Raw genomic sequence first — 60,948 nt, 5'->3', positions numbered from 1 at the left:
TTGTCTTGGTTGCCGTGGTGAATGACCTTTGCAGAGAGCGGGACAAGGGGAGTGTGTCCCTTGCTCTATTTCTTGATCTCTCACCAGTTTTTTACACCATTGACCATTACATATTCCTGGACTCTGTAGCGGGTGGCTGGCTATCAGGGAGCAATGTTCTGCAGTGATTCTAGAAGGTAGTTTTGCATGACTTCTCTGCCTGCTGGTTCTTGAACTATGGGGTGCTGTGGGGAAATATTTTGTCTCAGATGCTATCAAATATCTATATGAAGCCATTGTGAGTTTTGGAGTAAGCTGTCTTCAGCATACTGATGATACCCGACTTTCTCAGTAACATCTGAATTGGGAATAACTGGGAAGACCCTGGTCTGTACTCTGGGTGCAGTGGTGTCTGGGTGAATGGATAAATAAATAGGGTCTGGCAAGACAGAAGCTGTGTGGGTGAGTTGTTCCAGGATCTAGAAAGACAGTAAGTTGCCTGCCCTGGATGGGGTTGAGGTTTTCCTAGAGGAGCAGGTACTTAACTTTTGGGTGTTCTTGGGTCCAGCTCTGTCACTGGAGGTGAAGATGCCCTCGGTAGCCAGGAGTGCCTTTTACTAACTACAGGACATTTAAAGCACATAACTTTTTTAAAAAAAAAAATCTGTCAGGAAACTCTTGATATTGTTTTTCTTTTTGTAAGGATATATTCATGTATTCAAAAATTGAAAGATTAATTATTCTTTTTAAACGCACACAAACACACAAACCATATTGGCTTTTAAATCAGTGAAGGAGAAACTATTGTAGAGTAAACCATTGTAATATATGCGAGTGGTTCAAAGACCCTTCAGCAATTGGGGGCTGGAATATGGAACATGGAGCATGGAATATGGAACATTGTCTGGCATGACAACAGAAGCATTCTAAAAACAGCTATTTTGAAATGTGAAATGCTGGAAGCTAAATGAAACACAGCATTTGCCTAAAACATTTTCAAATGTTTCCTGGGGATTATATTGGAGTCCAAAGGATGACCCTGCAAGAAAGGTCAATGTTGTTATCCTCACGTTGCAGAAGGAAGAAGCAAGGCTGCGAAAGAATGTGGTCACACTATGGAAATTCTGTGCAGGGGACTTCCCTATTCAGTCAGCTCACCACAATGCTAGCTCCATCATGCCAGCAACCAACCCATATTAAATTGCTGCGACAATGCGATTCTAAACCAGACTTGTAAGCAGGGATGATCTCAGAACCCAATTGTCAACAGCTTCCTGGAACCTTCTGGCCTCCTTCCTCTGATTGGCTCTCACAACACAGAGTTCTGAGAGCTTTACTTCAGAATAAAAGAAGCCTTGACTCAATACTCCACTCCTCGCCAGTAAGAGAAAGCTACAGTAAGTCCATGTGTTCTTTGCCTGTTCATCCTCTTCATTCATGTCCTGCATAAGACGAGGAGGCTGCCTACAGTTAGATTCCATATCTATCCAGTTCAGTGGTTATTTAAATGGTGTCACAATCTAAGAGTCCAAGGTGAAGATGGAATTCCATCAAAGAAAAGGAAGGAAGTTTCCAGCTTCTGCTTGATCATTTTCCATATTTGGACTTTAGCTAATCTAATCTAGCACAAAAATTAGCTACCGCCTCATGCCAACAGATGACATAATCACTCCTGCTCTGAAAACAAATCCTTGAATTCCAATGCCCTGTGCCTCCGCCCCCCCTACAATCCAGGTGGTCTCTGTAGGATAAAATCCCAGGCATGACTGTTAGACATACTAACTAAATGGAAGAGCCTCAAAACTTATGGATCTGTATCTGTGAAACAGATGGTAGGTCCAAATGAAAAGAACTCTCTTACTTCTTGACAGGTGAGCCTTCTTTCTGGGCTCCTACACAAGAAACTATGGATGAAATAGAGGAGGTAGACAATGAAACAATCAACACCCAGATGAGTTCGGAGAAAACAACCAACATCCGGGTGAGTTCGGAGGAAACAACCAACACCCGGGTGAGTTCAGAGGAAACAACCAACATCCAGGTGTGTTCAGAGGAAACAACCAACACCCGGGTGAGATCGGAGGGAACAACCAACACCCGGGTGAGTTCAGAGGAAACAACCAACATCCAGGTGTGTTCAGAGGAAACAACCAACACCCGGGTGAGATCGGAGGGAACAACCAACACCCGGGTGAGTTTGGAGGGAATAACCAACACCCGGGTGAGTTCGGAGGAAACAACCAATACCCGGGTGAGTTCAGAGGGAACAACCAACACCCAGATGAGTTTGGAGGAAACACCCAAGACACAGGTGAGTCCTATCAATCCAAACTGATGTGTAAATGTTTTCCAGATTCTTATAGGTAGAACAACCCATAATACATTCGGTTTGAATTAGGCATTTTTAGGGTAGTCCCAATGTAGAAAGGAAAGATATTATGGGTTGTTCTAAATCTATATGATTAATATGCTAGTTTAGTATAATAAAAACAATTGATAAAATAATTTAGCATACCAGCTGGGTTTGAAGCCCGTTAAACTTAGTTACGTTACCTGGTTCCCTAGCACAAAATACTGTTTTAAATGCACATTCTCCGTCTGCCAGATTTAGGCAGCTGCATGCTTCATCTGCATAAGATTATTCCCTAAATGTTGCCTAGTTTAGATCTGAATCTTGTCCTTATTCACATTGTATTTATGAATATTTCCAGGAATGTGGTTGTCCAGATTTAGTAAAATCCTGTGATGGATAAATTTATTTCTTGGGAGGATTAAGTTCAAAACTGAACCTCCCCCCACCCCTTGAGTAGTTTCAGTGTGATGGGCCAAAACTGGTAAGATGGCAGCTGGGTTTGGGGGGAAGTTCCAGGGCCCCTGGGAATTTACAACCCTCATTTCAATGCTGGTACTGAAGTTATTAATGACACCCATCCATTTCTAATCAGTGATATCTTGCAGCTGGGGCCTGTGACGGGTCTTCATCTCCTGGCTAGACTATAAGATTCCAGTTTCCCGACTCTTGGATTGGTTGTGGAATGAAATGGGTACTAGAAATTAACTGTTAATATGCTGATCATGACTTGGTTTACTTCCAACAAGGCACCAGAAACAATGTGCTCTCCGTATTAAGATGGAGAAGGAATATATGGCAGGAGTAGTTAGAAGTACATCCATCACAGCTGCAGCAGGGAGTACTAGTGTGCTCTGCCAACTAGCTGGATGAGGAAGAGTGGTGGGAGCCAACCACCCAAGATACCCTCCAGGGAGGGCACAGAAGAAGACAACTTAGATCCCGGATCCTGGTGGTGTGACACTGAAGAGCAGTCTGCAGAAGGGACGAGCTGGGAGGTGCTAGAAGCAGGAGGTTTGAGCAATCAAAGAGGGGTCAGGACAGGAGAAGGAGGCCCTTCCAGGACAGGGGGAGAGGCTGAGAGTCACAATGTGTGAGCAGACTCGGACAGAGAGGAGTCAGAGGTTGACCCTGCTACACAGCAGCAGGACAGTCCCAGTCCTGCTGGCTCTCCTTCCACCCTGACACCCCTCCCAAGGAAAGTCCTGCACATTGCTGAGCAGCAGGCCAGACAGGCCCAGAGGAGGAGCTCAGCCTCTCTACATAGCCTCTGTCTGCTTGGAAAGGATCCAGACTGATAGGCTAGAGGGAGATGGGCAGAGCTAGTGGTCAGTTTCAGCTATGTCTTTGCTGGATTAAGGCAAACCAGAGGACTTTGCTGTGTGCCTCCTGTGTGTGTGCCTGCCCTGTGATTGACCTGGCTCCCTGACAGCTCCTTGACACCCTGTCACCCTGCTTTCCATGCACTGAGCGTGGACATCAGAAAAGAAGCACATACACTGTCAGGAAACTGAATTGCACAGATAGTTCACTCATGATCTCGTGGAACATCTACACATGAGCAGCTGTTCTCATGTATCTGACCTTGTGCAGTTTCATCACAGTACCTGCTTATCCTTCCTGCAGGAGTCGTCAAAGTTGCTCATTTGGGTCTCAGTTGCTTCCTGCCTCCTATCACAGTGTGATGGTTACAACATGTGGCTACTCTACTCTCCAACTGTGGTAAGATGGTGCTTCAGTGTAGCTGGGTTATTAAAGCAGCAGTTATTATAGGGCATTTGTACTGTTGAGGGCCCCATTCCACCTAGGGTAATTTGAGGGGGGGGGCACATACTGGCAGTAGGGATGGAAGGATCTGCCTGTTTTGGTTCTCTCGGTTTCTCACACATCCCAGTCTTAAATTTGGTCCCCCACATTTCTGTAGCAAGATGCTTATTTTCTGTTTAAAAATCTTCATGAATTTCCAGGCTGGTCATCTGTGCCTTTTTAGGGTCAGATAAGCATGGAATGCAGTGATTCGGTGTTTACACAGTGTAGCATAAGAGTTGCAAAATGCAGAAACACAAGAATCAAATTATTCATTGGCACATTGATATATAATCCTATATAAAGTAAAGGTAAAGGTACCCCTGCCCGTACGGGCCAGTCTTGACAGACTCTGGGGTTGTGCGCCCATCTCACTTAAGAGGCCAGGGGCTAGCGCTGTCCGGAGACACTTCCGGGTCACGTGGCCAGCGTGACATCGCTGCTCTGGCCAGAGCCAGAGCCAGAGCCAGAGCCGCACACAGAAACGCCGTTTACCTTCCCGCTGGTAAGCGGTCCCTATTTATCTACTTGCACCCGGAGGTGCTTTCGAACTGCTAGGTTGGCAGGCGCTGGGACCGAGCAGCGGGAGCGCACCCCGCCGCAGGGATTCGAACCGCCGACCTTTCGATCGGCAAGCCCTAGGCGCTGAGGCTTTAACCCACAGCGCCACCTGCGTCCCACATAATCCTATATAGATTTCTGCAATTACTATTGGAAAAATACATGGAACATCTAAGGCAAGAATCTAATGTCAAAATTTCCATATCAGTCGTGACCTTCCTGGGCACGCATGTGGCATGTGAATATGCACACACATGGATGCACAGTGAGAACGCACAGCATCTCTTCCACTTCACCCCATTTCCTTTCTAACTCCTCCACCATAATGTAACAACAACAACAACAACTTTATCATTTATACCCCACCCATCTTGCTGGGTTGTAAACACCACTGAATTTGTTTCTGTTGCAGCTGATCCATAATTCATAAACTACACCCATTTTGAGTCTTAGCATTTTTTAAAAAAAATTCTTAAGTTTTGCAAAAAGGGGTTGTTATGTCATTAATTCAAGCTGCTTCACAAGCAAGTACCCCAAACATGCCTGAATTATTGAGAAGTTTGATAAATGACAGAATGACATAAAGGTGGGGACACCTTTTGCGATTTCTGGGACATCACATATGCTCACCTTGTGCAAGAAACTAACTTTTTCACTGGGAATGAGGCAGAATCATTCCTCATCCCGACACTCCCACTGTCCATCCAGCATTGGCTGCAGCTCCCTGCCAAAAATTTGCTGTTTTGTTTGTTTTTTAAACATAGGACAAAAGTCTTAAAGGATCTACACTGGCTCCCAGTACATTTCCGAGCACAATTCAAAGTGTTGGTGCTGACCTTTAAAGCCTTCAGGGGCCTTGGCTGTGTAAACCTGAAGGAGCGTCTCCACCCCCATCACTCAGCTTTGAGGGCCTTCTGGCAGTTCCCTCACTGCAAGAAGTGAAGCTACAGGGAACCAGGCTGAGGGCCTTCTTGGCAAAGGAATGTGGAATGCCCTCCCATCAGATGACAAGGAGATAAAGGACTATACAACTTTTAGAAGACACCTGAAGGCAGCCCTGTATCAGGAAGTTTTTAGTGTTTGATGTCTTACTGTACTTTAGCTTGTTGGATGCTGCCCAGAGTGGCTGGGGTAACCCAGTCAGATGGGCAGCATATTGATGATGATGATGATGATGATGATGATGATGATGATGATGGAAGCTTCCTCATAGTGAGTCAGGCCATTGGTACATCTAGCTCAACAGTGTTCACACTAACTAGTCATGACTCTCCAGGGTTTCAGCCAGGTCTCAGCCTCTCAGCTTTTGCTGCCATACACTCTGCAGAAAGGTCCTAATGTTGAATGTTATGTGCTTCTCTCCTAGTTCCTGCATGACTTGTATAACACAACTATGTTGGAAGAGCTTGGAAATAGAGTAGATTCTAAGCTGGTCCTGGCCACTATCCCTGTGGCTTTATTTCCATTCGGAGCTATCTGTGGGTCCTTTCCTGTTGCTTGGCTGATGGATAGATTTGGCAGGTATAGCTATAACCCTTTAAGTGGTGAACTGCATTTCCTAGCATGCTGAGGGGATGTGGGAATGGGTGGTTGCTGCTGACCTACAATCCCCAGTAGCATCTAATAAAAGATAAAATGCCGTCAACTTTGTTAGTTTCATTCCACCTGCCCAAGGCATTCAGCCAAATGGAATGGGATTTCAAAGAAAGGCAAAGGGGATGATGTCAGATAATTTTCATATTTCACTAAACATTTCAGGGAGTGTTGTATGGCAGGGAGGAACAGAGTCCTGGAATCTTATCTGATCACTTTTAGCTAGCTAATTGAACTTTGTTTTAGGGTGGTGGGAACATGCTCTCCAAATGCATTATAATCGTATAGATACAAAATTAGTCGAAACCACATTGGTAGGTTTATCTTTCACTACACTAACACTACAGACAGAACAATATTTAAGTATTCTTATTATTAAAAGGAAGTAGATTGCACACAATTTGAATAACTGAGATTTCGGAAGGGGTAAACATTTCATCCTGGATTTGCATATCTTAAGAGTCACCTTTAGGGTAGTTACCAGATCTAAATTCTTTAACCAGATCCCCACTAAAAGAACAACATCCATTGAATTTCCCGTATTGTGCATTTGTTCAGTTTGTTTCTAGGCTTTTGCTGTGTTACTCGATATTAGGGGTATAGCCTGCTTTTGACTGGTTAGCTTCACAATATAGTTTAATTTATCCAAGCACTTTTAAAACTGTTCTGTATAGGTAAAATTTCTTCACCCAAGCCTCTTTAGATTCAAATATAAATGTCTCAAAAAGTTTTTGCCAAGCAGCCAAAATTTAGGGTGATATAGCCACGGGAAGAACTTGGAAAAGCTACAACTTAGGCAATGTAACAACTTAGGCAGACAAGTTTTTTTTACAGAAACATTTTTCTCAGTATGGCAAGATCAAAGGAAGTCAACCTTTCAAAATCACTTTTCATTATTATTATTTTTAACCAGTGGGACAAAGCTGTCCAGAGATTATAGGAGCCCTGCTAGAAATAGTTTCTTCAGGCTCATGGTTCCCCAAACTTCCAAATATTGGAAGCTTTTATATCTATGTGGGACTCTTAAGTACCATTGGAATTAGAGTCTGAATCTTGGGTGGGATGTTGAAAACCCTTAAAGTTGATTTTGATTAATTTATTTTAACCCTGCTATGTCCATTCAGTTCCTGGTGTAAATAAGGTGGTGTATCTAAAGCATCTGCTAGCATCAGGACCATGTCGTAATCAGCATTTAAGTTAGCCAGATGTTCCTTACTTTTTATTATGATGCTTTTAATATTTTGTTAGTTTCTAAGAGCCTCCTCTAATGGTTCCAGGTCCAATACAAAAAGAAGGGAGACCCTGTTTAGACATGCTTGAGATGTTTTGTGTGTCCCAGTCATTTACTCTCAAAATATCAGTAGAGTTCTCCCGATTTGAGAGATGGAATGAGTGATGTGACACCCCAAATTCAGTCCAAACAGTTGAAGTAGGAAGCAACATAACTCTTCCCCCCTCCTCTTTTGATAGTACCTTATAGTCATTGGCATCTCCTCCCTCAACCCTGCCTGTTTTTTTCAGGAAAGGTGCTTTGATGATAGCTGACATTTTGTACATTATTTGTTCTGTACTATTGGGTCTCTCGCACTTGGTAAGAACCTATGGATACAGCCTCTTTATCAATTTCTGCTTTGGATTATGTTCAGGTAAGTCAGAGTCCTGAATTTATTGGCTTGCCTTTTTGCAAAAAGAAATCATCCTGAAATGCACAAGATTCATCTGAGCTGATTTCAGGGACCGACTGCAGGATGGGGGGGGCACCAGCCAGGGAACCCCCAAGGGAAACCTCAGAGGAGGAAGTCTCAGAACCTGGGGATTGGTGGTGGGACTCCGAGGAGAGGTCAGAGGGAGAAGAGTGGGAGGAGTTGTTGGATGCTGTAGGGGCAACAGGATTTAGTGAGCAGGGAGAGCCTGTGACAAGGAGCAATTCAGACTCAGATGCTGAAGCAGAGTGCGGGCAAGAGGCTGCAGAAGAATCCTGGGAGCCTGTCTTACTGTGACAAACTCCCCTCTCCCTTAGTCTCCAAGGACATGAAGAACGATGTGTGGGGTGAATTAGATTAGAGATTAGATCCCAAAGATCTGGGATGTGGTAATTATACTAATCTACTCCAGTGGGAGGCAAATATTGCTGATTTATATTTTCCACCCGCCCATGCCAACATATTCAATAGTAAACGATGTTGAGAATCGCAGTCAAAATATGATTTGTGGAGTGTCTGGTTGGCTACTTTCCTTCTAACTTTTCTCTAGCCATCGCAATTAGTTTAAATGAACATATTTAATTCCAGTTCTGGAAGATGAACAATCTCTGGCTTTGGCAAGCAGCTAGGGAAGAAATCTATTAAGTTAAGAGGCAGTGGCTGAGAAGACCTCTCTGCAAGCCTTTGTGGGGCTCAGTTTGGTTTAAGTTACAACTGGGCAACATCTTGGTGTCTATGGCGTCAAGCAATCTGGCTTTTGGCAACCAGCCAGGGGGAGAAATCTCCAAAGTTAAGAAGTAGTCACTGAGAACACCTCTTTCTGTAACTTTGTGGGGCCTGAAATGGTGGGGAGCTACAACTGGGCAACAGCTCTGTATCTATGATGTCAAATATCATCTCTCCATGTAACTTGATCCAGTAACCTCTCATGCAAATTGTGAAGGACAGCATGACATTTTGCAGAAGTCTGTGGGGGACCTCTTAAATTAATCAGGAGTTAAGTGCATGACTCATTGTGGCCTTCTGTACCACGCAGAGTTCTCTATATATGTTTCTGTACACCGTGTCACAAGCTCATTGTAAATTATATTTTGAATTATCACCTAACCAGGAATAACCTTCTGTGTTGTCTCCATATATCTTGGGGAAATCTCCCCTATACACCTGAGAGGACGCATAATGATGATGCACAGTCTGTTTTCTTCTTTTGGTGTTCTGTTGGCTCAGATACTTTCTCTCCCAGAAATTACTGGGACCCGAAAAGGTAATTAAGAGAAATTTATCCTTTGACTTACAGCTTTTCAGAAGTTCCACCTCAATGTTTTCACGTTATCAGTCACTCTTATTTTCTTTCACAGGTTTACCAATTCTGACAAGCATTTCTGTGGTCATGCCATTGCTTCAGGTCTTTCTACTGCCTTTACTTCCTGAAAGTCCTAGGTATCTCTTCATTCAGAAGGAGGATGAAAACAATGCAATAAAAGGTACTGGGACCTCTAGGTATGGGCACCATAAAGAGCTGTGATATCCCTTCAGGCTGAAGAGACCTCAGGCACCTTTGGCCTGTTGCATAATTCAATCTTGGATTATCAGATCATTTATGTTGATAATCCTCTCATTAATAGAGGGTCATCAACAGCGTTTCATAACAATGCACATACAACTGATATATAAATGTACTTTCCTTTCACACAACTATTTAGGGTATAATAATAATAATTTATTATTATGTATACCCCAACCATCTGTCTGTCAAACATTAAAAGCTTCCCTAAACAGGGCCGCCTTCAGTTGTCTTTTAAAAGTAAACTAGTTGTTTATTGCCTTGACATCTGATGGGATGGCGTTCCACAGGGCGGGTGCCACTACCGAGAAGGCCCTCTGCCGGGTTCCCTGTAACTTGGCTTCTCGCAGCGAGGGAACCATCAGAAGGCCCTCGGACCTCAGTGTCCGGGCAGAACGATAGGGGTGGAGATGCTTCTTCAGGTATACTGGACTGAGTCAATGGTCATTCAATGGCTACTTGCAGTGATGGCAGTAGTGTCAGCGTCAGTATACCTCTGAATAAAAGTTGCTGAGTATCATGAGTGGAAGAATGTGGCTTCAAGCTACAAGAAATGAAATTCCGAATTAAACGTTTGAAAAAATTTTCTGACAGCAAGAGCTGTTCGGCAGTGGAACAGATTCCCACAAGAGGTTGTGGGCTCTCCTGCCTTGGAAGTTTTTAAGCAGAGGCTGGATGGCCATCGGTCATGGATGCTATAAACATGATGATCCAGCTGGAGTGATTCAGTGCACTATGTTTAGGCTCTGGAATAGAAAAATAGTCTGCTTGTTTTTTAAATCAAGTTTTCAAAATTGCATGGGGATGTGTTCTGGGGTAGGGGGAGTGGGGGCATCGTCATCGTGTTGATTGTCTCCAGTAATGTAAAAGGAAGCAGCTAATATCCTTTGTAACATGTATGGAAGTATGAAAAACAAGAGGAATTCTAGGAACAATGAAATTAACAAAAAATACTACACACATGATGTTGTGTAATAGTTGAAACAATTACAAATACAGAAAGTATCCCAATACAATTTCCTCAAATACCACAAATTTTTATTAAGAGATTCCCAAGATTGCTTCTTTATGGTTCTGAATTACTCCCAAGCGTTCCAGAGAGATTAAACCCTCCTGACTTCCCCTTTCCAACTTCCTTTCAATCAATCTGCTTATTTATTTATTTCAGAAGTCACCCTTTTCAAAGTCTAATCCTCTCTGCCTCTGTTCACACCCAGTACTGAAGAAGCTGCGAGACACTAGTGACGTGGAAGATGAGATAGAAGAGCTCCAGCTGGAAGACATAATTGAAAAAGACGAAAAGAACATGGATTCACTTAAGCTAATGATGACCCCAAGCCTAAAATGGCATGTCATCCGCATCTTTGTCTTGATGGGTGGAGAGCAGCTTGATGGCCTCAATGCGGTAAGGAAAGCAATATCCCAAGCTATTAGGAGGTTCAACCATGTAACATGAGAATGTATTTCACAAAAAGGTTCAGAAGCACCAATTGTTACTGTTTGTCTCTGGGAATGGTCCAAGTTGATGTACTCAGAGGCCTGCTCTGTTTTCTAGATTCTATTTCAGGGATCAAGGCTATCTAACCACCCTTAAGGGGAGGCCTGTGGCACACCTGGTGTTGGTGAATCCCAGTTCCAATCAACTCTAGACAGCATGGCCAGTGATATATATCCTGACAACACCCAGGGTGCCTCAAGGTTTCCATCTTCACCCTAGTGGATGTCAGGGACTGACTGAATGAGGAGTGGTGGAAACCACCTGACCAAGAGCCCCCCACCCCAGGAAAAATGCAGAGGAAGAGGATTTAGATCTGGGATCCTGGTGGTGAACAAATGGACACACCTCAGAGGAGGGGAAGAGCTGGGGAGTACTGGAGACTGGGAGCTTGGAGGAGGAGGAAGAGGAGGAAACAGGCAAGTGCCACAGCACATAGCTAAGACAGGAATCAGACTTAGCAGTTCCATCACAGAGCCACCCTGACAGATTTTCTGCTGACAGCCTGCGTGCCCCTCCTCCCAGAACAATGCATCTATTGCATGTTACCGAGCACAGAGCCAGGCAGAAACAGAGAGGGTCCCTTGGGGCTCACCGTAGACAGAGGGAGGGGCCTGACACAGAGGGATAGGGAGTGAAGTGGGAGGTACAAGCCAGTCTGAGCAACTGCTTCAACTAGACAGTAGCAATCTCAGAAGTCTCCATGTGTTCTCTGTTCTGCTTCCTTAATTTAAAAAAAAACTGTAAGTGAGCTGTGTGTCACTGTCTTTCTCTGCTCTGTGAATGACCTGACAGTGTATCTACTGGGAAGATGGCATTGCCTAGGATAAGGGCAGACTATGGTCTTTCAGATTTCAGTGTCGCCCTGTGCAAGGTCAAAATTCACCACCACTACCCACCTCTTGTTTTCCACTGTGTGAATGCACTACTTCATAGTTGTAATGCCCTGCGGTGCCCTCCTCAGCTCAGCACCCAGTGTGGAGGAACTCTGCCTCTGCTTAAAAGTGTATAGATTTCACAGGTACAGAACACTAAAGGCATCAGGATAATGTAGAATGAGGCATCACACAGTTGGACAGATTGGAACGATTCCCTTAAGTTTCTGAAATGTTAATGGTCTGACATCTAATGTGAGATAACAAGATTCCCACGTATCAGATTAACGTATGGATTGGAATGCAATGATCTTTCAGGTTCTGCACTTGTTGAAATTTTGCAATATGTTTCTCAGCTCAGAAAAATGTACCAGGTGTTTAAATATGCATCGAAAAAGGGATATTTGTGCAGAAACGTCTGGTTTCCAAATTAATGCAGAAATAGTACAGAACAGATTTGTTAATGAGCACACGTGAAGTTAAAATGGATGGGAAATGAACTGATATGTCCGTTATTTGACACAACATCACCATGTCCTGCATTTTCCTGTTTCAATTCATTTTCTCAGCATGAAAGGAGGAGAGGAAAATCAACATGATTGTGCTATAGAATTATGGAATTGTGGAGTTGGATGAGGTTCCAAAGGTCATCTAATTCATCCCCCTGCAATGCAAGAGTCATGGCTAAAGAGTCCCAGACAAATGACCACAAATTCCTGCTTTAAAAGTTCCAATGAAGGGAACTACCACCTTCAGAAATACTGTTCCACTGTCAAACATCTCTTACCATCAGAAAGTTCTTTCTAAGAATAAAATAATAGAACTGTAGAGTTCTTAGGGTCCCAGAGAGTTATTTAGTCCAACACACTGCAATCTCAATGAAAGGATCTATGACAGATGGCATCTATGTTTAATCAGAACCCCCCTTTTATCTTCAAATATTTAAAGGGCTGTCACATCTAAGGTGGAGCAAGCTTGTTTTCCGCTACTCCAGAGGGTAATACAAATAACCCATGTTAATAGCTGCTTACCTCAGGGCTCCAAGGGGTGGGCCTTTGCTGTCTGGCGTAGCCATGCCACCAACACCAGGGGCGGTGGCATGGTTTGTGCGGCCAGAAGGGGGTCAATTAAGCTTCACGTCCAGTTGCGTGAATATGAAGTCACAGGGCCCCAGGCCAAGGGCCAGTCAGGAGGGTCTAGAAGCCTTGGGCATGTGTAGAGTGATGCCTGGGCTCTGCTGTTTTTACCCAAATACTCCCAACCTGCCTTCCATGCTCCAAGTCATGGATTTCTTCACAAGTGTACATATCCTTTACATATAGTGCTACTTCTCGTTCCTTCCTGTTTGATTAGTTCATACCCCTCAATTACTATATTCCAACCATGAGTCTCATTCCATTAGGTTTCAGAAATGCCTATTATATTATATTTGCCCTCCTGTTTTAAGAGCTCAAGTTCATCTTGTTTCTTCCCCATGCTCTGTGAATTAGTATAAAGAAAACTGAATCTACAAATAATTCTTTCCAGCTGCTTCCTTCTGCTTCCTGTGTATTAGCAGAGGCCAGTAATATTGCTCCAGTTCCCTGTACATCAATGTCATGTAACAATCTTTGAGAATTCTTGGACATCAGATTAAGACCTTGCAAACTGCAGGTGGACAAACGTTGTACCCGTCTTCAAAAAGGGGAAAAAAAATAAGACACAGGTAACTACTGACTAGTCAGCTTGAGGTTGATACCAGGAAAGGCCCTAGAACATTTAATTTAATGGCCAGTGTGTGAATACTTAGAAATGGGTGCTGTGGTGACTAAGACCCAGCATGGGTTCCTAAAAAAGAAGAAGGCATGCCGGACAGTCTCAATACTTTATACAGAGATAGTTGCAAACTTGGTGGATCAGTGGAAAGCTGGGGATGTAGTAAATCTTGATTTCAGTATGGATTTTGACAGAGTCCCCAGTGATATTCTTGTGGAGAAGCTGGTAAAATGTGGGCTGGATGAGGGCACTTTTAGGTGGACTTGTAGCTGCTTGACGGACTAATCCCAAAGAATGCTCACCAATGGTTCCTCATCATCCTGGAAAATAGTGACAAGTAAGAGTTGTTTCTGATGGTAAGAGCTGTTGACAGTGGAATAGGCTCTCTTGGGAGATGGTGGACTCTTCTTCCTTAACCTCCAACAGAGGTTGGATGGCCACCTGTTAAGAATGCTTTAGCTGAGACTCCTATATTGCAGGTCATTGGGCTACATGACACTGGAAGTCCTTTCCAACTCTGCAGTTCTATGATTCTATGTCATATATTTGTTTTACTCTGCTTTTTGGGCAATGATGCAGTTCAGGGGATACCTAGTTAACATCATCACTTTAGACTTAGATTTTGCAAAGGAGGAGAACCAAGTCAGGAGTCTCTTCTCTTTGGTCCCTTCCAACGCTACAGTTTTATGATTTGATGTTGAATTATTTTCCATCTTTGTCAGTCACTAAAATTAAGTCAAGCATGGCAGGCATATGTGGAAAACGACAACTCTGAAGCACAGGACTTGCTACTTAAAGTGTTGAGTCAATTATACAGAGGAACCTAAATTAAAGGACTTCTAGGTTAAGAGCAGCTGACATCCAGAAAAGAACAACAGCAACCAAAATAACCAGAAAACGAACTCTAGGATTTCTCAGAATCCCAGGTCACCATCATGTGCTTCTTCCCCTCACCTAACACTTTTTATTGTGATGGTCTGATTTCAGGCATACTATTATAAAGAGAGAATCATCTCGCCTACAAAGTCAGATATTGCGGAAATACATCTACTTTTGATAATTGGAAGCACTGTTTATTCCTGTGCAATTGCGTTATCGGTAAGCCTCCTCTACCTTTCCTCTCTCTAAGTCTTGAAAATCACTCTTCTTCAATAGACTGATCCTCACTGCAACATTCTATATCTTTTCTGCCATATTATTTTCTGTGCAGCAGCTCTCCCACTCTCCCAAAAACCTGGGAATTGTAGTTTTATGGGGTTTTCTAACTATTCTTTCTAAGACAGGCTTGTCCAAAGTCCGTTTCAGGGGTCTAATCCGGCCTGTCGGTCAGTTTAATCTGGCCCCTGTGGCAGTTTATTTCCTGAGGTAAAATCCTTAAAAAAGCTCAACAGCTTCAATCCTAAAGAAAGGTCAACAACTTTGGTTTGCCCTTTGGTCGTCCCTCACACATGTTCACTTCATCAAATCTGGCCCTCTTTGAAAAAAGTTTGGACACCCCAGTTCTAAGAGAAGCCCTTAGATTTAAACAGATTGCATGGCTCCATGCTCTACTTGTAACTGTCCCAAGGGTTTTTTAAAAATTATTTTGCATGTGCGTCTTTATGTACTTTATTCTGCTGCATTAACTATTTCATCAATATACTCTAAGGGGAATTGCCTTTTTTAGCCTAAATGGCCTACTGTATGGAGAATATATAATAATAATAATAATAATAATAATAATAATAATAATAATAGTTTTTATTTATAACCCGCCCTCCCCAGCCAAGGCCGGGCTCAGGGAGACTAACAAGCAATAATAAAAACAAGTTGAATGAATACAACTTAAAAACAAGATTAAAATACAACATTAAAATATTGAAACATTAAAATATTAAAATGCAGCCTCATCACAGGAGGAGAAAGGAAAAAGAAAAAAGAAAGAGGGGGAGGGAATCAAATTGGCTCCAAGCCAAAGGCCAAGTGGAACAACTCTGTCCTACAGGCCCTGTGGAAAGAAATCAGATCCTGCAGGGCCCTGGTCTCATGAGGCAGAGCGTTCCACCAGGCCGGAGCCAGTGTTGAAAAGGCCCTGGCTCTGGTTGAATCTAAATTCCTTAGGGCCTGGGACCACTAGGGTGTTGCTATTTGAGGCTCTCCATGGGGCATACGGGGAGATGTGGTCCCGTAGGTACAAGGGTCCTAGGCTGTGGAGGGCTTTAAAGGTCAAAACCTTTTTTGGTTTTGATATATCACCCCTATCTTACTATCATAGAACTACAATTCCTAAAAGTCCTCTGGAAAAGGGAATTAATATTAGACCAGTTTAAGTCTGTGATACAGATGTATCCAACTGGCTACAACTCTATACATCTGGAGTAGCCAACAAGCTGCTCTCTAGATGCTGTTGGAATACAACAAGTGCTTTATTTCTATGAAAAAGGTGTTGGTACACACCATGCCCCCTATCTCTCCCACCTCCACCCGGCTTCCATTTGCATGCCCTCCTGCTTGCTCTCTCCCCCTTTGCTTGTTTCTGCCACTGCCACCACTTCCTGCAGCGGCAGGCACAGACTCCCAGAGGCACTTTGTCCTCCTATTTCACCGTTTCCCACAGTGGCACTTCGGCGCGACCACTTTTACGATCACCAAAGCGTACCTGGCAATCATAACAATGTAGCGCCGTAGCGCCTCTGCTATGGTGAGACCTTCTTACGATTGCCAGGCACCTTCCTGGAAGGTGTTTTGGCAACTATTCAACTTTAGTCAGGCCACACCTGGAATACTGTGTCCAGTTCCGGGCATCACAATTTAAGAAAGATGTTGACGAGCTGGAACGTGTGCAGAGGAGGGCAACTAGGATGGTCAAGGGTCTAGAAGCCAAGCCTTGTGAGGAACAGTTGAAGGAGCTGGGTATGTATAGCCTGGAAAAGAGGAGACTGAAGGGCGATATGATAGCCATCTTCAAGTATCAGAAGGATGGAGCAAACTTGTTTCCACCTGCTTTGGAAGGTAGGGCTCAAACCAATGTCTTAAAGTTGCAGGAAAGGAGATTCCAACCAGACAAATGATTATTTTTTCCCCCTGATACTAAGAGCTGTTCGATAGTGGAACAGTCTCCCTCAGGAGGTTGTGGACTCTCCTTCCTTGGAGGTTTTTAAGCAGAGGTTGGCTGGTCACCTGCCAAGGAAGCTTTAGCTGAGATTCTTGCATTGCAGGGGGTTGGACTAGATGACCTTGGGGTTCCTTCCAACTCGTAGATTCTGTGATTCTATGATTCTAACTGTAAAAGGGTCTCACATCGGGAAGTGGTGGCAGCAGGATGGTGGGGGAAGAGGTGGTACATACAGCCTCAAAAAAAGCCCTAAAGACAACTTACACCATTCCTTACTATTGGCCCCGATAGCTAGGGTCGATGGGAGTTGTAATCTCACTACACATGAAAGGTATTTTGTTGGCCAAACATGCTACATATGCTTACCTGGGATCAGAAGGGCTTATCTCTGAGTGGATATGTAGAGGATTGCATTGTAAGTCTTAGCTTCAGGTCCTTTTTCATTTAAGAGCCTTGACCCCCCGACTGTGGTTGTCTAGACACAAATTCAGTATGCCACGCTTCAAAATCTGCTGTTCATGTATGCATTCATTCTCAATGAAGGGTGTGAATAAGCCCCAAGTAACTCTGTCTTAAAAGAAATAGCAACTGTTTACTGTTTTGCCCTATGCTGCCTCTGCTTTGATTTGTAATTCAGGTTCTGGGCAAAACTGTCCAGTACAAAGCTCTCCCATTACCCATTTGCTATAACAGGGAACAAAAAATAAAAAAATAAAAAAAAATAGATGCCAATTTTCCTCTTTTGACCAAAATTATGAAAATTTATGGAACAGGAGCCCCTCCAGAGTGAATGAAGCCTGTTTTTCGACTACAGCTCCCATCATCACTAGCTAGCAGGACCAGTGGTCCCAAACCAGCTGGAGGCCCTAGTTTGGGAAACACTGTTTTAATGTACTGTTGTAATGCCTAGGGTCCCTCTTTCTTGTCTCTATATTCTCTAGATGTATCTGGCTGATTCTAAGGGGCACAAGTTTCTGCTTCTCATTGGCTCTGGGATCTGCATCGTGACCTGTATCATGTTAACCATGTCACTGGATTTAATGGTTTGTAGTTGGTAGATTTCGAGCTGAGAATCATTAAATAGTTTGTCGTTTGGCCCTGTCCCCCCTCCATCTTTAATCTGTATCATGCAAAAGCTCCAAAGCCAATGTTTAAGTTGGCTGTAGATGTGACAGGACATTTCTTTAAGAATAATAAAAACAAGGCATACGAACGGAGGCATGGACATGCTTCTGATTGGTACATCTGTAGAAGGAGACTTGAGAGAAAAGTTGCATTGTATTTTTAAAATTCAGCTGAATTTTGTACAAAGTCTTTAAGTGAATGAATAAGAACATAGTTTCCCATTGACAGATGTTTCCTGTGAAAGTTACACAAATGTTAGATTCAGGGGCAAGAGAGGCCTCCTTCATTCTATGGGTCAACAGTCAGTGTGGTGTAGTGATTAAGAGCGGTAGACTCGTAATCTGGGGAACCGGGTTTGCGTCTCCGCTTCTCCACATGCAGCTGCTGGGTGACCTTGGGCCAGTCACACTTCTTTGAAGTCTCTCAGCCCCACTCACCTCACAGAGTGTTTGTTGTGGGGGAGGAAGGGAAAGGAGAATGTTAGCCGCTTTGAGACTCCTTTGGGTAGTAATAAAGCAGGATATCAAATCCAACAGTTCTATGGAACAAACAGCGGTAACTGGAAATATGGGAGCTTACCTCACAAATGTCCCGTTTCGAACGAGACATCCCAGATTGACTCTAGTTTCACTAGAACGTGGGACCCAAAGACACAGGTTTTTTTGGTCCCACACTGTGGTGCGAGTCAGTTGACTGGCAGCAGAGTGTGGGACAAAAGAACAGAACGGCCGATGTACTTATGGAAGCTGGTGCCACACTTCTGGGATTTAACCCAACAGGGACCCAAAGAGTGCAAAACCAAAAGGGACATATCCTTTGGTTGCACATTCTTTTGTTTCCACACCTTCACTGGCTGTCCCCCACCCCACCCCCTGGCACTGCTGGTATGCAAGCAGGCAGCAGGTGGCAGGATGGTGAGGGTCTGTATGTGTCCCAAATTGCCCTCCCAAAATGTGGGGTGTGTGTGGAAAGTAGTATGTGTGACAGCCCTTTAAGTGTTGCTGCATTCCTATTCCCATCAGTCTCAATCAAGCATGGCCAATGGTTAGGAATGTTGTGTGGCAAGGTCTTGAACCCTCCCTGATTGTAGAATAAAGACGCTTGACACCAGAATTTAGGGTAATGGGCTGAAAAAGGCCACAACTTTATTTGTTACAGAATGTGAGTGCTATTGGCTTAGGCATTGGAACCAATGACTATATCTGACTCCTGCCCACCTTCAGGGAGTCTAATAAGGGTCAACCACTGTTGATGCACATCAACTAGGAATTTCCCCAGGGTCACCGATAGGGGTCGTGCTATCGGACATGCCCCCCCCCCCGATTCCTTTAATGGAATACCCTTGAAATACGAGGGGTAGGTGATGGCCGCCACCCCCACCAAATACTCCAATGCCTTACCACCAAATCTTACAAAGTTGTGAGGATTTGCTACGAGGTAGGCGAAAAGCCAAGTTGCTGGTGCCAATTTGCCAAGTGGAAAAAATTCCTACCAGGCCCTTTCAACAGGCAACCAACTGAGGTCCATAGCAAGGTCAAAGGATAAGGACCTAACCTTAGGGAGGGAGGGAGAACTGCACAAACAGGAGTGAGGTAAAATAGAGTGAGAGCCTGGCCGCGGCTTGTTTAAATGGGCTGAGCCATGCCCCCCTTGGCCGAACGGAGTGGCTAATATAAAATGACGCAGCCAGGAGCTCCCTGTGACTCAGAACTACCTAAGCCCTGTCTTCATGGGTCAGGCTCATGATCTGCTCACAAAGTCAACTCCCTGCGAGGAGAATCGGCTTTGCAAATTGTGGTCCAACAACATATGGAGGGCACCACGAGGACTCCACCTGGAAATTTCACCAGCAGCTTGTTCACATTTAAGCTTGATCACACCTACAATCCAAGAATTGCAGAGCTGGAGGGGCCACAAGGGTCATCTAGTCCAACCCCTTGGAATGCAGGAATCTTTTGCCCATCGGGGAATCCATGTTACCTCCATTAGAATTTGGCCTCCTTAGTATGCGCACAGGCAGATTTTCAGTTGGAGCTGAAGACCAAATCTGACTGTTTTCATTTGTACCAGTAGGTACAAATTTCATTTGTCCCCCATCTTCCATTAGATTCAAATTTAATATTTCACAAACAGTGCATGTGTTAGGGAATCAGTTGAGCAGTAGACATGCCTTTTTAAATAAACTGTGTCCAAAGCACACATCCAGGAATTCCCAAGTCAATATAACCTTTGCATGGGCACCTTTTATTTTATTTTCAATCTTAAAATAAAAAATAGGCAAAATAGGGATTTCCTGTTCTAACACAGGAAGATGGTTCTGGTGGAAATCAATAGAGTCATATAATGTGAAATCAGCAGGAAAGCGTTAATCAGGAAAATCTGGAGAAATACAGTGGTACCTCTGGTTATGAACTTAATTCGTTCCGGAGGTCCCTTCTTAACCTTGAAACTGCTCTTAACCTGAACTACCACTTTGGCTAATGGGGCCTCCTACTGTTGCCACACCGCCACCGCACAATTTCTGTTCTCATCCTGAGGTAAAGTTCTTAACCCGAGGCACTACTTCCGGGTTAGCAGAGTCTGTAACCTGAAGTGTTTGTAACCCGAGGTACCACTGTAATTGTTTTTCTATATTTAATTGTTGTTGTTGTTTTAAAACATAAGAAGACAAAAATATACTGCTGCGGAGATTTTCAAAAATAGGCACTACCCAAAATAAAACTGGCACCATGATGGTGCAAGGTGCATGGGAAGGATTGTAGTCAGAATGGATGCTTCATCTCATAGATAAAAAGAGAGAGGAAATGTGCCCATTATCTTAAGTTTTTTCAAAACTTATTCGATTCACCTTGAATTGGTGGGCGAAGGGGGAGGGAATCCAGATGTTCAGGGAGGAAACTCATGGAAAATGAGCTGGTGGACAATTCTACCTTAATTGGAACACAAACATTTCAAATGCACATTAAACTCAGCTGTGGACAATAAACACGACCTGCTTTCTCCAACAGAAATATATCCCACATATGGTGCTTGTAAGAAAAGTTTTGGAAAACATATTCATCTTTGGACATGGTATAGGGTCAGGTAAGTGCTTAGATGATATTATTATTATTATTTGTTGTTGTTATTTAGTCATTTAGTCGTGTCCGACTCTTCGTGACCCCATGGACCAGAGCACGCCAGGCACTCCTGTCTTCCACTGCCTCAAAGTTTGCTTGGTCAAACTCATGTTTGTAGCTTCGAGAACACTGTCCATCTATCTCGTCCTCTGTCGTCCCCTTCTCCTTGTGCCCTCCATCTTTCCCAACATCAGGGTCTTTTCCAGGGAGTCTTCTCTTCTCATGAGGTGGCCAAAATTATTATTATTATTATTATTATTATTATTATTATTATTATTATTACACCACCCTTCATCCATAGATCTCAAGGTGGTTCACAACATAAAAATACAAGATAAAAACATAATATGCACAAGATATGTTAAAAACATTTAAAAGGCTATAGGATGTTAATCAGCCAAAGGCTTCATTGAAGAGGAATGTTTTTTTTCCTGGAAACTAGAACTTGGGTGTCATTCTTCAAGAAACATTTCCACTTTCAGTGTTCCAACATAGGTTACTTATATTTTAAGTTCAATGTTCAGGAATGCATGGAGGCTCTGAATACTGAATATTACTGCAAAAGCTGAAAAATGCAGGTTATACATAGTTCCATTAACAAGTTGTTTCAAAACCTGTGCAATCCAGGGAAAGCATTCGGTCAGGAGACAAAAGTGCTAAGTGACTAACAATGCTGTAAAGGCAGATATGGTGCTTGCTGTGCTAGAAGGACAGGTTTGCTTATTTATGGTCTTTGCATTGTGTTCTTTAGATGATATGAAAGATATGAATGCAGTAGATAATCTAGTGAGTCAAATAAAATAAAATAAAAGTGGCATTCAATGCCCTAAATCATTTCTGTCTACCAAGGTTCTATTTCATCTGTAATTGTGGTAGAGCTGTTCCTTCAGTCATCCCGGGCCTCAGCATTTGCGATTGCAGGATTTGTGCATTGGCTCAGTAGGTTTCTTATAGAATTAATATTCTTTTACATTGAGGTGAGTCGTTTTGAATTTCCGTTTGGTCGTAAGTGCGGTAAAAAAAGCTCAGCCCCTTATTGCACCATTATTGTTTCCCCAAACCCAAAAATGATGCCATACCCTTGAACTTATTTATTTGCCATTATTTCTACCCTTCCCCCAATCCAGCCAGTGTGTTTTGTTAAAGTTGAATGTTAAATCATCTCAGGAATCTGCATATTTTCCATTCAGGTTCAGTGCAGTGATGGGGAAACTCTGCCCTTCCAGATGTTGCTGGACTGCACCTCCCAACATCCCTGGGTACACCATTCTGAGATCATCATCATCATCATCATCATCATCCCCTGCCCATCTGACTGGGTTGCCCCAGCCACTCTGGGTGGCTGGTATATTGATTGAATTAATAATAATATCCATGCGAACATCAGCACCTTCCGCTCTGCCACGAATTGTTTAGTCATAGGAAAGAGATATATTCTGCTGGAAGTGGCACAGAGTGGCTGGGGAAACCTAGATGGGTGGTGTATAAATGATAAAATTATTTATTTAAGGAGAGCAACTCTGCAGATGCTTCTCCAGAGGAGGACCTGCCTGTAATCTCTGCCTGCATTATTGACCCACACAGTCAAACTCTTTCAGTGTCCCGGACAGAGCCCATGGTGCCTCCTAAGACAAGAAAGCCATAGCTGGCTTCTTTGGGTGGAATTGCCGATGGACTTGTAGCAAGCAAGCGGGAAGGAGCCAACCCTGAATGCGCACAATAACGTAGAGCAAAACAGAGATAGGTCAACCTGGGTTAGGTGGGTGGGGAGCTGGTCCAAAATGCCCACTGATCTTAAACTGCCACTTGTGGCAATTTTCTGGAGGTCTGGTCTTGAGCTCCTTGAAGGGTAAACTCCAAAAGAATATGTGTGTGACAAATAAATAACCAAGATTCTGTTTCTTTCTTTCCTTCCTTCCTTCTGCCCCCTTTTTGTTCCATCTCTAGGCAAGTATGGGAGCCTATATCTTCCTTCTCTTCTGGCCTGTCTCTGTAGCTACCTTTTTCGTTATCTTCAGGATTATACCAGAAACAAAAATGAAGGCCTTTGTACAGATCAGGAGATCCATGCTGATCCCGAAGCCCAGGAAGAAACATACCAAGAAGACGAACATCAACTAAAAAATCAGGAAGCATCCTATGCAGTTTATTTCGTTGTTTGTGTATATATTCAATAGCTTTTTTAAATAAATGAAATTATTCAAAGAGCTGTTACTGTTATTCTTCCACTGTCTGAAACTGTAATCATTTTGATTATTATGATGATGATAGCAGTCTGTGCTTTATTTAAAGAAAAAATTAGTCAAGGTGGTTGGGGAAATGAGAAGAGAAGACAGTTCTGAGATGCAGGACGCACTGCTTAAAGTGTTTAGACAATTATAGAGGTGAAACTAAAGGTAAATATTTTCTAGACTGAGAGCAGCTGACATCCAAGTTTAAGCGCAGAATTTAAAAGCAGAAAGAGAACTGACCAGATTCTTCAAGGGCTCAGAACCCTGCCAGTTCTTCAATTCATCTAATAATTTTTATTATGTTTGTCTGATTTCAGGCTGCTATTATATGGAGAGACTCTATTGGTTGACAGGGCCGAAACTGGAGATAGTTCAGCTGGGTTTGATAAGTTTTACCATTATTTATGGGACACTGGTGGTGCTGTGGGTTAAACCACAGAGCCTAGGACTTGCTGATCAGAAGGTCGGCAGTTTGAATCCCTGTGACGGGGTGAGCTCCCGTTGCTCGGTCCCTGCTCCTGCCAACCTAGCAGTTCGAAAGCATGTCAAAGTGCAAGTAGATAAATAGGTACCGCTCCGGTGGGAAGGTAAATGGCGTTTCTATGCGCTGCTCTGGTTCGCCAGAAGTAGCTTAGTCATGCTGGCTACATGACCTGGAAGCTGTACACCGGCTCCCTCGGCCAATAAAGCGAGATGAGCGCCGCAACCCCAGAATTGGTCACGACTGGACCTAATGGTCAGGGGTTCCTTTACCTTTACTTTACCATTATTTATTGCTCTACAGCTGCATTGGCAGTAAGTCTCCTCCACCTTTTCCTCTTTCACCTCCTAAGTTTTGAAAAATCATTCTCCTTCAAAAGACCAGTCTTTTATAGACCAGTATGTAACCACACACACACACACACACACACACACACAGTGTACAATTTAAAACAACAAATAAACAGTGCAATAAAAATTGATGGTTTAAAATGCACAACTCACAAGCCATTACATTACATATAAGAAAAATAGACATCCAGAAGCAAAGGCCTTACAAAGTGAGGCTGCCTATAACACTGCCTGTTACCTTCTGAAGAACTTTGGAGCATCAGTGTAATGTGAACATTGGGTTAAATTGCACAGTCTTTGAGCTCATTTTTGAGTTAGCACATCTCTTCACACAGCTGGATGTTCTGAGATAAGAGGCCAGGTGCACTGGGTTACCATAGCAACAGAGCAGAGGTCAAGTGTATGACTTTGCCGAGTCAATTCACTCTCCTGTTGGTTCCTTACTTGCCTTTTCTCCAAATTAATCCCCTGCTCCAGTATTGAGCTGTTTCCTTTTAGAGCAGTTACTTTGGCAGCTGTTTCATTGTGGTTGGCCTTTTCTGCATGATTTCTGACTCTACAATATTGTTTTCATGCTGTGGTGGCCAGGTCTGTACATGGTATTGCAAGTTTGCTTGCTCCACAGGTTTGTCTAATGGCCTTATGATATTGGCAGTTTTAATGTCAATCCCTTCCTAGTAATCCCATAACAGAGTGAATTCACCTTTTCTACAACTGCCACATATTGGGACAACATTTTCACTGAACTGTCCACCATGACGCCAAATGCTTTTCCATGGTCAGTCACAGACTCTGATGAGTTCGGCCCCTGTTAGTGTACATCAGTGTTTCCCAAACTTGCGTCTCTAGCTGTTTTTGGACTACAACTCCCATCATCCCTAGCTAGCAGGACCAGTGGTCAGGGAAGATGGAAATTGTAGTCCCAAAACAGCTGGAGAACCATGTTTGGGAAACACTGGGGTATATATTAAATTAGATGGGGAAATTGCCCCAATATGCATCATTTATACTTGCTTTATACTGACAGATCATCAATGTCGTCATCATCACCATCATCCGATCAGAATTTTGTGAAAGCAAGCTGATACCACTTCAGCAAAATTTGTTCATCTATATGCTTGGTAATCATATATATATATATATATATATATATATATATATATATTATTTTTAAAAAATGAATTTCATTAGCTGTCCTGGAAGAAACTTAAGTCAACCAGTGAGTAATTCATCAGATCTCTCAGCCTTATCTTTGTTTTCTCTAGATGTTTATCGCTGATTCTAAAGGGCACAGGTTTCTTCTGCTCACTGACTTTGGGATCTGCAACATTTTCACTGTTCTGTTAACCATGACCCTGGAACTGCAGGTTTGTGATTGATGGCATTTAGAGTTGAGAATGACTTTGACCTTGTTTTCCCTCTCCCTGCCATCCTACCCATAATATGTACTACAGTAGGTAACAGCTCCAAAGTCCATGGAAATTTGGCTGTAGCTACCACACACCATTTATTTCTTTTCCTTTTCTGTTTCTAAATTATGCACATGAACTTAGGTTAATTTAAATGGATGTGCTTCCTAAGTGAGAAAAAAGTTAGTTTTGATTTTAACATTCAACTGAACTGAACCTTATTTTTTTGCCTCTCCTAGAGAACTAGTGCAATACTTGTTACTGATATCAATGTAGTTTCTGAGTCTTGCTGTTGTTTTTCATTTTCATTTTATTTTGCTTATGGCTGAGACTGTAACTTCATTATTTTATCAAACTATCAGGGATGTAGTTTGGGGTCTTTATTTTTTGTTGGAAATGTCTATATGATATTGCTAAGGTTTAGCTCCTTCGTGGATCACTGCATTGTCATGGCGAAGGGGCTTGAATAACTCAGAGAAGCTATGAGCTATGCCATGCAGGGCCACCCAAGATGGACAGGTCATAGTGGAGAGTTTTGACTAAACGTGATCCACCTGGAGCAGGAACCAGCAAGCCACTTCAGTATCCCTGCCAAGAAAACCCCATGGACAAAGACAATAGGCATATAAAAGTTATGATGCTAGAAGATGAGCCCCTCAGGTTGGAAGGCATCCAACATGCTACTGAGGATGAGCAGAGGACAATTATAAGGAGATTCAGAGCTGATGAAGTGGCTGGGCCAAAGCCGAAAGGACGCTCAGTTGTGGATATGCTTGGAAGCGAAAGGAAAGCCCAATGCTGTAAAGAAAAATATTGCATAGGAACCTGGAATGTAAGAACCATGAACCTTGGTAAGCTGGATGTGGTCAAAAATGAGATGGCAACTATAAATATTGACATCCTGGGCATCAGTGAACTAAAATGGATGGGAATGGGAGAATTCAGTTCAGATGACCATCATATCTACTACTGTGGGCAAGAATCCCATAAAAGAAATGGAGTGGCCCTCATCAACAAAAGAGTGGTGAAAGCTGTACTGGGATGCAGTCTTAAAAATGACAGAATGATCCTTTTAACATCACAGTAATTGAAATGATGAATAAAGTCGTAGTCATTCAAAATATCAGAAAATATCAAAAATCATTCATCAAAACGACTAATACAATTCACAGGCTCTCACAGGGAAGGACTTGTACAGTAGCAAACTACACTGAGAATTCTCAAACATCAAGAAATAACACTATTCTGTCCTAATGGTTTTTACAGATATATATGTATGTATGCATTTATATGGATTCTACCTCAATGATACAATTTACATAAATGACAAAAAAAGGCCACCAAAGAAAAGTAGCCTGTGTTGATTTTGCCTCAGCTCCACGGCAACCTTCTCAAAATGGCTTCCACAGCAAATCATTCAGGAAAATGAAATCCACAGGTCCACTATAACATAACATACATAACATACATAACATACATAACATACATAACATAACATAACCAGACAATGAAGTTATAGTTTTCAGAAACACATTTTAATTTTTTAAGGGAAACATCAACTGTTCTCAAGGGCGTAAGGTAAAAAAAGGTAAAAGACCCTTGGATGGTGAAGTCCAGTCAAAGACGACTATGGGGTTGCGGCGCTCATCTCCCTTTCAGGCCGAGGGAGCTGGTGTTTGCCCACAGACAGTTTTCCGGGTCATGTGGCCAGCATGACTAAACCACTACTGGAGCATGGAGGACCGTGACGAGTGCCAGAGCGCATGGAAATGCTGTTTACCTTCCCGCCACAGCGGTACCTATTTATTGACTTGCCCTGCTGTGCTGTCAAACTGCTAGGTTGGCAGGAGCTGGGACCAAGCAACAGGAGCTCATCCCATCATGGGGATTTGAACCACTGTCCTTTCCATCAGCAAGCCCAAGAGGCTCAGTGGTTTAGACCACAGCGCCACCCGCTTCCCTTCTCAAGGGTGTAGGGCCTTACAGAAAAGGAGGTATCCTAACTGTACTGAGGTAAATCACTTTTCTCTTTTTACAATGGACTAACTGCCCATCATTGTTGCTCCTCATCATTGTGGCTGTACACAAACACAAACACACACACACACACACACACGGTACAATCTTTTATTTAATGGCAGCAGAATGAATGAATGAAACTTTATTTGCGTCAGCCATTAGCCATAGCAACAAAAGAACATTGCGGTATAAACAAGAAAACAAACAATGATCACACCACATCATAGCAAAGCAAAACTTTATAGGCTTATAGGCAAAAGCTAAACAGAAAAGCAAATATCTCCATCTATGAAGGACCATACCCTGTCCAAATTTCAGCAACACAGGATTCACACTGGTTTGCACTGATTATTCAAGGGATGGTAGCAAGCAAAGGTTGTATAATTGGCTAATAACATTTCTAATTCCTAGACTGATAAAAGATTATAAAGCAGGTGTGTTTTTTTACAAAAAGATCTTCAACACTTCATCCTGTTTTCTTTAATTTTATTCAATCAGGAAGCCTTGACACAGTACATTGCAACTTTCCTAACCATGAAATGTTCCATCAGGTATCTTCTGCCCCTCTTTTTAAGTACAAAATGTGCTCTCAGCACATGGTATTGACTGTAATGTACTTTTTGTATTTCCATGTTACAGGAAAATGGCATCTATATGAATGTATGAAATGTGAATAAAAATCTAATGCAGAGGCTTATAATTTCTTATTTTGTGCTCGTAACTATTATGTACTTAACTAATACCTGGGGACAAACCATATATACAATTTGTTTATTAAGGGTACTAAATTTTGCTTCTAAAAGCAAAATTTCAGAAAGATTGCATTAATTTTCCCACAAGGGTAACCAGTATGGTTTGGGGATCACTTGCATTTTCCGTTTTTGTTTTGTTTTGTTTTGTTTTTACTATTTGGAAATTCCTAAAAATGGCTGTGGCATGCTATTTCTAAGAGAAGTGAACAAACTATTCAGACATGGTAACCATTTTATACTGGTTTTAAACCAATAGGTCCAATGACTCTTGTCTTGGACACCCTTACATTTAGATTTCAAGGTGGAAACATAAAAAAAAAAAAACAGGTGAAGAAATTTGCAAGCAAGTTTTTCCCTTTTGATGGCAATGAATCCTGCCAGAATTACAGAGAATAACTGCAGGGGTGCACCCATTGGTGTTTTGAGGTCTGTAAATCAGCTGTCAAATCCATTTCATCCTCAAAGGTGTCTAGCACAACAAGCAAACAAAAACTCTGGGCCCATTTGTCCACAAATTGTCAGTGTTCTTACCTAAGGGTACCATGTCTATGTCTATGTCTATGTCTATGTCTATGTCTATGTCTATGTCTATGTCTATGTCTATGTCTATATGGAGAGAGGGGGAGAGAGAGAGAGAGAGAGAGAGAGAGAGAGAGAGAGAGAGAGAGAGAGAAAGAGAGAGACGCCGTAAAGGAGATTAAGCAATTGCTTATTCATAGGAAAGGAATATGTTCTAATTCAAGGGTCAACTGATCAAACCCTTACTAGCAATTTTGTGGGGAAAATCTGAAGCCTCCCATATTAAATACCTTCTGAAGGATAGGTCAAATGATATTGCACTGACCATGGCAAAGTCTCTTTCAGAGGTTGCAAGAAACAAAGACCATCATGCTCTAGACATGATTGGGCCGACCCTATCAATGGAGGAGTGGCTAATATAGAGTTGCACCATATGCTAGCTGGTAAAAGAGCCTCCAGTTGAGAAGACCAGGATTGGCAGGGAAAGGCAGTGGTTAGAGCATGGATACCCAGCATGAGAACTGACATGTTCCCCCCAAAAACAGCTCTCTATTTTGAAACGTGAAACGTTGGAAGCTACATGAGATGTAGCATTTGTATAAAGCAATTTACCATCACTTCCAGGACATCATATTGCGATCCTCAGAACCACACTGGAAGGTAGGTCACTATGATTAAACCCATCCTGCAGGTGGAGAGAGAATGTAGTCTGTCTAGGGCCACCTATGCAATCATGCCAGATGAAGACTTCCAGATTCATAGCTCAATCACTTCCCAGATTTGGAATTCTAGACCTATCGTCCCACCAAACAACCCACATTAATTTATCGTCAGAATGCAACCCTAAACCATTCTCCGCTGCAAGCAGAGATATTGCATCATCTCTGCTCCCAACTGTCAACAGCTTCCTGGAACCTTCAGACATCCATCCTCTGATTGGCTCTCACCACCCTGCCATAGTTCTGAATGCTTTGTTCCAAAATAAAGGACTTGGCTCAGTTCCACTCTCCTCACAATTAAGAGAAAGCTACTGTAAGTTTGTGAACTCTTGCCTACTCATCCTCAAATGCTAATATGCTTAATACTCCTCACAGCCAGGTAGGGAGGCTGCCTATAAATAGATTCCATCTGTAGCCGGTTCTGTGGTTATTTATACAATCAATGACACTGGGCTCAATAGCTCCTGTACTAGATCCTTCAGGAATTTCAGCAAATATTAAAAGGGTCAGTGCAAGAGGACTAACATGGTTCCCTGCCATGATTATCTCACTGCCAATGATTTGGTAATGACCAGTTGTGCTCTAATAATCTGTGAAGTCATGAAATACAAATTTAATAAATAAATCATATTAATAATAATTCATCATGGCAGATCCTTTACTGTATCTCCAAGGAGAATTCAAAAAGTCAGGCAGCAGTGCTCAATTTACTAGGATCTGCATGACTGTGCTCCTGTGAACCTTCAACTACTATACAACAATAAGCTTTATCAAAAGATCTTCAGCCAAAGGAAATGCGACTTTTAGCTTTTAATTGGAAGTGCAAACAATATTGCAAAGTAGTGTTAAAATTTAGGCAGCTAGTGTGAAGAAGAAGAAACCCCGTCAAAGATCAAGTAAAAACCAAGCATTTACTTGATTATTTTCCATATTCCAACTTCCTCTAAGCTAATGTGTCACAAAGTTTACCAACTCATTCACCAGGCAGAGCAAGGAAGGTCCATCAGTTATCCTAATGCATCCAACAAATGTCGTAATTACTCCTGCTGTATCAATCTAGTGCTTGGAGCAAATCGGAAACACTATCTTCTTCCCCAACAGGCAAGCCTTATTTTCTGACTGCTACAGAAGCAAACATGATTAAAAATAAGAAGCTCGTCAATGCAGCAATAAGAAGACGGGTGAGCTTGGAGGACTTTGTCCAAACAATGAGGTTTATGGGAAATCTAAGTTGATGCATAAATCTTTTCCAGGCTTCCAAAAGGTATCCCATAGTACTTTGGGTTTGATGCAGAATTTGTTGTTCTAAGGGTGCAAGCTTATGCACAAGAACTTGGTGTCAGCTGAATGGGCTTAAGATCCATACAAAGTCTCCCCATTCTGGTCCTGCCCTCACCATGCCCCCAGAATGCATTCATCCATTCATTCATTCATCCATCCATTCAATCAATCAATCAATCAATCATTCATTCAATTTAAACCAACCTCAACTTATCCAGCTTCAGCTCATAATTTGTCATTCTTAGAGTACTGTAGTATCAATGAACAACTCTCATTATGCTTTCTCTATGCATGGATCCAAGGCAATACATTATATTAATTATATATTAAATCTCTATGATTAATTAATATGTTGATATAGTATAATAAAGAACTGATAAGACAGTATATTAAGGTATAATAACATTAGGATATAATAGATTATTCATGATATTGTTACAATATCCTCCCCTGCACTACTTTGTATTACTATTAATAGTAATCAATTCATATCATCATTTTATTCATGCAATGTAATGCAATGTGTTATTTAATATGTTTCCATGTTAACCTCCATCATGTAAATTATAATTTACAAAATCAAAATCCTGAGCTAAGTGATTTGGTAGGAATGTCATAACCAAGAAACAATAGAGCAGCAGAATAGATGTACAGCTAACAGCTGTGGCAGGGTGTGTGGGTGGGATTTGCTGCATGCTGAGCAAACATCAGAGTGGGTCCTGGGATAGCTGGGGAGAGAATTTGATCAGCAAAGTGTCAACAAAGAGAAGCCTTTTCCCTTAATAAATATCTACCTCATTCCAGTCTTTCAGCTGTGCCTATCTTACCCCCAAGCAGGGGCTTGGACTGGATGATGATCACGTTCAGCTCTATCTCTATGGATGGTTTTGGTTGGCAGTAGAGTTGTATTGGCAGCTTGTGTTGTATTGGCTCTGTTGTACAAAGTCACTCAGCTCCAAGGTAGTGGTGAAGCTTGAACTAACCACAAGGTAGGATGCCATAACCTATCCATACTGCACAGACCACACATCTGCTCAGGGTGTGAACCTGAACAGTTTCAATTTCCCAGTATTTTGGAGCTTGAGTGAACATGGGAAGCCCTTTAAAAAGGTGTTGTTGTTGTTTTGTTAATTGAATATAAATAGATTCCAGGTACCAAATTTTTCAGAGCGAGAAACAGAGAAGACAAATTGAGAAATCTGAAAATTTGAACAAGTGGGTAGGGTAAGGTGACAAGGAACATGTGGATTCTCATTTCCAACTAAATGTGGTCCTGTTTGGTATCTGGATCTCATATTTCCAGTATTTACAGTGTATTTAGGAATATTTCCAGGAACACCCATGCTTCTTGGGGGCATGATAGGAGTTGTAATGGACCTTGATGTTCCAAATGGGGAGAAACACGAGAAATAAACTAGTAATATGCCAATTGTGACTTGGGTGCTTCCAGCAAGATGCCAGAAACAATGTGCTCTCAGTGTTAGGATGCAGAGGAACAGTGTGGTAGACACTAGTCCTATTCATGTGTCATTAAATAGGTGTAGGGCAATCCCGGGTGCATCAGGGAGGGGCACTGTGCCTCTTCCCCCAGTGCTACATCTATCCCTGTGCTCCTGCTGTCCACACAGAATGTTGACATCTGAAACATGGGATCCACACAATCAGAGAACCCAATGGCACAGAAAGTACACCCACATGCTTGTGAAACTTCTATATCATGGGTAGGCAAACTAAGGCCCAGGGGCCAGATCTGGTCCAATCGCCTTCTAAATCTGGACCGCGGATGGTCCGGGAATCAGCATGTTTTTACACGAGTAGAATGTTTCCTTTTATTTAAAATGCATCTCTGGGTTATTTGTGGGGCATAGGAATTCATTCATTTACCCCCAAAAAATTATAGTCCAGCCCCCCACAAGGTCTGAGGGACAGTAGACCGGGACCCCTGCTGAAAAAGTTTGCTGACCCCTGTTCTATGTCAGAAGCTGCCCACATATATTTGCCCTGTCCATTCTCATCACAGTATATGCTGCTCCTTTCTGTAGGACCTGTCAAAGATGCTTATTTGGGTTTCACTGGCATCCTGCCTCATATCACATCATGATGGTTTCAGTACGGGGGTACTCTACTCTTCGTCTATGGTAAGATGTCATGCAGTAGAGATGGCTTTTTAATGCAGGGGTTACACAGTAGGGCTGGGGGTGTTTTGTTCTGTTCTGTTGAGGGCCACATTTTGTTCAGGGTAATTTGATGGTAGGGGTGAAAGGATCTTCCAGTTTCAGTTTCAACAGTTTCTCATTTCCCCAATCTTAGATTTGGTCTCTCACCTTTCTGCAGCGAGATGCTGATTTTTGTGTGAAAAGAAAACTCTTTAATATTTCTTTTAATAATCTTTCTCATTTTTTGTCTTACGTTTTGACTACTGTAGAGATTTGTGCAAGCAATTTCTTCTTAATATAATCCATTTTTTGACTGTTACATTTAATAGTGGATTCATTTTATGCACACTTTTACTCTGTTTTTGTTGTTGTGTATAGTCATTCGACTCTCCATGACCCCATGAACCAGAGCATGCCTTTCTTCTCAAGGCTTCTCCTTTTTTATGTCCATGGAGTTTTCTTGTCAAAATACTGGAGTGGATTGCCAGTTCCTTCTCCAGGTGGATCACATTTAGACTAAACTCTTGGCTCTGACCTGTCCATCTTGGGTGGCCCTGCACGGCATATCTCATAGCTTCTCTGAGTTATTCAAGCCCCTTCGTTATGACAAGCCAGTGATTCATGAAGGGGTTTATGTTACGATATGAGAACAACGCAGCTGCAAACTGGCAGCTTGGTGAAAACATCACATGATGTGGCTAGCTGTGGGAAAGAATCTTCCCGGAAGTTCACAGGCTTCACAAAGCTTTGTTCAGTGTGTAATATGAGACCTTCCTGTTGCGTATGTAAAGGAAGTCTGTGTCACTTGCTCGATGGAGACTGAGCAGATCGGTCATGTTTTTGTACAGCTGTAAAGTCAGAAATAAACTGTAGAGATGTAGACTTCTGACTATCTCCTTTCTCTTGCTGGTATGCAAGGAGGGAGGGGGTGTGCATTTTCCAAGCTGGGAAATGTCGCCTATCAAGATCTACCCTGGACTTGCGGGGATGCCAGCCAGGGAGATCACCGGTAAACAGCTCCGGGAGCCTGGGAGAGTTGCCAGCCTCTCCCGAGGTGGCTAGTTTTCCAACAGTTTACTCTGTTACTTGACCATAAATTTGCTTTTGCAGAGAGAGGGTGGGGGTTCCTCTTTTCTAAAATTTCATGGGTATATATGAGCTCAACAAGACGGGAACTTCATGCCACCTAAACCTCTTTCTCTCTGGCCCTTGGGAAGTCACTAGATGAATCCTCTCATCAGTCCTGCCTCACATTTCCTTTTGCCAGGCTGGAACTGTTGCAATACTTCCTTGCTTGCTGGAATGGATAATCTCTTAGAGCAATCAAATGAAACTTTAACACAAAGCATGATAAAATCTGATTTCCAGAATGCGGCCCCTGAAAGACGGCTTATTGCAGAATGCATCTTATGGGATGATAAAGGTCCCCACCCCTGCTCTAGAAGACCTCAATCTCTGACTAGGGTGGGGCTTTCATCTGGCTCCTGCTGCGCATACATGCAAATCTTCACGTACATGGATGCACAGTGAAAACGCACAACTTCCATTCCATTTCACCCCATATCCCTCCCAACTGCTCCACTGTAATTCAAACATCACCACTGGATTCGTCTGTGTTGTAGGTGGCCTATAATTTGTAAACTACGTCGATTTTTAGTCTGAGCCTTAAAAAAATTATTCTGTATAAAAAACTGAGGGACCATTATGGTCAAGTTATGAATGCAACCTGCATCAGAAGTAGGTGCATGACTGGCTGTTTCTGAATAAATGAACAAGCAAGGCCTGCAGAGAATAATAATAATAATAATAATAATAATAATAATAATAATAATATTTTATTTATACCCCGCCCATCTGGCTGAGGTTCCCCAGCCACTCTGGGCGGCTCCCAATCAAATGTTAAAAACAGTACAGCATTAAATATTAAAAACTTCCCTGAACAGGGCTGCCTTCAGATGTCTTTTAAAGATAGGATAGCTGCTTATTTCCTTCACATCTGAAGGGAGGGTGTTCCACAGGGTGGGCCCCACTACGGAGAAGGCCCTCTGTCTGGTTCCCTGTAACCTCACTTCTTGCAATGAGGGAACTGCCAGAAGGCCCTTGGCGCTGGATCTCAGTGTCCGGGCTGAACGATGGGGGTGGAGACACTCCTTCAGGTATACAGGACCAAGGCCATTTAGGGCATTAAAGGTCAGCACCAGCACTTTGAATTGTGCTCGGAAACGTACAGGGAGCCAATGCAGATCTCTCAGGACCGGTGTTATGTGGTCCCGGCGGCCACTCCCAGTCACCAGTCTAGCTGCCGCATTCTGGATTAATTGCAATTTCTGGGTCACCTTCAAAGGTAGCCCCATGTAGAGTGCATTGCAGTAATCCAAGCGGGAGATAACCAGAGCATGCACCAGTCTGGCGAGACAGTCCGCGGGCAGGTAGGGTCTTAGCCTGCATACCAGGTGGAGCTGGTAGACAGTCACCCTGGACACAGAATTAACCTGCACCTCCATGGACAGCTGTGAGTCCAAAATGACTCTCAGGCTATGCACCTGGTCCTTCAGGGGCACAGTTACCCCATTCAGGAACAGGGAATCCCCCACACCTGCCTGCCCCTATTATTATTATTATTATTATTATTATTATTATTATTAAAAGTATACTGCCCTTCATTTGTAGATCTCAGGGCATTTCACAGCATACCTGTAAACATACAAGATAAAGCTACCTCCCCCCCTTAGAGCATGTCCTTGGGGATTCTTCCAACTCCCATTCTGTGGACAGAACTAAGCCAGCATAGACGTCGCTGAGACAAGAGTGTGAACGTGCTGGGAATGTGGGCTTGGCTGACTGCCGTGATCTTGAGGGTTTCATACAGTTCTTGTGCTTTTAGCTTTTCCTGTCACGTCATCTGTAAGGTAAAGGTAAATGCACCCCTGACCATTAGGTCCAGTCGTGACCGACTCTGGGGTTGTGGCGCTCATCTCGCTTTATTGGCCGAGGGAGCCGGCATACAGCTTCCAGGTCATGTGGCCAGTATGATTAAGCTGCTTCTGGTGAACCAGAGAAGCACACAGAAATGCTGTTTACCTTCCCGCCGGAGCGGTACCTGTTTATCTACTTGCACTTGACGTGCTTTCAAACTGCTAGGAGGGCAGGAGCAGGGACCGAGCAACGGGAGCTCACCCCGTCGCGGGGGTTCGAACTGCCGACCTTTTGATCGGCAAGTCCTAGGCTCTGTGGTTTAACCCACAGCGCCACCCGCGTCCCCACGTCATCTGTAGAGAGGTCCTAATCCTGAACGTTATGTGTTTCTCTCACAGAACATTCGAGAGTTTTTCAATTTAACAGGATATACTGAGGTGCAGATCGAAATTTCTGAGATAAGCCTGATCACAACTGAAATGACGTTCTTGTTCTTTGGAAACATTGCTGGGTCCCTTGTTGTTGGCTGGTTGGTGGAGAGATTTGGCAGGTATAAAGATAAACACTTGACAGGTAAACTACACTAGTCCTTCATTCCTGCATTGCAGGGGTTGGACTAGATGACTCTGGGGTGCCTTCAAACTCTGCAATTCTATGATTCTAGGATTGCCGTGGTGGTGGTGTTGCTGCTGACCTACATGCCCCTCCCCCCAGTAACATCAAATAAAAGATACAATGTCATCACTATTGCTGGTTTCATTCCCCGTGCCCAGACATTCAACCGCATGTGAAGGGAAACGCAGGAGGGAACTTTAGTGATGTCAGATCACATTCACCTATTACTAGCCATTTCAGAGAGGGATGTGGCAGGGAAAGAAAGTGTATGATCTAATGAGGTCCCTCAAATCCTATTTGATTACCATTAGTCAGGTAATGAATCTTTGTTTTTAAGAAGGTGGGAAGACACCCTCCAGATACAAGTTAATCCTATCAATGTGGTTTTAAACAATGATGGCTATTTGCAGTTTAGTAGCGCTGCAGAGAGCTTGCTGGGGAGAGCATGCATTAAAACAAGGGACTCAAAAATAACTTAAACAAGGTTTTAATAACAAAAACTAAAACTCCTTATACACTAAATACATCAACAACAAACCAGACCCAACCACCAACCCATCCCCCAGGGTAATGGGAGAGCTAGGTGCTGCTCCTTATATACTATGCCCAATTGCTGACACAGCTTGATTAACACAGCTCAGCAGCACCTGCTATGTTTCACAGCTGCAAGACTGGGTCTTGTTATCTGCCTTGGCCCTGGCTCTTAAAGACATACACAACTTGTGAAATAATAATGAACCTTCACATTTTAAAGTGACCATTCAACAGTATCTGGCGTAAGGCCTAATATGAGTGTGCAGACTTTCTAGTATGCCAATGGGAGAAGGGCCATGTCAGTTGTAGAGCACATACAGAGGTGCCTCGCAAGACGAAAAGAATCTTTTCCATGAGTCTCCTCGTCTTGCGGTTTTTTCGTCTTGCGAAGCAACCCTATTAGCGGCTTAGTGGATTAGCGCTATTAGCGGCTTAGCAGATCAGCTGATAAGCGGCTTAGCGGATCAGCTGATAAGCGGCTTAGCGGATCAGTTGATAAGCGGCTTAGCGGCTTAGAAAAAGGGGGGGAAGGGGGGGGGAAACACAGGAACTCGCAAGACATTTTCGTCTTGCGAAGCAAGCCCGTAGGAAATTCATTTTGCGAAGCACCTCCAATACGGAAAACCCTTTCGTCTAGCGGGTTTTCCGTCTTGCAAGGCATTCGTCTTGCGGGGCACCACTGTATGTCTATGCAGAATATTTCATGCTCTTTCATCACTGTCCTCCAAGTAAGAGAATTTACCTAGCATGGCAGCAAATATCAAGTTTCTAACCCATATATATATATATATATATATATATATATATATATATGACTTTGAGCAATGTCTCCTGAAATCTGTAGGTGGGGGGGGGGGCAGTAAAGCGTTCCTGGGCAATTTTACCAGGCTTGGGAGTATGAACTTCAGTGCCTTGGGTACGTTCTGTCTCTTTTCAAAACTAGCAAAACCCTAAGAAATTATCCCCCAAACATTATTGACTGTCTTACAATTCCATAGTTTTTCTCAATTGTCTGATCTTTCGATTGTACCTTACATTCCTTGGTATCGCACCCCCTCCCCCAACCCCCTTTTACTGTCTTTACAGGAAAGGTGCATTAGTGATAACTAACTTTTTATGCATTACCTCTTCTGTGATATTGCTTTTTTCGCGTCAGATAAGATTCTATGGATGCATCCTCTTCACCTTCTTCTATAGTGGAATATGTTCAGGTGAGTCAGGGTCCTGGATTCAGCATCTTGCCACCTATCCCCTGGTAGTAGTAATAATAATAATAATAATATTTCTACCCCGCGCATCTGTCGGCTTCCAACAGAAGGTTAAAAACACATTAAAACATCAGTCATTAAAAACTTCCCTAAACAGGGCTGTCTTCAGATGTCTTCTAAATGTCATATAGTTGTTTATTAAGGGGTGATAAGATGAACTCAGACAACAATCTGGTTTAAAAATGGCCACAACTTTATTGGCTACAGATGTAGGTGGAACTTTGGCTCAGGCATTGGGTGTACTGTATATCCGTTCCAGCCTCCTGCAGGAAGGTTGAAACCATTTCAGAGTTTTGGCAACCAGTCCAATGAGACAGGACTCCATCCACGATCTGATATCCACAATCTTCAGTCTTTGGTCTACTTCTTCCTTTGGCTCTTCTGCCAACTGCGTTGAGTGTGTTCAGTGGAGCTGGCTTAAATGCATCACCGGTGAGCCGGGCATGAAAGCAGATAATGCATGGCCAACCAGCAAGGCACTGACCAGCAATAAGGGCCTCTGATTGGTCCATTTGAACAGAAGGTTTTGGCGGGCAATCATGCCCAGATCAACTAGCCAAGGGAATTCCCAGATAGTTGGACTGTTTCTAACAACCCAGTACAACTGGTGTGCTAACCTGGAACAGAATCCAGACATGGGGGATGGACAACTCGAGACATGGCCCAAGCTGTTAGTGCAATTTCACCCAGTCTAGGTTTTCAACCTTGAGTTGAAAAAGATATTCACAGAAGACCAAGAAAGAAGAATAAATGAAATGAAGTGAATATCCTGAGTGTGCAGAAATGAGTTTGATGTTTTGTTTTGTTTAACATAAAATATTTGCCATTTGGTAATTTGCGCACAAATTATTCTACACTGTGGGAAGCAGTGATGTTTGATTACATCATCATATTTATGGTGTCAAATGCTCTGGCTTTGGCAAGGAGCATGGGGAAGAAATTTTCAAAGTTGAGAGGCAGCAGCTGAGAACACCTTTCTGTGTTCATGTGGGGCTCAATTTTGCTTAGTGCTACATGTGGGCAAAATCTTCATATCTATGGTGTCAAATGCCATCTCACCTTGCAGTTTGACTCACTGGCCATCATGACATCATAGGAATCTACCTATGTGACTCACTGTGCCATGCAAACATGCCTATGCATTTCTGCACATCAGATCATGTGTATATTGTGAATTATCCCTTGAAATCATACACTTGTTTATACATTTCTGCACATTATGCCACACACTCATTGTGAATTGTGCTTTAATTTATCATCGAACCAGGAATAATCTTCGGTGTTGTCCCTCTGTATCTTCTTGAGATTTCCCCTAAAAGCCTGAGGGGAGGCATAACCATGATGCATCATCTGTTTTCTTCTCTCGGTTATCTGTTGTTTGAGATACTTGCTCTTAAGCAACTTCTTGGGGCCCCACAAGGTAATTCAAAAGCATTAATATTTCGGCTTAAAGCATATAAAATGTTCCAGCATAGTTTCCCCCCGCATTATCATCACACTATCTCCTTGCTTAGGTTTCTCAATTCTGGCAACCTTTCCTGTAATCATGCCAGTACTTCAGAGTTTCGTGCTGCCCTACCTTCCTGAAAGTCCTAGGTATCTTTTCATCCAGAGGAAGGATGTAGCAAGTGCAAGACAAGGTAAAATATTCTGAATTGTACAGTTTCTATTAATCTTCTTAATATAGAGTTATCAACAACCATTCTGTAGCAAAGCAGATACGCGTGAGGTGGAATCCAATACTAGTCCTGCTCAGAACAGATCCAATGAAGTAAATAAACATGACTAACCTAGGTACATTGATTTCAATAGGTTTACTCTGAATAGGATTTAAACTACAACCCATTTCCATGAACCACATGGAGATGTTGTGGCAGGGCTGCTCACAGGGAGATGAGGAATGGGATCTGCTCTCTGTGTCTGTTGCTTGGAGACGTTTGTACTCCACTGGTGTTGGACAGCCTAGCGGAGGAGGGACAGATTGCTCCAGCAACCAGAGATACACAAAACTTGAGTTGGACAGTGAGCTGGCCATACAGATTCAGGTCCAGTGTCCAAGGACACACTGTCAGATGCACTGCAACAAACAGACTCAGCCTACTTGTTGAAGTGCCCTCTTGTTTGCCCATCACTTGGAACAAGAACTATTCAGATGACTGTGCCCACCCAGTTTTTCAAAATGAGAGCCAAGGGGCCCTGGCAGGCATTCAGACAATGTCTTAGCTTATGCCTAGCCATGTACTTTAATTAATTTTTATTCAAGTTTTTTATATTACAAAACAGATAAAGAGGGAAACGAACATCTACTGCCTCCAATTTCAATTCATAGTCTTTTTCACAGTTCATTTACATATAGTGAGAGACACTTTTGTCATAGACATCTTGCATTTGGGGAAAAGCAAGGGGGGGAGAGATGTGTTATTGTTCTTTTGTTCTATTGCTCATTATTAGTTTAGTAGGTTTGTGTCAGCATCATGTGGATAGGTACTTTGTTTATGTATTTCATTTTATTGTTAAAGTGAGAGATTTGGGGGTCCCGAGCTTGGTTGGCTGCATTCAGTTGACTGCAGTGTGGCATGTTTGTTGAGGGAGGATGGTTGGTTGTTGGGTCAGGTTAGCCATAGTGATTCATATGCTATTGGGGAAGTTTCCTCCATTGACGTCTAATCCTTTCCAATCCAGCACTGAAGAAGCTAAGAGAAAGGGATGATGTGGAGGATGAGATTCAAGAGCTGAAGCTGGAGGACATCACTGAGAAGGAAGAAAAGAATATGAATCCTCTAAAACTGCTGAGGACCCCAAGCCTACGGCGAGAAGTGTTCCCCATAGTTGCCTTGATTGGTGGAGAACACCTCAATGCCCTCAATTCGGTAAGGAAAGCAAGATCCTAAGATGTTAGGAGGGTGAGCCTGGTAAAATGAGGGTCCATTTCAAACCAAGTTCAGAGGCACCAGTTATCACTTTTTGTCTCGATGAATGCCCTGGATCTTTTCCCAAGGGAGCTGTTTTGTTCTCCGGATTCTATTCCAAGGGCTGGGACTATCTAACCCCTCTACTGTGAAATCTGTGGCCCAGCCAATGTTGTTGGACCCCAGTTCCCATCACCTCCAGCCAGCATGGCTAATGATTAGGAATCACTCACTCACTCACTCACTCACTCACTCACTCACTCACTTTATTTGTTAAATCCATGCTCAAGGCAGCTTACAACTTATAAAATAATACATAACAACAAATATAACCAAAGCAGTCATCAACAATAATGTGTGGAATAATGGGTGGATTTGTCCCAAAACATCTGGGTGTCTCTTCCATCATGAATGGTCATGTTCTCCTGGAAACATGGGTGTCAATAAAAAAATTTGGAAGGGGGGCAAGTAAGTCCTGCCCCATATAAATGATAAATTGTGCTCAGTAATTCCCTGTATCTGTGTGAAGGCATTGACTGCCCCAAGATCACCCAGTGAGCTTCATGGGCAAGTGGGGATTTGAACCCCTGTCTCCCAGGTTCTAGTCTAACCACTCTAACCACTACACCACACTGGGTCGCAAGGAACCTGGAAGTAGTTTATCTTCTAGACTAAGAGCAGCTGACATACAAGGTTCAGTCCAAAAAGAGAGAGAGAAAGAACACTGCAGAATCAGAACACTGAGTTCAACATCCTGTTTCTCACATTAGCCCAAAGCGGAGTCTTCAATTGCTAATAACCTTAGGTGACCACCAGTTGTTTCTTCCAGTCACTCAAGGCTTTCCATTGTGTTGGTCTGATTTCAGGCATACTATTACTCAGAAAGAATCTACCTGGCTATGGGAGTAGAAATAGATAACCTCCAGCTTACTGTTATAGGCGGAGTTGCTTTTTATTGCTGTGCAACTGCATTTACGGTAAGCCTCCCCAGATTTTTATTCTCTTGCTTTCTAATTCTTGAAAATCAGTCTTCTTAAAAGGACCGGTCTTTGCTGCGACCGTTTACATCCCTTCCATGGCTATTTATGGTGCAACAGCTCCCTCCACTCTCAATAAATCATGGGAATTGTAGGTCTATGAAGGTTCCCTCATTCTTCTTTCTAAGAGAACTCCATAGATTTAAATGCGGTTCATGGAAAACACAAATTGACTGAAGCAGGTTATTTTTTAAAAAAGAAACCCCTTTTCAAATTTGTTTTAATATGTTTGATGTTATTATTTTTTCTTCACTTGAGATAGAAAAGAAAACTCACATCTGTCTATCATAGAACTGCAGTTCCCAAGATCCTTTGAGAAAGCAGAAGGGAGCAATCCTATACAGAAGAAGCTCGTGTAGAGCAAGTCGGTGTACATTTACATGGTGTCAAGGTACATGACATCCAGTTATAGGATTGCTGCTGCTCTGCTTAATCATGGCAGAGGGGAAACTGCAACACGCTCTACGTGGGGCTATCTTTGAAGGTGACCCAAAAACTACAACTAATCCAGAATGCAGCAGCTGGACTGGTTACTGAGAGTGGTCGCCGGAACCATATAACACAGGTTCTAAAGAATCTTCATTGGCTCCCAGTGCATTTCTGAGCACAATTCAAAGTGTTGGCGCTGACCTTTAAAGCCCTAAATGGCCTCAGACCAGTACAGTGGTACTTCGGGTTAAGTACTTAATTCGGTCCGGAGGTCCGTTCTTAACCTGAAACTGTTCTTAACCTGAAGCACCACTTTAGCTAATGGGGCCTCCTGCTGCTGCCGTGCTGCCGGAGCACGATTTCTGTTCTCATCCTGAAGCAAAGTTTTTAATCCGAGGTACTATTTCTGGGTTAGCAGAGTCTGTAACCTGAAGCGTATGTAACCTGAAGCATTGGTAGCCCGAGGTACCACTGTATACCTGAAGGAGCATCTCCTCCCCCATCATTCAGTCCATACATTGAGATTCTCTTCCAAGGGTCTTCCCTCACTGTGAGAAGTGGGGTTACAGGGAACCAGGCAGAGGGCCTTCTCAGTAGAGTCACCCTCCCTGTGGAACACCCACTCTTCAGATGTCAAGGAAATAAACAACTATCTGACTTTTAGAAGACATCTGAAGGCAGCTCCGTATTGGGAAGTTTTCAATGTTTGATGTTTTAATATGTTCTGATATGTCCTGTGAGCCGCCCAGAGTGGCTGGGGAAACTCAGCCAGATGGGTGGGGTATAAATAATAAAATGTTGTTGTTGTTGTTGTTGAACAAGCCTTTAAAATAGCACTCTATGCCACATTGCCAGGTCACGTAACTGGGCTGAATGTGCTTAAGTCACCACTCTCTGGTCCCATCCTTTCCACACACCCAGAATATCCCCTTTTTTGGAACTTACGCTGCTCCCAGTTCCACCAGCCTGTATCTTTGGCTGAGCTGGGGTTGGGTAATTGAGGCCAGGGGGCCCATTGCATCCTAAGCTGCTCATCCTGGCATACCTCATGAGCCTGGGATGCAGTTGTTACCTAAAGACTGCTAGCTAAAATATATCTGTACACCTCTACCGTGTGACCCCTTGCTTTGCTTTTTTACTTCCCTAAACGAATCTCCTGCCCCAATGTTCAACTCTTTCCAAACCAGGGAGTTACTTCATAGAATCATAGCATTGGAAGGGATCCTGAGTCTAATCTAACCTCCTGCAATGCAGAAATATGCAGTTGTCCCATATGGGGATCAAACCTGCAACCTTGCTGTTATCAGCACCATACTTTAAGCAACTGAACTATTTGACCTTATAAACATGGCTGGACTCTTCTGCACTTTTTCCAATGCTGTGATATTGTTGTTATGAAAATTTTGTCTAATGGCATTATTACTTCAGAAGTTTTATCTTCAGTCTCCTCCCTGTTGATCCCTTACAGAGAATTCACTTTCTTCCACAGCTGCCATGTGCTGGGGACAACATTTTCCTTGAGCTGCCCACCGTGTAGTGGGGAGATTTTAGTGGGGAGAATTGCCCCAATATGCATCGTTTATGCTTTCTTATACTGACACACTCAAAGAATTCCAAAAGTGTCATTAGCAGGGAGAGAAACCAAGCTAGGATTTCTTCAGCATGACTTGTTCATATATATGCTTTTAATTTTATCTTTAATAGTGCTTTCTGCCAGCTGTACAGGTAAAGGCATATGCTAACTAGCTTGTAGCTAAGAGGATCTTTTTCTTTCTCTTTATACTCTTTAGGTCTATCTCACTGATTCTAAGGGGCACAGGTTGATACTTCTCATTGGCTTTGGAATGTGTATCATTTCCTGTGTTCTGTTAACCCTGAGCCTAGAACTACAGGTTTGTGATTGGTGACATTTGGAACTGAGAATGACTAAGGGTTCTGCTCTTTGCCTCTGTTCCTTCCTCTGTAAGAGCTACAAAGGACTGTGCAAGTAGGCAGTAGATGTGACAGAACATTTATTTTCTTGAAATATTTTCCATTTTCTGATCTTCCCTGTGAAAGTCAGATGGGTGTTCCACTCCAAGGCAAGTGATCTCAAAGAGATCTTCACTCTGTGGGCCAGCAGTTCTATGAAATAAGAGATGATAATTGCTTAACAGAAAAAATTATGAAGATATAGTTGTATCTGACAACCAACAGATTAGCAAAAATGTCAAAATCAATAAAAGGTAACTGTTGGAAGTGTAAAACAACAGAAGGAACCTTCTACCACATGTGGTGGCCATGCAGCATAATTTAAAATTATTGGGAAATGATTAAAAAAAACCTTTTGTTAAAAACCCAGAAGCACTACTGCTGGGGTTAATAACAACAGAAGTTTCCAATAAAGAAAGAAAGTTGTTTCTGTATGCCACAATGGCTGCCCGCATATTATTAGCACAAAAATGGAAAAATGATAAAGTGCCAATGAAAGAAGTCTGGCATATTAAACTGTTAGAATATGTGGAGTTAGCAGGGATGAGCACTGGAATAAAACCAAAACGATGAAAGATGTAAAGAAGACCGGATACTATTTACAGAATATATGGGAAAGTATATGGCCACATGAACCAGAAAAACTGTCTGCGGACAAACATCAGCTCCCTCAGCCAGTAAAGCAAGATGAGCGCCGCAACCCCAGAGTCCTTCGCAGCTGGACTTAACCGTCAGGGGTCCTTTACCTTTTACATGTGGAAAATGCTGCTTAAATATGGACACATGAAATCCAGGTGTAAATGACCCCCGGTATGTAATGGAAATACTACCCTACTTTCTTCAACAGGCCACCTTCCCAGAAATGGTGTATTTCAGCTCAGTTGTTGACCACTTGTTCATCTTTGGAGAAGGCTTAGGAACAGGTAAGTGCTCAGATGATGTGCTGTGCTCTTTAGATGATGCAAAAGATATGAATACAATAGTTATTCCCCCCAAAAGGTGAAAAGATGGTATTCATTTCTCTGAATCATTTCTCTCTACTTAGGTCCTATTCCAAGTGTAATTGTGATGGAGTTGTTTCTTCAGTCATCTCGGTCATCAGCCCTTGTGATTGCAGGAATAGTGCATTGGTTAACAAGCTACCTTGCAGACATGACAACCATTTATGTGGAGGTGAGTGATTTTGAATGTCAGTTTGATAAAGAGCGCATCGTTTCAGTCATGAAACTAAGCTCAACCCCTTCCCACACCATTATTGTCCCCCTCAAAACCCACAAGTGAAGCCATGTCCTTAGAGTGATTTTGATTTATCCGCCATTATCCCTTCCCCTTCCCCAACCGTCAGTGTGTTTTGTTAAAGCTGAATGTTAGATTGTTTCAGAAATATACAGCATACATTTGTCACCTGGGTTCAGTGTAGTGATGGGAAAACTTTGCCCTTCCAGATGTTTTTGGGTTGTAAATTCTAACATCTCTCCATAATGGCCATCCTTGCTGGGGCTTATGGGTGTTGGAACCCTCCAGTTTCTAGGTGGCCACGGCTTCTACATTTAGTAGGTAGGCTTGGGGTTCAAATGCCCAGTTGGTCATGAAGCCCATGAACAACCCATGTCTTTGGGCAAATCACTCGTGCTCTCAGGTGATAAGCCATATCTCACTGACAGGGCACATGGTTTGCATGCAGAAGGTCCCAGAATGAACGCCTGACACCTCCATGGAAGCCCTCAAAAGACCTCAAAAGACCTGCTGGGCAGCATAGACAACAGCAAGTTAGATGGACAAGCAGTCTGTCTCTGTAGAAGGCAGTGTTATGTGTTCATAACTGTGAACAGTTTTGTCTCGCCACAAGGAAGAGAGACACCAGTCATTATTCCTTACAACAGAGGAATGGTGGCAGCAACAGCTGTAGCATGCACAGCTTGGAGACCGGATCTGGCACCCCCCGCCCACACACACACACCATGCCACCTCTACACTGACCTCTTGGCAAAAAGGAGGTGCTGCTGGTTTCCTGATGTAGATCTTTATTTCACCACCACCCTGTTTCTGATACAGATCTCGCCCCTTCTTCCCCAGTGGGATGTGCATGCGGTTCTGTGGTTCGCCTCAGGTGCTGAAATGTCATGGGCCAGCCCTGGTAATGAGGGTAGCGGTCACTCAATAATTAGCAAGCAGCACAACAGTAGGGAGGACTCTGCATAGCCTACCTCCAAGACCAACAGTTCCTTCCAAGGCAAGAAAGACTTAGCTAGGTTTTTGGGTGGACTGGCAAGGTTCTGGGACAAGTGGTAGCAGCAGGAAGGTCCCAACACTCAATGTGCAAGACAACATGAAGCAAAACTGAGGCGGGCCAATATGGGGCAGAAATGCCGGGAGCTGATTCACAATCTACCCCTCATCCTGAACTGCCATTTGGCACAAATATGGCAGCATGGGTAAGAGGATGACTGGTCTTGATCTCCTTGTGGGGAAAAGTCAAGGAGAATATTTGTACAACAGGCAAATAAAAAGATTCTGATTCTTTCCTCCCCTCTCCTTTTCTTTCATCTCTAGGCATATATTGGAGCCTTCATTTTCCTTCTTTTCTGGCCTATCTCTGTAGCCACAATGTTTTATATCTTCCGGTATGTCCCAGAAACGAAAAACAGGACCTTTGTCGGTATCAGGAGACGCACGGCATTGAAAAAGGCAGTGAAGATCCACATCCAGAAGCAGGCGGAAAAGTAGAAACTCAGGAAGCACCCCTTTCGGTAGATTGTTTGTTTGTCTATTAAATAGATTTTAAAGACTAATGGAAGGATTCCAAAAGAGTAGTTACTGTTATCCTTCAACTTTTTATGCCCAGTTGGCTAAATTTCAATAGTAGCAACTTCCTTCCTGGGCTGAAGACAAGACCTTCTTTTCTCATCCCACTCCACCCCAGTTTCCTGGCTTTTCTGTGAAAGCTGGAATATTTCAAGAAAGCAACAGACATACGCCTCATCGGTTGCTACCCTTCTAGACCTCTTCAGTTGTTTGTGAATATTGCGTGGCTGATATTTGGGCAGGGCTGAACTAGATGCACCTCTGTAACTGGCTGCAGCTCAGTTTTATTTATTTGTTACTGATATGCAGCAATGGCAGCTTAAGAAACAGAGGCCTGTTAAGTCTGAGTCGATTCCTGTAAGGAGAGATGGAGAAGTGCATAACTCATGCTGGGGATAACTTCTCAGGAATGACTCTCCTGAAATTATTGGACTAATACATATCTGCTGAACTCAGCATAGTCAAAATTCATGGGAGATGGGAGTTGGGGGTCCAACAATATCTGAAGGACCAGTTCCCTCATGTAAGGCTTAACTCAGGCTTAACTCCCTATTTATGAAACCTCAGTACTAAGCTGACGCTGCCTGCCTTTTGACCTAATTGGATTGCTGCTCATGTCCTAAGTAGTCTGAAGTAAATTCACAGTCTGAATGTAAACCACTTACAAGGACTATCAATCGTCTCATGAGTGTGGAGAACCAGCCCTTTAACTTCTGTCCTCAAGTGGTTTGCATTCAATCCACTTACACAGAGACTTCTGAAAGGATTGTTCTCTCCATCAATCGGCTGATGGGACCAGAAGCCATCTCCTGAGAGCCAGTGTGGTGTAGTGGTTAGAGTGTTGGACTACGACCTGGGAGACTGCAGGGTTCAAATCCCCACTCAGACGGGAAGCTCGCTGGGTGACATTGGGCCAGTCACCATCTCTCAACCTAACCAACCTCAAAGGGTTGTTGTAAGGATGGCATCGTGAAGAACAGAACCATGTGCACCACCTTTAGCTCCTTGGAAGAAAAGGGTTGTATATAAATGTAATAAACACAAATACAATGCTCAAAGTAGCAATTCATCCAGGAATACCAGGAAGGAAGGAAGGAAGGAAGGAAGGAAGGAAGGAAGGAAGGAAGGAAGGAGGGAGGGAAGGAAGCCCTCCCCTTTCAAAGCAAGCTGTTGGTGCCAATTTTCTGCTTGGTATTGGCAGCCCCACTGTCATAATGATGCCAGGTGAGCAACAGATAGGGCACCCATACACCTTTCAATCTGGGCCCAGGTCTAGTTCCCTATCCTTGAAGTACAGCTTCCAATCAGGAACTGATTTTACCAGGGCTATCCTTTTTCTCCAATCACAGTGCTGTGATTCCTATCTAATGCTTATACTAAAAGGGAGATATGGGCAGATGTCTTGGACCACAAGTGTCTGTGTCTATGTCAAGGCAACTGTAAATGGAAAGCTGTAGTTGTGTGTGTGTCAAACTCTCCATCTGCTTGGGACTGGAATGAGAACATTGCAGATCCAACAGATCCTTCCCTGAATTCAGAGCAGCACATGGTGCTCCTCCTAGCAAAAATTCTTGGAAAGAGGTGCAAGTCTTGCAGATATATTTTCTGCCTGATCAAGGGTTCTTCAGAAACATTACATTTGCTAGTGCTTAATTGCTTCCACGGGACAGAATGGCGCACTCTCCATATCTGAAGAAGAAAGCGTAGTTTCTTTTTCAGTGCAAGAAAAAGGGGCAGGTCATTCAGCCATGAAAGAAGGTAGGACGGAACCAAGATATTTTGAAATTGCAAAACAACAATTGTCCCAAATAAAGAGATACCGTACTCAAAGCTTGCGAAGTTGCTCTGTCCCTGGAGTCATAAAATACCCCATTTACTACTCTCCAGAAATAAAAACACAATAATCATGCATTAAACAACTAACAATGTTATGCCCTATTAAGTCTTCAAATTTTTTCAATTTAAACTCTCCTCCCTCTTCTCTTAATAAATTTCTTAATAAAGTTGCTGTCTAATAAAGTTGCCTTGCCCCATGATGGTTTTTATGATTAACTGGTTTTACCTACCATTCATTTTGCAACTTTATTTCACATGGCTTAGAAGCTATGGTGTTCAGGAGCACATAAACGGGTGGAAATACTTCATCAGTTAATTATTTAATATATGTATCATTTCATCCTGATACTTTATCAGTGCCCATGTTTCCTTCTGCACATTGGCAAAACATGGCACAAAATAATATTGGTCCAACTGAATGTACAATACCATCAAGTTTTCATACCATCAGTTTATACTTCTGCTTGTCTGCTGGGGCAACACAGAGCAGTCCCAGCAGCTGGATCTAGTCTTCAGGCGGCTCCTTCATCTCCTCTGCTTTTTCATATTCAGTATGCATCATTTTATGACTTGAACCACAGCTGTGGAGCTTTTTACCATCTTCCCATTGTCCAAGATTACTTCAGTCACACGCAGGCTGTTATTTCTGCAACACTTGCAGCTGATGACAGAGTTCAAGGACAGTCAATATCACGCCTGGCTTGTTCCATGCCGCTAATCTCAAAAATAAAAGGAGATGTCACCTTCTACCTTTCCAAGTAGAGATAGCACTGCCACTGGCCCTGGAAATCTGGTGAAAATCTGAATGGAGTCATCTGGCCAAGTCCTGCCCCCAAATGACTGCATTCAGCTGTGAAAGGAGAAAAATACAGTTCACATACATAAAGGTTAAAGCATGGCACCCAAGGTGCTACGAACTGAGTTTGCCCCTCAGAGAAGCATTATTGCTTATCAAATATCTTTTTCTATAGAGAAAAAAAGCACTGCAAAGGCCCATTTATACAGCTAGGAAAACCTGCTGGAACAAAACTGCCTTCAGTTCTTTTCCGAAAATGCAGATAGCAGGTGCTGTCGTATCTCAACAGGGATGCTATTCCACAAAGTGGGGCTGCCATGCTTAAAGCCCTCCTCCAAGTAAATGCAGAGCAGTAGATGACAATCTGGGACGTGGGTGGTGCTGTTGGTTAAACCACAGAGCCTAGGACTTGCCGATCAGAAGGTTGGCGGTTTGAATCCCCGCGACAGGGTGAGCTCCCGTTGCTCCTATATAGGGAAGTTGTTTTTTAAAAAGGTTTAATGTTTTATTATGTTTTACATATGTTGGAAGCTGCCAAAAGTATATCCCAGTAAGATGTGTGGGATATAAATAGTAAAATTATCATTATGGAATGGGGCGTCCCTATTTTCATCGGAGAAATGTTGGAGGATATGCTTTAAAGCCTAAATATGCATCCATTATGGGATGCGGGTGGCACTGTGGATTAAACCACAGAGTCTAGGACTTGCCGATCAGGAGGTCAGCAGTTCAAATCCCAGTGACAGGGTGAGTTCCTGTTGCTTGGTCTCTGCTTCTGCCAACCTAGCAGTTCGAAAACACGTAAAAGTGCAAGTAGAGAAATAGATACCGATCTGGTGGGAAGGTAAACAGCATTTCCATGAGCTGCTCTGGTACGCCAGAAGTGGCTTAGTCATGCTGGTCACATGATCTGGAAGCTGTACACCGACTCCCTTGGCCAATAAAGTGAGATGAGTGCTGCAACCTCAGAGTTGGTAACGACTGGACCTAATGGTCAGGGGTCCCTTTACCTTTACCTAGATGAAAATCTAATTGACCAGAATGGGCTCATATGCATCTCTGTACCCAGATCCAATGTGATTGTGGGTAGAATTACTGGTGAACTGCCCAAATAATTATTATTTTCAGATACAGTGGTACTTTGGTTCTCAAACTTAATCTGTTCCGGAAGTCCATTCCAAAACCAAAGCGTTCCAAAACCCAGGCACACTTTCCCATAGAAAATAATGCAGAATAGATTAATCTGTTCCAGATTTTTAAAAACAACCCCTAAAATAGCAATTTAAGATGAATTGTACAATCTAACAAGACCACAGATCCATAAAATGAAAGCAATAATCAATGTACTGTACTATAAAATAAATACGACACTATTGTAGATGATAAAAAATTAAAATTATTATTATTTTCTTACCCGCACTGATGATAGTCATTGTTTGGATGGGGGGCTTTTATCCATTTCCACAGTCACACAATCAATCAATCAGTAGCTGAACTGGGTTCCACACAGTCACAAAAACAAATGAACCGAAAAAGCCTCAAAAACAAAAATGCAAAATAAATAGCAAAAACAAAAGCGCCAAACTTAATCCATTCCGGAAGTCCATTTGGCTTCCGAAATGTTTGAAAACCAAGGCACAGCTTCTGATTGGTGCAGATTCATTCTGGACTGGACTCTTAAGCTGTCTCTAGGAGTCCATGTGAAATCTGAACTGAATCTGAATTGGAACTTTACATAATTCTGGTGTGTCCTTAATTCCATGGATGAGGCTCCACACTTGTCTTTGGTTGTTGTTTTTAGCTCAGTGGAAGAACATGAGGTTTGCATGGGCAAGGTCCTGGATTCATTCCCAGGCATTGTAAGTTATGAAAAGTTTGCCTCAGAGCCCTGAAACCTTGGAATACTGCCCTTCTGCAACCTCCATCAGAGGACTGTCACTCCCCTGTTCAAAAAAAGAGGGCCCTTTTGTGGGCGATGGAATATCTCAGGGTGTTTGGAACCATTCCCCAGACAAACCACCACTTCAGAAGAGCTAATAGAGGAAAGATCAGGCCTCAAGGAAGTGTTGAAATCAGTTACTGTTAACACCCTTCAGATTTGAATCCTTATGCAACACATGTGTGTGTGTGTGTGTGTGTGTGTTTTCTTTGCAAATGTCTCTGGGTTGTTTCTTCTAACGGCTGCCTTTGTGGGCGGTTTCCTTTGGGACAGTTTGTTCTTTGTCGCCCCCTCCCCTTCTCCCGAGCAAGCACCCTGCCAACCAAACAGGGACCATTTGAATGACTTCATTGTGGCAGCGCTCCAGGAACAGAAGAAGCTACACATGTTTGCACTGCACACTTAATGATCCCATCCAATTTTTTTTTGGATTACTATTTCTATTTAAGGGCTGGGACTGGATGAGATAAAAATTGCATCTTTTTCAATACCTTTGTGACCTCAGAAGGGAGTAGGTTAGGGACACGTGCATTGTAGCTCATGCTAGTTCTACTCTGAGTAGCATTGAATGCAACACCATACTGGTGTCTCTTTTCTCCTTAGATGGTTGCCTTGAAAGTACACACAGGTCTCCCTTACCTCTGTGCCCCGTTAACCCCAAACTTAAGTCTCTGGCACTGGACCATAAAGAAGGCTGATCGCCAAAGAATTGATGCCTTTGAATTATGGTGCTGGAGGAGACTCTTGAGAGTCCCATGGACTGCAAGAAGATCAAACGCATCCATTCTTAAGGAAATCAGCCCTGAGTGGTCACTGGAAGGACAGATCATGAAGCTGAGGCTCCAATACTTTGGCCACCTCATGAGAAGAGAAGACTCCCTGGAAAAGACCCTGATGTTGGGAAAGATTGAGGGCACAAGGAGAAGGGGACGACAGAGGACAAGATGGTTGGATAGTGTTCGCAAAGCTACCAGCATGAGTTTGACCAAACTGCGGCAGGCCGTGGAAGATAGAAGTGCCTGGCATGCTCTGGTCCATGAGGTCACGAAGAATCAGACACGACTAAATGACTAAACAACAACAACAACAAATAATACTAATAATAATATCATCTAGGCACTTACCTGACCCTATACCATGTCCAAAAATGAATATGTTTTCCAAAACTTTTGACTAAACTGCAGGAGGCAGTGGAAGACAGGAGTGCCTGGCATGCTCTGGTCCATGGGGTCACGAAGAGTTGGACATGACTAAACGACTAAACAACAACAAAAACAAAGTCTCTGGCATGTTAAACCAAGGAGTTTACTGATCTTCTGTTCACCTTGTTAAGTGGCAACCCAGGCAACTGCTATGTGGGATCCCAGAGTGATGCCTTAAGAGATGTGGGCTCTCCTCTTCACCCTCTGGGGCTTTGTGAGGGCTGCAGATCACTCCTGGTTCTCCTTGCTGACAGAGGGCAGACCACTGGACCCACTTCCCTTGGAAGGGGAAGAAAGCTCTTACCATTGCTCCTGCTCCTCAGTGGCTTCTTCTCACCTTCTTCCTCCTCGTCCCATTGCTTCCTCCACCATCACCCCACCTGGAACCTTTTTCAGTGGGGCTCTCCATGTTGCTAAGAGGGGCCATGCCCTACGTATGGTACTCCTCTTCTTCCACTCCACTCTTTCTGCTTCGGACGCAAGCAAGAGCTGGGAAGTGTCCCATGGTTGAACTTTGATGCCCCCAAACACAGCAATATCTTGTTTAAATTGCAGGACTGGACTGAACACTCACTTGTTCTGGTGGGGAGTGAAGAAGAAGAAGAAGAAGAAGAAGAAGAAGAAGAAGAAGAAGAAGAAGAAGAAGAAGACTAGGAGTTTGGATTTGATATCCTGCTTTATCACTACCCTAAGGAGTCTCAAAGCAGTTAACATTCTCCTTTCCCTTCCTCCCCTACAACAAACACTCTGTGAGGTGAGTGGGGCTGAGAGACTTCAGAGAAGTGTGACTAGCCCAAGGTCACCCAGCAGCTGCATGTGGAGGAGCAGAGACGCGAACCCAGTTCACCAGATTATGAGTCTACCGCTCTTAACCACTACACCACGCTGGCTCTCAGTAAATTGTGATGTCAGAGCCCAACTTACTTTGTGAAAAAACTATTGCATGGAGAATGTGTTTCTTTCCCAGCACATGCCTGTAGCTGTTCTCCCGTCTATTACAGTTTTTTCCTCCTTCACTACGTGATGACAGCCAGCATGCCCATCTGGGCTGATTTTTACATTTTCAAGGAAATGTCCAGGTTTGGGAGATTTGGGGGGGGGGGGGGCTCGGATGGTTTGGGCTCAGACTTGGGCTGCTCTGCACACCGCTACTGCTGCCAGTCCCAGCTGGGGAAAGAGGCTCCTTGGTTTCCCTCGTTCGGGCTGGCAGCAGCTTGGGTTGTCCTCTTTTTTGCTCTTCAAGATATGGCAACCCTATTAATGCCATTCACAGCAGTTATGTAGGAGGCATGTGATGCTTCTCATATATTAAAAATTCACAAAACATTTTGAGATGCTGCTGCCAAAACAACTGTTATAGCTCTTTGAGGATAGACTACTCAGAAGCTACTATCCTCCAGGCTCAGCCTATGTGGTATTAATATGTCTAGTATGTCCCATTTTTTTGAATTATGGTGCTGGAGGAGACTCTTGAGAGTCCTGTGGACTGCAGCAAGATCAAACATATCCATTTTGAAGGAAATCAACCGTGAGTGCTCACTGGAAGGACAGATCCTGAAGCTGAGGCTCCAATACTTTGCCCACCTCATGAGAAGACACCCTGGAAAAGACCCTGATGTTGGGAAAGATTGAGGGCACAAGGAGAAGGGGACGATAGGGGATGAGATGGTTGGACAGTGTTCTTGAAGCTACCAGCATGAGTTTGACCAAACTGCGGGAGGCAGTGGATGACAGGAGTGCTCTGGTCCATGGAGTCACGAAGAGTCAGACACGACTAAATGACTAAACAACAACATGTCCCACTTTGCCCATCTAGCCCAGCTACATGTTCTTACAGAAGCAAACTGTGAAAACCTGGCAAGCAGGTCCTGAGTGCAAGAGCACTCTGCCTTCCTGGCGTTTCCTGCAGCTGGTATTCCTCTGCGTACTGCTATCACCATCACCAACAACAGCCACAACTCTCCATTCAAGACATATGGTAATCTGCCCCACAAGTAATGGACTTGAGCATGCCTTTGCATGAATGTCAGATTTTGTGGGGGCAGGGAACATGTGTAACCAGTGCAGTTCTGTTTGAGGAGCCAAAGTTTGGAGTTTGGAGTTGGGGTTTGAAGATGGAAAAGCATAAGGCCTGAGTTGGAGAAAGGTAAACGAGTAATGATTGTTCAGTGCTTTCCCCAGCTCTGAGAGTGCTGTTGAGCTCATGTCCTGATTGCAGCCTTCTCAAAGGTTGGCCACTACAAAATCAATGTGCTGGACTAGATGGGCTCTTGATCCATCAGGGCTCTTTTAATGTGCCATAACCAGGCTGAATCCACCAACGAGCCCACTCCATGAAGGCTTTCAGTCTGGGCCCAAGTCTTCAGTTCTAGACCACGGACAGCACTAGTGGAAACATACTTTACAGTGAAGTATGCATCAAAAATTTGTACTTTAGGAAAGTTTGCACAATTTAAATGGTTCCAAAGAAACTGCAGCAGAATATATTGCAATTGTTGATTGACTGATACTGCATTATGATTGTATCCCATGATGTCATGCGGCAGAAATAATCATGGAGAAAAATAGGAATCCTAGGATTCTTCAACGCAGTTGGAAAAAAACCTGTTATTTAGTCCTAATTATGTCTGCTTCCTTTCCTCACTAAAATTATCATTGTGTCTTAGAAATTCAGAACTGACCTGTAAGGTTGTCTCCTCAATATGGAATAGCTACTTATCTTGATGTTACTGCAAATCCTAATGCATCCCTTTTACATTAGGTCATTCTCCCACTGGCTATCTATGCAATCATTTTATTAACAGAAATATTTTGTCAGCTGCTCTCTTCCTTTTCTCCTCCCACAACCCCACTTTCTCAGAGATTTCACCTCAAATCGACTGTGAAGAATCCAGATATTTGCTTTACCAACTAAAAGGGAGAAACACACCTTTCCTTCTTTTATATTTTATGTTATACCAGCAGTCTCAAACTCAGTATTGCTCAGCAAAAAAATAAAAGGGTCAGTGTAGTTTCAAAATCAGTGGTTGAAATCAGTGCAGTTTTGAAATGTTCAGTCTGTCATTTTTATTCAAAAAGGTGCCCAGTTGTATCCAAACACAGACAAAAGTCTCTTTCTGATTTCTGGAAATGTTATGCCCCACCCCATCCCGCCCCTATTCTGCCTTCTTCCAGGTCCAAAAGAAACCATGCGTTGATGATCATGCATCAATTGGATGTGCCTAAAATGATTGGTGCCTGTACAAACTAAAAATATGTGTCTTACATTACCAAGAGTTTATTTTTCCAGTTCAATACAGTGGTACTTTGGGTTACAGACGCTTCAGGTTACAGACTCTGCTAACCCAGAAATAGTACCTCGGGTTAAGAACTTTGCTTCAGGATGAGAACAGAAATTGCGCGGCAGCAATGGGAGACCCCGTTAGCTAGGCCCCGTGCTTCAGGTTAAGAACAGTTTCAGGTTAAGAACGGGCCTCCAGAATGATTTAAGTTCTAAACCCGAGGTACCACTGTAACTTATAAATAAAGAATACCACTCTACATACTGATTTGGAACTGAAAGGCATTCCCAGAGTTGTGCATATATGCTCAACCATAAGCTCAATCCATCTCATTTCTCTGGACTTAAAAAAAAATGCAGGGTAAACATTGCATTTAAATTGTATACATTTTGCATGCCCTTTCTCCTGTAATATATGTGGATGTACACACAGTTGACACTTGCAGAGAAAGGTATTTTGGAGATAAGAGGCTATCAGTGACAGCTTCTGAGAATGGAAAGAGCTAGCAGGGACACAGAGAGGGAACGGCCATTTCCCATTGTCTCAGACTGGCAAAATCACAAGTTCTTCCAGTATTGAGAGGGTAGGGCAAATTAGCTATGTAAAGCCTAAACATAATTGCCCAACTCTGCTTTTTTTTTTTTTTTTAAAGCTCTCTCATTTGTATTTTTAAGCTCTCACGATGGGCTGCGGAGGTGGTGGTTAGGGTACAGGTATAAACCAAAACACATACACACAAACATACAAACACACCACAATCCAGTGCATGAGCTCATACTTAATGATGTACCTAATTGAGCTCCACGGACTATGGTCAATTTGCTCCAGATCAGGGTAATCAGTTACTTATTAAATGGATGTGCCCCAAAATAAATTGGAAACCTATTAAATGGATCATATAAATATTAAGAGTTCCACTTTCTTACAGATCTGGTTCATATTAAGTTTTCAATCATTCATGTCTTCCATGATGCCCATTTATTATAATGTAGTCACACTAATCTTCTATGTAATTAATTTTCTAGTTCCTTTGCTAGATAAAATTAGGGTTGGTTTTTTAAAAAAGGAAATTTTGACTTTTGTGCCATTAGATATGAGAGAGAGACAGAGAACCTGGATGGTACCTGAACCTGGATGTAGAATTCTGAACACTGCATCCATTTCTCTAGTCGTTTTCATAGGAAGAAAAAAAAATACTATGAGAGGTATGGGTAGAAAAGGTAACATTACATACACAGGAGAATAGCTGGGAGGCGGGGTGGTGGACAGATGGCATTTCAGTGCCCAAAGAAATGGAAGTAAAGGAGTAGTAGGTGAGATGGTGCCCTTCAGATGTCATTGACCAGATATGACTTGCATCTGTAGCTTTGGGAAGCACCAAACAGCTTGGGAGCCACTGTGTCTTTCCAGTTCAACTTGTTACTTGGGACCAAATTAAATCTGTTAAAAACAAAACTCTGTGGCCCCCATTCCCTATATACATAGCTATTCTTTCTTTCACAGAAGTGGATTAAATTTGCAGGCAAAGTTGCTCCACCAAATCGTAGACAGATACATCCAGGGGTTTTCGTGTAGGGAACTTTAAAGTTTGGTGTCTAAAAACACAAAAACAAAGGAAATGTCTGCATATATTTTATTTTTGCCCATAATTGGATGCAAGATGTCGGAATGGTCACCCCTGATGAGGGGATGAAGCCTGCCAAACTTTGGAATGGTGGTGGTTTTGCTGCAGTGGTGGATGCTACCTGCTTAGGGTTGATTACAATATGAATCAAAGAGGGATGGGGCATAGATCCCCAATAAATACTGGGGTAGGTGAAGGACAAGATGTGCCCCGGGTCCATGTATAAATAGATTGGCAGTAGAATTTTGGTTCAACCCTAGCTATGGGTCAGAATTTTCCACTGCACCCAAGAGCAGCAGGCTAGCTTAGGTGGTCCCAAGGTACACAACATGGCACACACAGGCCTGTTCTCCAACACCTCCCCACCACCTATGAGTTTCCGAGTAGTTTTCAAAGCAGCCTCACATCCGTGTTACACATTGCAACTTAAACCTTTTCTTTCCCATGAAGTTTACCAGGATTGGCACAAAGTGTGTAAGTTGTCATATGTGTGTGATTGGTTTCTAGATTTGTCAATAGACTGTGTTGCTCATTTTCTCATTGGATGGATCTACAGGGTTCATTCATGTTCAACACGACTCAAAGGTTTGCACTGGGAAATACTGTGACAACCATTTTTTCTCATTCCAAGGATCAATGTGGGGCAACATTCTCATTACATATTGCTGGAGACTGTTGTATTCTGTATGGCATCCTCTTTTAAAGCCCAATGTAGCATTTACTCTTTAGGCTGAAAAGATTTGGAGTTGGGGTGGGAACAACAGTTGTCCAATGATCTATTATCATCTGTCCAAAACATACATCATAAGCCTGTGAAATGGCAGTTTAGTATTTGTGTGTGTCCATTTTACATACATTATGCATTAAGAGACAAGGTGTGACTTAGAAATTTAGCTTTTAAAAATCCCAGGGATGTAAATGAACCATTAAAAGAGACATTACAGGCAAACCATGCTAGCGATATGTTAACAGCAAATAAGGCCTTCTCAGTAGCTGCTCTCAGATTGTGGAGCTGACTCTCTTCCATGGGAAGCTAGGGCCTGCCCCCCACCCATGGCTTTCCTTTCACCGGTAGACAAACACTTGTTGCTGTTGTTGTTGAGACAGGCCTTCGGGTGCTCAGTTACTGTTATGGCTGGGTTTTCTGAGGATGAGTGTTGTACATTGACTTGTGTGCTTAAAAGGTTTTCAGTGTTTTCCGTGTGGTTTCTAATAGTGTGTGGTTTTAGCTGTTTATATTCATGCTATGTGCCCCTTTGGGTGCTGAACAGGGAGAAAGTCAGGGTATTAAACAAACAAACAAACAAACAAACAAACAAACAAACAAACAAACAAAGGCATCTCGAAAAGACAAAAAGGGGGGACAAAACAGAACCATTTACCAGTCACAGAAAGCAGAGGTGGGTAAACACTTCTCTGACAAACTGATTTGTTATATATTTAAATATGAAACTCAGAAAATGAAATGTAGAAGTCTCCCTAGGGATGATGAATTTCAGTTTATACATATATTTCATTATTCCAGTCTTAGGTTCAGTTCACCACATTCCCTTTGCCTAATGAAAATTTCCCAGCAATTTAGTATGCATTTCTCCTAAAATGCACATCGTGTATGCAATTTTGCATGAGAGCACATTTTTGCAAGCAAGTTGCCCCCCCCCCCAATGTATCCATTTCTGTACACAAGCAGCTCAAACAAAGCCATTGAGATAACAATCAATGAACAGAGGAAGCTGTTTTATGCTGAAGCTGGGCAACTGGTATGTCCAATACTGCCTGCAAGGACTCGCAGCAGTTCTCTGGGTCTTCTGGTTAAAATCCTTCCCAGCTCCACCTGGAAGTTCTCAGGGTTCAACCTCGGACCTCTTTCCTGTAAACCCACTGAGCTACTGCCCATCCCCTGAGCTACTGCCCATCCCTATCTCCATATATTTTGACTCAGCCAAAACATTGAAAAGATGGCAGCTAATAAGATGTAGTGCTTTCTCAGTTTGTCCCTGTTTTCACAGGTAAGACTGAAGGTAAAAATGAAGAAGACTGGTTTTTAGATCAGCAGGGAATCTTATATTATTACTACATTAGCTGAACTAAGGCAATTGGAGGATATCAATAAGAGCTTTCTTAGAATCATTTGTTTGGAAATTCAAAAACAAAAACAAAAAATCCCAACTAAATAACTGCATAGGGTGATTCTTGAGTTTCTAATCAACCACCGTGGCTGAGACCTTCTTGACTGACCGCAACAACATGATTCTCTTGATATCCACAAAGGTCCTCTTCTTGGTTTCTGGGAGAAACTTCAAGATGAACAAAAAGGTGGCTAGGCAGATAGGGAAGTAAAGCAGAAAGCAGTAGGATCCAATCGACTTCTAGAGTTGGGAAGGAAATGGGGGAGGTTGGGTGGGGAGAGGGAGAGGGAGAGGGAGAGGGAGGGAGGGAGGGAGGGAGGGAGAGAGAGAGAGAGATGAGCATATTGTGGAAGCTTATTTACTTATCTATCATGCACATGGTGTATGTGTTTCTGTGTTTAGATCCTCATTCACACTCTGAAAGAGGGGAATGACGGTCAGTCTGGGGAAGCTGTAGGTTAGGCTACAGAATCAGTGTGAATTCTTCAACCCAGTCAGTTTATGGATGTCAGGTTTTGATATGGAGTCTGGAGAAGTACAATATGCTGGTACTGACATGTCAAAGAAGCAATCCAGAGGTTAGACATGGCCCACCAATCACACAGCCTGAATTTAGATATTGCTATACCCTTCCATGACTGTGTTGTTGTTTAGTCATTTAGTCGTGTCCAACTCTTCGTCACCCCATGGACCAGAGCATGCCAGGCCTCCCGCAATTTGG

General features: G+C 43.0%; 2 protein-coding genes across 12 annotated transcripts in view; one reads left to right on the top strand and one right to left on the bottom strand.

Annotated features, from left to right (window-relative positions):
• Positions 1–921: 921 nt before the first annotated feature.
• On the top strand, positions 922–47,407 carry LOC307220378 (solute carrier family 2, facilitated glucose transporter member 5-like). 10 transcript variants are annotated; one of them, XM_079984317.1, is made up of 13 exons: positions 922–1,376; positions 1,851–2,290; positions 3,956–4,051; positions 36,251–36,402; positions 38,163–38,212; positions 39,537–39,689; positions 39,784–39,909; positions 40,952–41,139; positions 42,045–42,155; positions 44,435–44,536; positions 45,463–45,538; positions 45,661–45,788; positions 47,169–47,407. In XM_079984317.1, the coding sequence occupies exons 1-13, from the start codon at positions 1,223–1,225 to the stop codon at positions 47,340–47,342; spliced, it is 1,950 nt and encodes a 649-aa protein (XP_079840443.1). In that variant the 5' UTR covers positions 922–1,222; the 3' UTR covers positions 47,343–47,407. The 10 variants fall into 10 exon arrangements, with proteins under 10 accessions (XP_079840443.1, XP_079840442.1, XP_079840445.1 ...); XM_079984316.1 differs by having other exon boundaries at positions 38,088–38,212; XM_079984314.1 differs by lacking the exons at positions 36,251–36,402; positions 38,163–38,212; positions 39,537–39,689; ... (5 more) ...; positions 45,661–45,788; positions 47,169–47,407 and adding exons at positions 6,063–6,217; positions 7,811–7,935; positions 9,104–9,256; ... (5 more) ...; positions 21,869–21,996; positions 22,967–23,226 and having other exon boundaries at positions 923–1,376.
• A 12,411-nt stretch (positions 47,408–59,818) lies between these two features.
• Positions 59,819–60,948, bottom strand: part of LOC307220420 (solute carrier family 2, facilitated glucose transporter member 5-like) — a 13,603-nt gene continuing 12,473 nt past the window's right edge. For both annotated transcript variants that reach the window (XM_079984390.1, XM_079984391.1), the window contains one exon: positions 59,819–60,467. In XM_079984390.1, the coding sequence (XP_079840516.1) occupies positions 60,300–60,467 (168 nt within the window). In that variant the 3' untranslated portion in view covers positions 59,819–60,299. The remainder of the gene's footprint in view (positions 60,468–60,948) is intronic.

This window comes from Podarcis cretensis, assembly GCF_951804945.1.
Source record: "Podarcis cretensis genome assembly, chromosome: 7".
NCBI lineage: Eukaryota > Metazoa > Chordata > Lepidosauria > Squamata > Lacertidae > Podarcis > Podarcis cretensis.
This window is presented reverse-complemented; position numbering and strand designations above follow the sequence as displayed.

Excerpts from the sequence above, each read along its gene's own strand:
- LOC307220378 (XM_079984314.1), top strand. The coding sequence starts at position 1,223 with ATGATCTCAGAACCCAATTGTCAACAGCTTCCTGGAACCTTCTGGCCT. Across the intron at positions 4,052-6,062 it reads TACTCTACTCTCCAACTGTG|TTCCTGCATGACTTGTATAA; the intron begins GTAAGATGGTGC and ends CTTCTCTCCTAG. Across the intron at positions 21,997-22,966 it reads TAATATTCTTTTACATTGAG|GCAAGTATGGGAGCCTATAT; the intron begins GTGAGTCGTTTT and ends TTCCATCTCTAG.